Source organism: Pyrus communis, chromosome 12 (genome assembly GCF_041283825.1).
Source record: "Pyrus communis isolate YQ-2024b chromosome 12, ASM4128382v1, whole genome shotgun sequence".
Taxonomy (NCBI): Eukaryota; Viridiplantae; Streptophyta; class Magnoliopsida; order Rosales; family Rosaceae; genus Pyrus; species Pyrus communis.
The window spans coordinates 8,053,312-8,112,653 of record NC_142576.1 but is presented as its reverse complement, the minus strand read 5'-3'; the positions used below and the strand labels follow the sequence as shown (position 1 = coordinate 8,112,653).

Genomic DNA, 59,342 nt, shown 5'->3' with positions numbered 1-59,342 from the left:
TGATTGCTTCTTTCACTTTGCCATGCGAGTAAGAACAAGGACAAAGGAAAAGACAAGGAAAAAGCATGATATGAGATACCTTTGCTTTCGACCTTGATGATATGAGATACCTTTGCTTTTGAAGAAGCGGCGAATGGATCAGCACATGTATTTGTTGTGCTTGTCTCCACATACTTCAATCTACCGTTTCCTCCTGGGTCATCTGTACTCCAGGCATCTAGTATCTTCTTTGGGGAAGAAGAAAAAATTGAGTATTTCGAAAGGCTTTGCTGGGAGTGCGCCCTCAGAGGTGAGGAAGAGTTGGGCATTTTTTTTTTTTCAGGTATGCCTTGCCATAAAAGATGAAGGTCGACATATATAGGGATTTCCCAATAGCAAGTGGTGGTTATGTTCTTTTACCCTTGTCGACAAACGTCTCTTCGATTTTTTAACAAGCGTCTCTTCGATTTCTGAGCGAGCGCCTCTTCGAAAAAATAGTCACGGGTGCGGCTCTGTCACCACGCTTGTTGGCAAAGGCGCGTAGTTGGGATGATAAACTTCACGTGTTTTCAACTTTGTCAGAGATCTTTTGACAAAGTTGAACGCGTTATCTGAAAAGCCGCGAAAGCGTCGCCGAACTTCACGCAGGAAAATCCGATTTTTTGAATCGGTGGTCGTGTCGCCTTGGCTTTTTATAGAGGTATCGATTACCTCCAACATGCACACTTTGAAGATCGCCCGTTTGTGAAAATCGTCTTCGGCCCTTTCTGATTTTACTCCATCCACCTTTCTCTTTTAACCTTTTGACAATGGCTAACCCGTCTAACATTTGCTTAGATTTGAGTCTCAGCAGTGATCCGAGTGCGCCGCGTCAGGTAAATGTATGGTGCCCTTCTTTCTTATCTTCTAATGGCCCTTTGACAGGTGAAGATTCTGTGATGAAGGACGCAACAACAGCTACGATAGTAGCTAGGAACTTCCTCACTCCAAAAGATAGTAGGCTGCTTTCAGAACGGTCCGATGAGTTGGCCGTTCAAGAGTCCCTAACTCTTAGTGTTCAGTGCGCAGGCTCTGTATCCAACATGGGCCAACGCCTACTTGCTCGATCCCGCCAAGTGGAATCATTGATGGCGGAGGTGGAAACTCTTAAGCAAGAGATCAAACAGCTTAAGCACGAGAATAGAAGTTTGCATGTGCTTGCAAATAACTATTCGACGGGCATGAAGAGGAAGCTTGATGAGCTGCAAGAATCCAGTGGTCGAATTCAAAGTGACCGTCAAAGTGACCGTCAAAGGCTTGCTGCTTTTTTCCAGAGGCACCTTTTTCCTGGCTCATCTAGCGTTCCACCAAGTATTGAGGCCTCTTCTTTGATGCCTCCCGCTTCTGTAGTTTTCCCAAGTAGTGGGGCTTCACGTGAACAACCTTTATGAAAGCTCCATCTTTTTTTTTTTTTTTTTTTTTTTTTTTTTTTTTTGTACGCACTTGTAATTTCTCGGAGATCAATGAACATGCTTTACTTATTTAGTGTATTGTGCTAAATACAGATAAAACATATACATCACCAAGATGTGTTATTTCCTCTTTTTTTTTTTTTTTTTTTTTTTTTTTTTTGATGATGTGACTGTACTTGAAGTTTTGAAGTTTCAAGTTGCCTACGTACCCTTGGTTGAGGAGGGATCAAGTCATGACGTAGTTCAAAATGAGTGATGATTTTTTTTTTTTTTTTTTTTTTTTTTTTTTGATGATTTTGCCGTACACAGTTTATGCTCTTGCGGGCCAGGAGCGTTTGGTGCCGTTTGCAGTTTCAGCTCGTGCAGGCAATGAGCGTTTTGGTGCCGTTTGCAGTTTCAGCTCGTGCAGGCAATGAGCGTTTTGGTGTCACCTTTTAGGCTCGTGCGAACGAGGAGCTTGTGGTGTCGTTTGCAGTTTCAACTCGTGCAGACAAGGAGCTTTTGGTTGTCGCCTTTTAGGCTCGTGCGAACGAGGAGCATTGGTTGTCGCCTTTTATGCTCGTGCGAACGAGGAGCGTTGGTTGTCGCCTTTTATGCTCGTGCGAACGAGGAGCTTGTGGTGTCGTTTGCAGTTTCAACTCTTGCAGACAAGGAGCTTTTGTTGTCACCTTTTAGGCTCGTGCGAACGAGGAGCTTGTGGTGTCGTTTGCAGTTTCAACTCGTGCAGACAAGGAGCTTTTGTTGTCACCTTTTAGGCTCGTGCGAACGAGGAGCTTTTGGTTGTCGCCTTTTAGGCTCGTGCGAACGAGGAGCTTGTGGTGTCGTTTGCAGTTTCAACTCTTGCAGACAAGGAGCTTTTGTTGTCACCTTTTAGGCTCGTGCGAACGAGGAGCTTTTGGTTGTCGCCTTTTAGGCTCGTGCGAACGAGGAGCTTGTGGACAAGATGGTTGCTGCTTGTCCAATTTCTTCGAAGCGATATTCGAAAGGCATTCCTCACAATCTTCATAGCAAGGAGCCTTGATCGAGAAATTGAATAAGTCTTCGATGAAGAAGAGATCGCGCATGAACGATCTTTGTGTTGAAATTTTCTTATCTTCAACATTTTCACATTGCTTTGGAGGTTGGCGAAAGCTGCTTTCCCTCCTTTCTGATTGGTGCACTTGTGGATAAGACATATGTTTCTTGTGCAGTTTCTTCAGAGTGACATGAGTCTATCCTTCAATTTCACTTGACTTGGAGCATGCCCCCAACAGTCGAGGTGAAGACTTTGAGTCGAAAGAGCCAGAAGTGACATCTTTCTTAGGGATTTCATCTTCAGTGCCGTCCTCTTGGGTTTGTTGGCATGAAGATTTGCCAGTGTGGACGATGATGCGCCTCCTTACTTTCAGTGGTCCTTTTGTGTCGACCTCTAGGATTGCTTGGCGCTTCATCCTTGAAGGAATCAAGCTTCGAACGTCGCCTTTTTCTGCTAACCCATCGAACTTTTCTTCCTTTGGTGTTGTCTTCCTCTTTCCAAAAGGCTTCTCATTATCTTCAAATCTTTCCGAAGCTGATCGTCGCAGAGGAGAGATAGCTATGTTGCTTTGTTTCTTAGGCTTTAACAACCTTTCAAAAACAGAGCTTTGGGATGTTGGCGCGTTAAGCCTCTTGAAGACAGAGGTTCGGCCTTGACTACCAATGCAATTAAGCACTGAAATTCTGGAGCTTGAATGGCTCATCCTATCGAAGACCGACGTCCGAGGGGCGGGTTTAGGCTCTTTTTGGTCTTGTTCAATGCTCACGCTGATGTGTTGAGGGCTAGCTTTCTTCACTTTGCTTGAAATCTTCACGGGTGTATTTGGTGTGAAGCCAAGTCCAGCTTTGTTGTTGTCAACTCCGTAATCATGCTCCTTCAACTTCTTTTGAGTCTCGGTGAGGTCACGATCTTTGTCATTGACGGTGTTTGAAACCTTCTTTCCAAGATTTGAAGAGGAAGCAAAGTCATGCCTAGCCTTTGACATGAGTTCGTAGGCATTTGGGTTAAAGCCTTCTTCGGTCTTCTTAGTTGGAAGAGAGCTTGGTTTCATTTTGACGCCATGCTGTGCCTCCAGACGGTTGATGAGTCCGGCGGTTTGCAAGTTTTTCTCCTCTGCAGTCTTTATCAGCCTTGCAACTGTTTCCTTCATCTGAACCAGCTGTTTTTCAATGGAGGTAGTGCCGATAATCACGACTTGTTCTTTGTTTGAAGCCATGGACTGTGCTTGAATATCTTGAACGGAGACAGAGATGAGAGGTAGAGATTGTCCCACCGGGCGTGCCAAATTTGTGAACACGAAAGATTCCTTGAAACAAGAAACCAGAATAACGTGTACAAAATAATATTTTTGTGTTTATGATTTTGGGGTTACGATTTCTCTCAAATTTGGTCCTCTGATTCTATCTTCGTAGGGTGTAGGTTTGTGGATGAGTTGTTGATCCAAAGGGCCGTCGGGGCTTGATCTAAGGATGAACAGTTGATGAACGGATCTTCAAGGGGCGTTGGGCTTGATCTTGAAGAATGGGTGTATGGATTTCTTCAAGGGCTTTTGGGCTTGATCTTGAAGGTTGATGGATGAGCAGATCTTCAAGGGCTTTTGGGCTTAGTCTTGAAGAACGATTGGATGTGTGGATTTGTTTGTGCTGTTGATCCAAGGGGCCGTTGGGGCTTGATCTTAGGATGAACGATGAACACTTTCTTCAAGGGCCGTCGGGGCTTGATCTTGAATAATGGTTGTGTGGATTTCTTCAAGGGCTTTTGGGCTTAATCTTGAAGAACGATTGGATGTGTGGATTTGTTGAGGTTGTTGATCCAAAGGGCCGTTGGGGGCTTATGCTTAGGATGAACGGATGAACACTTTCTTCAAGGGCCGTCGGGGCTTGATCTTGAAAGAGGATTTAACGAAGAACGAAGAGAGCTTTCTTGATCCTTCGAAATTCTTGGGAATTTGGATGGTTGGAAGTTTTGGAGTTTCAAAGCTTCAAGGATTTGGGGAATTCTCTTCTAATTTTGGAGTAGAGAAATGTATTTGTGAATTCCTTGATGCTTGATACCTTGATGGAGAAGCCTATTTATAGGCTTTGAGAATGAATCACCACCACAAAATATTTTTTTCCTTTCCAAGCACCATTGCCTAATTTTCCCACTTAATGCAATATTGAAATTGAAGTGGTGTAACTTATGGCCTAATTTCCCACTTAATACCATTTTAAACTTGAAGTGGTCTAACTTATGGCCTAATTTCCCACTTAACACCATTTTAAACTTGAAATGTGTATGCTTTGTCATTGCCCAAAATGAGAAGAACTTGCTTTGATCCGTAATGGATTGAAGTGTGCTTGCCTTGTCATTGCCCAACATGAGAAGAAAAACTTGTTTTGATCCTCAATGGATTGAAATGTACTTGCCTTGTCATTGCCCAAAATGAGAAGAAAAACTTGTTTAGTCCTTCAAGGGTATTTCTTCCTATTTTGTTGAGTCACACGCCATGTGTACAATTTGTACAACACGTGGCGTATGCCATGTATGCCTTGACACGTCAAAACTTTAATGCATTGGTGAGCATTTGTTTTACTGAAATTTCGATGTCTACAATTAGTTCAGAACGTTACGTGATAATAAATTTGTTCTGTGTAAGTTTTTTAAATAATCTTTTGATTTGAGTGTTGTTTGGCTTCTTCCTTCCTCCTTTTCATCCTCGAGCTACTGACTTGGCTCCTTAATCCACCTCTAATCTATTGAAATTTGTGGGGTTTGCTTTTCATAGATATGTCTTGTTTTGTTTATTTTTTTGAAAGAGGAGGGGGACTTCAAATTCCGGACTTGGAAATCGAATGATGAGGTTCCTTGCATATGTAATGTGTCTTGTAATTTGTAAACCCTTCTGACCATGCATAAATAATTAGTCTTTTTAGGCCACATTTTCCTTTAATATATAGTTTTTGCTAATCATTCTTTTCTCTTGGTGACAAAAATTGATGATGCTTCTTCATAAATCATGCCCCTTTAATTTAATCCCAGCCGTTTATTTGGTACTCCTTAAGGACCCATCCAACGGCTAAGAAAGTAAATCTTAGTTTGAAATGATCAAACTGCATGGGTGTTGCAATCCACTCGAGAGATTGTTTAGTGTATTTGAAATACAAATCGGTACATCACGTGTTTGATCATTTCTATCGTTTACATTTATAATAATATATAGTGTTTTCTTTTGACGTCCGAGTACACATAAAAATTTCTTCATCCAATCTACAACTATAATTAAATATGTTTAAATATATGTTTGTTTATGGCTTACCAAGCACAATACGAATAAGTTCCTTTAAATTTAATATTAATTTCATCTTTAATTATTTTTTTTTTTTTAAGGGGTTCTTTTTTCTTGATGTGGGGGTTGTTTTTGGGTGTGCGGGGGGACCAGGAAATCTAATATTATGTTGGGGTATGAGACATTTTACTTTGTTTTTATATTTTTCGGGTGCTCGTGTGTTTTTGGAAACAAAAATACGATATCTTATGAGGATGTTTGGTCTTTTGAGATTTCATTGGAAAGTGAAGTAGAAGCTTAGGACCAGTGTTATGGGGAATTGACATGGATGTGCGTACCTCGCTAGATTTCGGTCTAGGGTAAACGTGATGACATATGATATACATTGCTTATCCATCCAATTTTTTAGTAATTTTATGGTGTACTATGATATTCTATTGAAGTTAAAATATTTGTATGTATCTTTTATTATATCACATACAAATAAAACATATCAATCATGTCGCCTGCGTATAATATAACACATGGAATAAATACAACATGTGGCGCTACTACCATACTTGAGAAATGCTAAGAAAACTTGTTTAAGAGTGAGACTCTTCATGCACTTTCCGCCACATTACAATTAAGAAAGTTTCACTTTTAAGAGAGTTTTCTTACTACGGTTTAGTGATATTCATCTTCACTTGTAAGTGAGAAGTTTTAGGTTTAATTCTCGACAAAGATGAATTTGAATCACATTATTGCTAGTCCATTGTGAGGCTAAGCCCACCCCCTCCCCTTAGTATATAGATAATATTGTTTGTTCAAAAAAAAGAAAAAAAAAAAAAAGAAGAAGTTTTGAGAGTTTTCGAATTTTGTTTTTCTTTTGTTTTTATCCTCCAATTAGTGCTGCGATTGTTTGACTCGCTTTTATTTTATTCTACTTTAATCTTCATTTATTTTCAAAAATAATTCTCATTTAATCTCTAATTGTGTTTAAAAAATTTAATTTCTTTTAGTACAGGGGCAAATTTTATTGTTTGATGTTTTTGTCGCCCCCTTTAATATCTTATTTTCAACATATTTTGTTGAGGAATCACAGTATGAACTAGTTTGGCATAAAAAAACTCAACAAGCTTAGACTAAACTTTATGGGTTACCAACTTGAATTGTGCTAGTACAAATTTTGAATTTAAATTCAAAATTATTTTTCTTGAGACACTTTCAGTTTGACAGTGAATACCATGAGATTGGAATGTATTTTTTTCCTGGTCAAGTCAGTAGTAATTAATAATCGAACTGTTCACTTACTGATTCCCATCCCATGGATGTTGTACCCATACTCGCCGTTATAGCAACGCCTGCATTGCCAACTGAACCAGTTGTTATAGTTGGAGGAAGAACATATATAGCTCTCTTTCTTTCGATCAAGTTTCGGGAGAGACTCTTTAACTAATTATGGAGAGTGATTTCTGTACATCATTTTTCACAGTCTGCATACTTGTGCAACACTCATCATATCTCATAATTATAAGAAAAAATAAAAGGACAACAACAAAAACCCAGCTCCACCAGATGTATGTATAGGAAGTTCCTATTCTTGCCAACCAAACAGTAGGACTTCCAAGAATCCAGATATTGCCAAGTAAAATAAGGGCAGGTATTGGATTTAGGTTATGGTGCGTAGGTTGAGGGGTTTGCTTGATTATTAATGGTAAAACATGAACTTTCCTTATAAATTAGATGAAAAAGAATCACAAAGAAATAAGTAGAAAATATATGATAGAGAAATACCTGCAGCTGGAAAAAAAAAAAAAAAAATTAGGGTTTTAGATTGAGGTGAAAGTAAACGCACTTGATGGCTAGATTGGTCAAGCAGCATCCCTTCCATCCCCATCATGATAATACGAATAAAAGTCGATCTCTACAGAAGAATGTTTCATTTTCCACTTAATGAGCTTAATTAGATGGATGCAACTGGATGGTCCAGAGCCCTCTCAACAATGAAAATGATACAAAGGAATGAGTAGAATGATTTTAATTCAAATTCAAAGGATATGGTACAAGGGTTTTGGGTTGTCATGGCATCAGGGTTTTTGAGAGTTAGAGATGTTTTCTAAAGAAAGTTGAGGTTCCACTATAAAATTAACTGAAAAAGTGGGTAGTAACCTAACTCCTTATAAAGTTTATTCTTTTTTCTAATGTATGATTTATACTCTCAACACTATCATCCTGAAGCCTTTACTCTAGAATTTTGGACCTCCATGCCTCATGTTTTCAATTTAGGTTTTTATTAAATGGAAAAGGATCCTCGCCAGATCATTTTTTCTTAGGGATCCGGGGGATCCCGTGATCATGGCCGTTCATCGTACATTGATACAGTCAATTTTCGTTAGGTTCTATTTATATTTAATTTTAAATTTTAAATTTCAAATGATTTCTGACTGCACAATATACGATGAACAGACGTGATCAAGGGATCCCCCGGATCCCCAGGAAAAGGATCCGGCAAGGATTCTTTTCCTTGATAAATCTCAACCCTAATCCACCATTCCCGTCACTTAATATTACAGTCTAGTTGTGTTTCTTTTCACTTGTAAGTGAGAGGTCTTAGGTTCGATTCTCGTTAAAGACGAATTTGAACCATATTATTGGTAGCCCATTATGAGGTTTAGCCCAACCCTAATATCATTTGTTCAAAAAATTAAAAAAAAAAAAATTTCCACCAGTCCCACATTTTTTTGTATTTTATTCCTCTTTTCAGAGTCTCCTTTATCCCATCTTCTGTTTCGTTCTTGATCCTGAATTAGATATCGGATATTGGATGAGAGTGAAGATAAAATTACATTTGGAATTGAGATTAAATTTTAAGTATATCAGTTGAAGGAAGATAAAGTTGGGAAGAGCATTATGGTCTTTCAGCAGAAAAGATGCTCCACTTATCCAGACATGGGCAAGTCACTTCCAATTTGGTAAAAAGGTAAACCAAATGTAGGTTAAAGTATCTCTCTAAGCATACTAGGACATGTGGCAGCGCTAAATCAAAACAACTGGATGATAATCATATTCGTAAGCTTCCACTTTCTTTTGTTCTCGGCCAACCTGATGAACTTTACCATTAAAAGGTCAAAGACGTAATTAGATTCGGAGATTTTTTATTTTTTAGTATGTCGATATTTTTACATTAAAAAAAAAAAAAAAGTTTGGCTAAGCTACATAATTGGTAGCTTAATTTGATATCAAATTCGCTATTCACGAGATTCGAACCTAATACCTCTTACTTTCAAATGAAGATGAATACTACCAAATTCGGAATTTGTTTTAATAAATTAGAAGAAAGAACAATATAAATTTGTCCACTCAACATGCAGAATCATGGGACCTTCTCTTCAATGGAACCGGATCCCCTACAGATCCCATTCGGACCAAATATACAGATTCCCTTCGGACCAAATAAAACTAAGTCTGCTAAGCAAGGGATCCAAGCTGTTGAAATTTGATCAAATGACTACAAACATGGGGCCCTCTAAAAGTTATAATAATTGTAGCTGTTGGATCAAATTTCAACAACTTGGATTCCTTACTCAACAGGCTCTGTATATTTGGATACAGAGGGGATCTAGTTCCCTATTCAATGCCACATATACAAAATATATAAATCTTATTCTATTATTTTCATCATTCACATCCTAAATTTTTTTATATCGAACATTAATATATCTTAAGCCATAGTTTATATGCTAGAATTTGTACAAGGTCACCCAATTTGGGATTCCACGAGGACCTGCATATGTGACGCCACACGAAGCTAAAAAGGATTATAAGCGTAAATCCTTGAAGAACGATAATCTGGAATCTAGCTATCAGTTTTGGAGAGTAATCCCAAAGGATGATTGATTAATTGATACTTGATTGAAGGATCCAGCGACTTAAATAAAGGATTACAACTGCTTTGAACAACTCAAATGACTTTAGTAATTAAAACAACATTAATCGGCATTTACGGAAATTAAAACGCTTTTTTTGGAAGCCTAAACAGTCATTTTTGGCCTTAAACACGACGATATCATGGTTTAACCTGATCGACAATTAAAACGCTTATTCTACTCATGATTCTATTCAAAATTGACATATTATACGCTTAATTATGACACAAGGATATTGTTTGCTGCAGTTTCTGATATATATTTGTATCGAATAGAATGTATTATCATTAGTGTGGTTGGACTATACAAAGACTATTGGTTACTCTGTTAATTAGTTTGGTTGTTATTACTATCTGGAGTGCTAAGCTGTCACTCAATATAAATGCTCTCTCTATTGGTCTTCACATATGACTTCTCTCCTCTGTATTTGTTAAGATTTCTTTGTGCTCGAGTGCACACCTCAGAGAGAGAGAGAGAGAGAGAGAGAGAGAGAGGGGGACGATACCCTTTTTATAGAAACAAAGCAGTAGGAATCAGCTCAGTTAAGGACAGATAAACCATTGCACCGAAATTACTTGTATAAAAAAAAGTAGTAGGGGTTCTTTAAAATGATGATAGATACTGAAGAACGGGGCCAAGTAAAAAATAGTTAAAATCCTGCCCTTCATCTCACTTTAGATTTATAGACATTTTTCTTTACCAACATTGCTGATGAGAGTGTTGCAACAGGCTATATATCTTTCTTTTCCTTTTGGTTCAAGTAGGGCAAAACCCACTTCACGAGATTATGCCTTTTAATTCGTCCCTTTACCCTAAAAGGAGGAATCTTCCAAAAAATCTTCATAATTCTGCAACCAAGGTGAATGTGTGTTAAGGATCAACTAGCTTAGCTAGAACATTTAAAAATAGTGCTTATTTTATAGGTTTTATATCCTACAAGATCTAAAAGAGCAGAAATTTTCTTTTGCAATCGATGACATCATGTAACAACTATCTAACGAACGATAAATGTATTTTTTAATTACTTGACTATCATCTATGTCGTAAGTCATCGGTAGTGCCACTAAAACAAGATTAGTTTTAAAATAATTTCTCTCCAAAAAGAGAGTTCCTAGGTGGATCTTTTTCCATGAAGGCTTTCTATTACTATAAGGTCCTACACCATGATGCATGCCACATGGAGCCAAATTAATGGTTTGCAACCTCAATGGTGCTTAGCATTACGCTTGTAGAGATATCAAGCATATATGTTTTGATAGCCGACGTGCTTGTTATTCTGACCATGAGTGCCTTACCCAACTCATTATAGTCTTGCAATAATTAAGTCAAAGACGTTCTTTTCGTCATTAGATGATAAAAAAATACATGACTTTTAGATTTGATATTAAAGGTGGGAAATAAATTGATGTACTTTTAATGTTTTAATCTCAATTCATAATATTAAATTTAATAATAGATAATCATAAATCTTTGATCAATAGGTGACCAAGAGAACAAAACTAATATTTAGCAATTTTACATTTTTGAATAATTTAATTGATCACGATGGTAGCAGTGAATGTAAGTAACATCAAAGGCCATAGTAGGAAATAACACCAAAACTTCTTAGCCAACTGTATGTGGAAAATTTAGTAAGTACCCTTTCAATCATAATCATATTTCTTATACATATAAGATTCACTTGCATAATAGTGAATTCACATTCATGCATAAGAGACGTGATTAACGATGTTATCAATAATACATAATACATGATATATATATAACTTTCATTATAGCTAGTTTTAGAAGGTCATTGGTTTGAAACCTGTAGTCCCAATCCAATGCATTTCAATAATTTCCTGCAGTGTGGGGTTGAATTTGTTTGTCTCTTTCGTACGTGTAGGTTTAAACCACATAATGCAAATTTAGATTAAACTTTCAGATCATGAACCTTATATAGTAACCTTACTAATCTTTGATGCTATTGTTCACTTTTAAAGGAAAGTCTTGCATGTCCTCAGAAATGAACATCATATTTCTCTGTAACATTATTATATGACGATGACATGATGAGTAATATAAGAATATAAAGATATATCTAAGAAAACTGTATGCGAATTTTTAATCATTTTAAAGCTACGTGTCATTTTCTCAATAGAGGCACCTGTACATGTTTCTTTCGTCAAAGTATATTTGAAATTTACTTTACAAAATATCTCTTTAAATATAATTATTGGCAAACACTAGATGGCAATTGATTACACAAGGAGAGACTAGTATAGTATTCTTGTAGTTTCTTTGTGTGCTAATGCTGCCACAGGCAAATTATAGTGCATGCTTGTCAATTGCCAATGCATATTCCTTTACTTAGCACTTTACTCCTCCGAAAGAACTTTCAATACACGAGTATATCAGCATTATAATGTTTTGTATCAATCATACAATATTGTATAGACAAAAAACTTATACATGACGTTGTTTCATTAGTACGAGACACTACAATGAGTCAATAATGATGTACCGGTGATTCGAAGTTGCTCTCCTACTTGAGAATCCAATCGAATAATCAGATGCAATAATTGTTGAAAGCCGATAATCATTTTGAACAAGGACATTGGTTTAGGCATTGCTTATACTTCTATGCTTGTTAGAGCAATTGAGTAAAATTGTATGGTTACCTAAAAGTCATTGAGTAAATTTACCTTTAAATCATTGCTGGCAGCCTGGAACTATAAAAGGCTGTAAATTACTGTAATTAATGTCAGCCAATGTGGAAATGGATCATTTTCAGATCCCTTCCTCTTAATCTACAAAGTTTGGAGATCCGGATCATTAAAAATGATCCAACGGCTAAAGTTATTATAACTTTTTAAGTGTGTCTCTGTCTGTAGCAGTTAGATCATTTTTCAATCGTCTGGATCCCCAAATTTGGTATCAGGAGGAAGGCTCCGGATGCCTTTCCGGCCAATGTGTTTGTAGACCTAGACCTAGAGCCGCAAAAGGAGTTGCTTCGCATCTATGGAAAAAAGGAAAAAATAAAGAAAAAAAAGAAGATGGTTTTGATTTTGGATTTGGTCTGTCAGGATCTCAGTAGTAGAGCTGCCTTGCCTCTGGAGGAGGGAGAGGACTCATGTTATTGGACTAATTTAATAGATGTCATGAGATTTTGTACTATGAAATTGTGCACGTCTTCCTCAGAGATCAGTATCTTAATGTATTTTTGCTAAAGTACAAAAATGAAATCAAGCAGTTGTTTTCAATTGACGTGAGAGATTCAATATTTGCACAGAGATGAAATGAAAAAATTGGTCTACCATTTTTTCAACCAAAAACAATTTTGATAATTTGGTAGCTATGATAGTAATAAAGAAGGGTGTATAGGAGAAGAACAAAAAGTGTGTAGTTATCGTTTTCAATAACAACCAACATATGTTTTTTTTTTAATTATTTTTTAACAAATGATAAGATATATATAATACGAGATTCTCTCTTACAATCGGTGACACTGTATAAGACCTATTTATCAGATAACTAGTGTGCTATTTGAATACATGACATCATCTACGTTATTAGTGATGCCATTGGGACAACATATTAGTTGCAAGAGAGTTTTTCTAATACAATGTGCCATAGCCACTGGCGATCCATGACTCAAGCCTCGAGGGGTACCAGTGCGAAAATTGTACAACTTTTTCGTTGAGTCATATAGTCGATCACGAGGGTGGGCTTGTTAATTGCCATGATCTGTTGACAACTTTCAAAGTCTATCTCACGGTGTGTCGAGCATCACTTGTCAAGATCTACTAAATTATGCCCGAAAGATATTCTATCAAACAATCTGTGAGTATTCAAGTCCCATACCAGATGGGCATAAGGTCATCTGAGGATCTTTCTCCCCATATTTCCAAACTTTTGTAGGATCTAGGGACCCTTGGATCCGGTACCCACAATTAAGTGTCGAACTCATGACAACTATATATCATCCTCATCATTATGTAAGCTAAACTTGAGATCTCATTCAACTAACTAAAGACTGTCGACAACTTTCAAAGCCTATCTCAAAGCCCGTCGAGCATCACTTGTCAAGGTCTGTTGAATTATGCCTAAAAGATATTTTGTCGAACAATTTGTGAGTATTTTCAAGTCTCATACCACATGACCATAAGGTCCTCAGATCCTTCCTCCCCATAATTCCAAATTTTTGTAGAATCTCGCGACCTTTGGATCTGCCGTTGTCTATAATAATAGGACTGACAATTAGGTGTCTAACTCATGATAACTATATATCATCCTCTGTTAGAATATGAGTATGAAACATGACTTAGAATTGGCTGTAATATTGGATGAATCTTTGAATGGAAAAGTCTTGTTAATATGCTCAAAGGAATTCTATTCCTTATAGAATTATTGGTGCTTATAGTAGTCCTTGATTGTGGGACTTGGTTTTGCGCTGATTAACCTTCTACACTCATAGTATGATAAGGTATACTTTGTTGACTTCTAAACTAATTCTAATAGGAGAATAAGTTGGAATAATTCTATATATAACCTCAATCACTGCTCTTGCAAATATCGCTGTTTGTTTTGATCCGAATACCTATTATTTGGCGAGCACTTTTGTTTTTGCAAAAGAGGAGAAGGTTGTTTGGTTGAGAAGCTGCTATGGCTTCTTCGAGTTTCAATTCTGCAGGTAAGCTTCTCGGCAACTCTTTGATTTCAGTTTATAGCTTTATTACTTAATATTGTTCTTGAAGTTTTGGTTATTCAATTGGTAAATCATTGATTCTTACATCCTCATCATTATTGTAAGTTGAACTTGAGATCTCATTCAACTAAGTGAAGATTGAAAATAAACTACTAGCTAGTAAAAGACTAGTTTGCATTAAATGAATATAAGTGTTTGTACCATACCTGACCAATCTTGAAACTACTAAGCACCGGTCAACGTCATACCTTCAAGGACCCACTGAGGGGTTCATGTTCAAGCACCATTGTCGAAGCACAAGAGTTTCCCTCCTACCAGGAGGCCAATCACAGCATGACATATGTTAATGTCAGAATAAAGCTCATAGACTGCGGACAAATGCTGGAGGCTCTCCTCAACTATAAAAGAAGACCATTTTGCTACAATTAGGAGAAGGAATCGTGACCTTTCATCGTACATCGTGTGGTCAGAAATCATTTCAAATTTAAATATAAATAGTACCTAACGAAAACTGACCACACGATGTACAATAAACGATGAACGGTCATGATCACGGGATCCCTAGGATCCCCATGAAAAGGATCCAACGATGATCCTTTTCCCTACAATTAAACCCTAATGTCATTATTGTACTTAACTAGTCATTAGAACCCATTAATGATAATTATGCTTAACTTATGTATTTGTGTAAAGCCTTCACTATTAATGAGAACTCTTGTAACCATTAATGAGTACTCCTCTACTTCGTGGACGTAGCCAGACTTAGGGTGAACCATATACATCTTGTGTTGGCTTCCCTATCTCTATCTCTTTACATATTATCATCACTAGGTGACCGAAACAACCGAACAAAGGTCACAAACTTGACACTTTACGTTGTTCCAAAGTCTCACTAATTTTGTGCATCAACAAAAAGTAACATGTATGTATTTCGGAAACACATAAAAATTAACTTCTTCATTCTCTTCATAATTAATCTCATTCATTTAACCTTTGAATCACGGGGGCTTTTCTTTCTTTCTTTCTTTCTTTCTTTCTTTCTTTCTTTCTTTCTTTCTTTCTTTCTTTCTATACACAAACTTGAAACCCTTTCTGTCTTTCAGTTAAAAGGTATGTTCTCAGATGCTGCGAAGAGAAGAAAGCACGCCCGGTGGGAGTCAGATGCCTTATACATTAGGCCACGGGAGCCAGATGATCGTATTTACCAAGTTAAAAGTTTTAAGCGTGAAGCTAAAAGTAGTAATAAATTGAAGGAAAAATTTAAGTTCTTCTTTCTGTCAGCTCAAGAAAACAGACGCAAATGCTAGTGCACCAAAAGGAAAAACCATAAGTTTTATGAGCTTTTTCAATTTCAGACTGCACACTATTTCATAGGTTCAGAATTATTTCACAGAGTCGGAAGAACTGAAAGTTTTTATAAAGATATATTGCACTGACTGCACAACTCATTCATCTGAACTCGAGATATCGATATTTGTTGAATGGAATGAAACTTCTTGGAGAAGACGACTCTAAGTCTGAGGTTTCAGGCTCAAGTTCAAGCTACAGTTTGATCTTGGCGGGATGTCTCTTTCAAGTTTGAACCGTTTTGGCTATAAGCCATATAGAGTGAGAGCATTGAGCAGCAACCAAACGAAGTCGCCGTGAGAATAAAAAACAGATTATTCGATTGGATATATAATAGTATGTAACATGGTTAACAACCGGATCCGTGGCGCAATGGTAGCGCGTCTGACTCCAGATCAGAAGGTTGCGTGTTCGATTCACGTCGGGTTCAATACCCTCTCCGGTTTTTTTATTTTTTTTTATTTTATTTTATTTTATTTTATTTTATTTTATTATTTATATAATTTTTAGCTTTCCGCCAAACTTATTCTGATAAGAAAATTTTAGTATATTCTAAACATATATATTTATCTTGTATGCAACTTTTAATCAATTGTTTACATTGTTATTGGTTGTGTTCATTATTAGTTTTGACAATTTTACGTTGTTATTGGTTGTGTTCATTGACAATTTTGATAACGTTTTATTTATTATTTATTATGTTTAATCATGCAATTATAATAAAAATAAGTAGTACAATAATATTAGTTAACATTTTTCTGTTCTTATTTTCTTGTCGTTTGATTTGTTAACATGATATTAGAGCATGTTTCATCATTTTGACTTCAATCCCCTCGTTTGGTATATCAATTTTTATCATTTCTTTTTCCTTTTCTTTTTTAACTTCACCTTCAGTTTGTTTTCTCTAGTTCAGATCTTGGGAATTTGTCAATTTTCGTCGTGGGTTTGTTTTGTTTTTTATTTCGATTTTGCTTCTCTTGTTTTTTTGGGCATCCGCTTTTGTTCGTACCTTGTTCTTGTTTTCATGTGTCCAATCTCGGAAAAATGCGGTCTTTGAGCATATAATGCGGTCTTGACAATTTATAATCTTCTCCTTTATTTTAATCAATGGAATAAGAATCAAAGTTTGTAATAACATTTTTCTTCTTTTCTTACCCTTTGGTTATAGGTGGACTAGGGTTAGCTTTTAAAATGTTATGCCCTTTATTGTCTTTTGAAACTGTAATAAAATTTAAACAAACAATAATTTAAGAATGTGCGTAAACTCAGATGAGTGCGTTGTTTAACCAGAAAAATTCTAACAAAATTTGATGAGGACCAGGTATTATATATTCAATCAGAAATATCTTTTCGTGGCCCAACTGTCATTACATAAAAAAAAGGGAAAATCCAGAGGTGGGTAGCAGTCCAGCAGAAGTTGTAATAAGCATGCAGGAGGTAGAGAAAAACAGCTTTGCTTAATTATTTCTTCTCTCATAGATATATATCACACGTTCTGTCAAACTCTATCTCAAGATTTAACTTTTCTTGACGTACAATCTACGGGGAATTTATAAATAAATAGAAGATATGTTTCTAATTAGGGTAGTCATCTTCTCGCTTTCTCTTGTTAATCCCGGTGATTATAGTTTGATCTCTCATCTTAAAGAGAGAGAAATCAACATGAAAATCATAAAAAATAATACGATTCTTCAACAGCACTGTTGTGGGACTTGAAGGGCAGTAATGAATATCCCGTTGAACTCTTAAGTTGTCCAAAAAATCAACCGATGAATATTGCTCCTCCATCATCATATGGCACTTCACCAACTCACACTATAATATACAGGTAGTGGACAAACCAGTCAATAAAACAGTACCAGGAATAAAATGTTAGAAATTAATTAGCAAAAGAAAAGGGCAAATTAAAAAGGGAATTTGATACTGAAGATGGAAATTAATTAATTAACCTTTTGGTCATGATCCAATAGACTTGTGAGACACGTGAGGTAGGCGTTATCAGATATGGCTTCTGAAAGTTGAATCTTATCCAGACTGCACCTTAGAGCAGATATTGCAACCACACTTGGCCTAAAATCCAGAAGCTTGGAATCTGGAATTTTCATAATAATTTTTGTTTCATTAATTATAAGTACTATCAGCAAATAATAATACAAGTGTTTTAGCATAATCAATATTAGTACTCTAAGCTTGATTAAAGAGAGTAGGGAGAGTTTGAACTCAGAACGCAGTGAGTTAAAAAGAAAAACTTTATTCAACAGGGGTATACACTACAACTGTACAACATACATCGAATAATTACGAATAAAAAATGTGCTTGCATATACATATATACCTGAAATAGCTCCAAGAAGCAATTTGTTAAGTCGGCCTATGAGCTTTTCATGAAGTTGGGGCTTCAAGGAGTCCAGAATCCATTCCAACAGTTCTAGGTAAGAGTAAGCTGTTGTAGACGCAAGGCGCCATCCTAATGCATTTAGCACCATCATTTCCATTCGTTGGATTGTGCTTGGCTCAAATGAATGGTCCAGATCTTCCATCTGTGATCAATATGAATTAGCACAGTAATTAAACCAATGCAGAAACATATGATGGTTACATTCTTCATTAATAACAGCAGCTCACGCACATAATTAATGAATAGTTATCACCTGAAGTTCAAGCAGGGAAGGATTGCAGGTATCACTGAACTTGGAGGCAATAGATAAGCAGGCAACAGACACCAATTCAACCATCCAATATTTCCATCCCTGAAAATACATACACCTTTATACATATTAGTTTCATATATCCTTTCAATGTTGTCGAAACAAATAACTAGGAAATTGGAAAATTAGAAAATTTAAAAAAGAATATGAAAGGTAACCATAGAATTGAATTAAATAAATTCATTCAGTGATACACATATATATAATATATATGTGGCCCTTCCCAAATTAGACCAATTGAATTCTGTCTCTCTCGCTCCATACATATATCACCGAATGATTTTAAATTATTACTATATAACATATAGTCCTTACAGTGCAATGGTTCATGGAAATGAACCGATCAAGGTAATTTGCAGCATAGAAAACGGTTCCAAGGGAGAGGTTCAACCGACCTGCAGACTGAAAACACAAACAAAGAATTAAAATGTTATATTGTATTACCGTAGTAATCATCTTCTAATTAATACAAGGTATATAGTAGTTTTTTCTCAATTAATTAAAAAGCGTAGTTTGATAAATATTAACACACACACACACACACACACACGCAAATATGTTATTGTACTGACCTTGATGAACCACTGAATGCATTTTAACCTAGCAATGACCAAATAATTGGAAGATAGGTTCTCTAGATAATTAGGTTCAGGCATGTAGCTGATCTCCTTCTCCATGCATATGGTAAGAGCCTGGTCATACTCTTCCTTAGTTGTATACATTGAGGATCCAAAGTTACTGCAACCGAAAGGCTCAGTAGTCACTGCAGGGGGGCTTGGAGGGCATACCTCATCACAAAGCAAACTTTTCATGCAAACCATGTTTTGGATAATATAAAAGATGCTATGGCCAGTCTAAAAAAAGTACATAAGTTTCTTCTTCCCCAATAATAGGGTACTCGGGTGAGAGATGAACAGTTTGAGAAAACGAAAGGAAAATATGGAAGATGGTGAAATGATCAGGAAAGTTAAGGGGAAGTTATATAGGAGTTGGTGGGTGGTTACAAACTTACAACTTACAGATAGAGAAATAAACAGAGGGACACGTCCCTCATGAAATGGGGTAAATGCAGTGTTTTTCTGGTAGTAGGCTAGTAGTGGTGGGTTAAGATTTTTATTTTAATTATTTATTGTGTTGGTATTTTGTGTATTATTTAAATTAGGGTTTATTTTTATTTTTATTTTGACCTGGGTTACCAATTGCGTGAGTCCATGCACGAGGATGTTTCTGTTGGCAACTTAGTGGAATAAATGTTCTCTCTCCCTCTCTCTCTCATCTCATCGTCGTCCCCCTTCAATGCAGGAAACGAGGGCAAATGCCAAGGTTTGTGAATGTGTTGGTGCTGTGGTGGTTTGGTTTGGTTGGCACTGAACTTGAGAATAATATTAGGGGCTCAAATGTGGGCCCCACTTTTCAATGTTGATTTTACAAGTTGTGTGTGTTTGGGTTGGGCCCCACTTCGTGATCGTCTTCAACGCTTGATCATGAGTGACTTGGTGGTGAATGGTGATGGCCAATTCTCAGCTCATCTCATGTCATCAGTTCTCTATTGGGACAATCCGCTACTGCAAGCTATATGATCTGTAATTGAATTGAATTGAATTGAATCTCTCCGGTCTCCACCAACAAAAGCTGCTAATTGAATGGTTTAGATGTTGATATCCTTGAACCTCGGCCAGTTGGATTGGGGACCACAAGGTCCACAACACATATTCTCTACCAGCAGCATTGAGGCTTGTAAACCAGCCGAACCAAATCGAATAACACTTTGCTCAAAGTTTTTGGTTTGTTTAATTCTTTTCAAGCTCAAACTAGGTTTGGCTTGCTTCTTATATGAACTCGAGTGAGCTTAAAAACTTCAACTTGACACCAAGCTCAAACTGTATCGAGCTTTTTATTGCAATAAGTTGGTTTGCTCTAATAAAAAAAAAAGGGGTTTATGAACATCAATCCTTGTAAAAGATTAAAATTAAAAAAAAAAACTGGTGCTAGATTACATATTCAATTTAATCCCTTAAAGTGTACTTTTATCAAAATTTACATTCAATTTTTGTTATTTAATGTGTATTTTTATTTAATCTCTCCACATTAAATTTTAATTTTATTAATATGCACATATTTAGTTTTTTAATTATAAATGAATGTAAATGAGAAAATATTAAAAGAAATTTGTGATACAAAAATATATAAATACATAAGTGTACAGAAATGATTGTGCCGAAATATATAATTGAATTTTTTGTACCGAAATATTTGTACCTACATGATTGTACCGAAATATATTATAATGAACCTAAATGTACATACCTGAATGTCAATACCAAAATGTATGTACCTAAATGTCAATACTGAAATGTATGTACCTAAATGTCAATACCGAAATGTATGTACCTAAATGTACGTATCGAAATATAATATATTGAATTAATGTACCTAAAAGTCAATATTCAAATGTGTGTACCAAAATGTACGTAATGAAATGCATTATATTGACCGAAATGCATTATATTGAATCAATGTAATTATATGTTTGTACCGATGGATATACTGAAATATTCAAATGTATTAATGTACCTAAATGAAGAACATAAAAATTGTTATCGGAATATATATTATAAAAGAATTAGTTCCCTGAATGTAGACATTAAAATATATTATGATGAATGAAATAAAAATTATATTTAAATGTAATTAATACATTAAAATAAAAATAAAACGATAAATAAAACATCAAAATATAACTAATAAATGATATGATTAAATGTACTAGGGACTAAAATTGGATTTTAATCTTACACAAGGTTATAGTCTAAAAGTCATATTTTTTAAGAATTAAAATGAAGTTTTCTATAAAAAAAATTCACAACTTAACAACACATTTTAATAAAAAGACTATAGAACATAAACAACACAACAACAACAAAAATTCAAAAGTAATACTTTAAGTGATAGACGCCTCATACTTGTTAATGCTTGTTGTTTGTTTAGAAACAGAAGAAGATGGGAACATAATCTTATCCGAAAGAAAAATCTCAAACATAATCTTTCATTACAAACAAACTACTTGAATAGAGCCTAATTCAAGTTATCTCGTGAAAACTATTCCCTTCTTCTGTTCTTGACAAGTCAAACATATTAATATTCAAACTTAACTTGTTTCTTAACGAGTCGAACCTAGTGTAAGTTTGAACTATTTCAAGCCGAAGCAAAGCTGAGCTTTTTTCACTCCACTTAGGCCTGTAAACTATCAATTTCATTTTAAGCCCCCTCCCCCCAAAATTATTCATGCCAATGCACCCGAACAATACTTGGTTCTTTACATATAAGGGGTCATTTTTCCTTCAATGACAACGTGACATCATTTAACCATACAAACTTCATAATTAGACTAGTCATTCTGTGGAGGCCTTTGATTTAATGCAAGAAATTTTAAGTTTCAATTGTACAATGTTCTCCCCTTCCTGTTAGTTTTGTCACATATTATGTCGTATTAAATGTATTTTCGTCCATTTTGTATCGTAGAAGCATTTGATTTAATGCATAATTAAGTTTCATTTCTTTCACTCTCTTTCTTTTTCCTTTCTCATAGCTCAATTAAGAATTCCAAAATATTTACTATTTTTTCTTGTCCATGTTGCATTTTGATGACATATATGCTCCTAAAAGTTGGTTATATATTGCATGCTATGAAATTAACGGTAAATTGTGACACTATCGACTGTCTCCGAGATACCGGTAGGAATGAAAAGTTTGGGTGCTCAACCAAATTAAAAAAAATCATAGGGCAAAGTGGAACAAGGTACAAAGTTCAGGGCATTGCTAAGCTTTCCTTTAAATCATAATACCAAGAATCATAAAGAAGTAAACTTGACTGGACCTATTTTTGCTTGTATTCACAATCACAAATTCAGATTTGAGCTGAAGGTTTGGGCACATATGCAAGATCTCATATCACCCCAAAGTAACTCGCAATCGGCAATTACAATATACAAGAACACCAAACAGCTCCGCAACATACTTTTACAAGCACAGACAAATGTACATCTTCACAACTTGTACGTTAATCCTTGCATTACAAATGGAGACGCGTGTTCTTGAAAATTGACCAAAAGTTGTACAATTCCTACCAGGCATATCCCTAGACATATATTTTCTCATCTATCGCAGTTCATATGATGAAAAGCTGAAACCTGATCGTTCCTCGTTAGTGGATTTCAGCTCAAGCTTCTGAAAAGGGCTGCACGTTGGTTCAAGTAATACTTATCAGTCACTTTGCTGCAATGTGATTAAAATACTAAACCAGAAAGACAGCGCATAATAATGGAAGTGGCAACATACTTTGTAAGCATACGCACATCCCATGAAAAAAATGAAGGAAATACTCTGGCCAGTATACCTGCTGTTAGGATCATAATAGAAGCCATTGATGGAGTCATCGCTGCAAGAAAAACAGACATAGTAAAAGCCAGCTATAGTCAGCCCACAGTCTGTGCCAACATTCACAAAGTATTGCTCTTTCCATCTCTGCACCACGACAATGTCAAAGAATTCATCAACGTTTCATCCGATGGTTAAGTAGTAATTATATGGGGAATAATAAAGCAATTAGATCACTTACCATGAATATGTATGGATAATTACTTAGATCTAATGATTTGCCACCATCAACTTCCACTTGGCTCTGTAAACAATAGAATTAATCAGACGATAAAAGAAGTTTTCCATAGATTGAGAAGATATAGACTCCATACCAGAAGAGAGGAAAAAGAAGGAAACTTGGTCCAGTGCCTTATATCATCCTCTGTCCTGTAAAGGGTTTCACAAATAAGCACTAGATCGTTATTCCACAACCATTGCTAATTAGGGTCTACTATGGATTACAGGTTAAAAGAACAAAAGAAACATACGTTGCTTCCCATTTTCCAGTGAAGAAAGTATAATTCTTGGTGTCAACAATCTCTCCTTCCCAAAAGGTAACTACCTAACATACATTTAGGAAAACAAAGTAGATACCCAATGAAGGTTATGAAAATATCAGAATACGGGAGTGTGGGGGATTACAGTAACTAGATTTCCATATCCACAAAAAATTAGATACGGTGTCAAATCTAATGTACACGTCTTGCATGAAAGTGGCAGGCTTCTATGAGACACACGATAAGCAGTGAATATTGTACTGATATCTTAGGAAAGGAAGATTGAAAATCAGGCAAATCAAGTTTCTCGCGGCCACCTAATGAACCCAAAGAATGCTTGATTTAAGATTTAACTATGAGGTTTGCCATCTAGATATAGCCATATTACAAGATGTGGACTCTAGACAACCACAACACTGACAGCAGTATGAAAATCAAAGGGACCTACAATGCTAAAAGGGAATGAAACTCCTTAACTAAAGAACAGTCCGATAAAAACTCAGCAGTTCGTTCACTCTTTTGTTGTTCTTAAATCATTTCGCGGAAATACTTAATATCAATACCAATACACAAACAAACATTTCACGGTGACAGGTAATCAACAGGCAGAAAGAAGCTTCTTACCGGTGTGTCTGCCATAGGAACGTTAAGAGCTTCCATGGTTCCACATAGATAACCATACTCAAGGTCACACCCCTGTATCCAAACATTCACTCTCCACGCTTCATCTTTCTGCAGACTAGAAACGTTCTGCGTACCGGAGAAGGCCTGCCACAGAACCATGAACTTACTTCTACAATGTGGCACACATTTACGCTTCCAAATTTCGGTGCTTGTGCTTAAAACCAATATTGATCAGGCGATACTCCACAATTCTAACCAATTTCAAGAAAAAGGAAAGAAATTTAAGAATTACAAAGGCACAGGGACAAAGAGAAACCTGTCCAACGCTTAAAAGTGTGCAAGCTGGAGGAGCTGTCTGTCCACAATTTGAACCTGCACAGAGAAACATCCACAAACATATACATATGTGTGTGAAAAATTGGAAGAAAAATTACAGAAAAGGTAGTGCCTTTGAGAATTCAATCCTACAAAATGTACCAAATAGTGCAGATTTCGGCAAGAAACCTAACTTTAGGAAATGGGCAAACCGCTGTTTGCGGTGGCCTTCGGTTTCGAGAGAGAAGAGGGGGGAGAGGAGTACCTGAAAGTTGAGAAGGCGCGGAGGTCTCCGCCACTCTCACCGGCATTTCTTTGATTAATTCAATCGGAACGGAGTAAGGCGACTCAGACGCTACCTCCAATCCAATATGCCATCCAGAGTCCGCGCCTGTCTAATGAACCCGACCCGCAACCGCCTACTATTTTATTTCCCCTCCTTTTCTTACTTCATTATTTTTCATCGAATACTGTCAATAGTGAGGTTGAAGTCAATTTATTCTTCAACTCGGTGTAAATGTATTCTTGTATTTTTTTTTAAAAAAAAAAGCCATGTCCAAATCAGGGTTATAGCCCACTTTCAATTTGAAATGGGCAAAATTCGTTTCTAACAAGAGAATAATATCATAATTGACTGCACATAATCTTAAGCGGACACATTCTAACAAAGTATCTTGTAGAACCTCTGTAGTCTCTCTCGCTCTCTCTCAATACATCTCAGTACAGTAAACTATAGTTATGTACGTGTGCTCCATTATCACTTTTGCTATAAACGTACTTTTACTTTTGGTCCTTCACCTCACCATCTTCTCTGGTCTAGCATCGAGATATTCGAGCAATGGACTAATCATCGTTTACGTACCACACAGATTGAAATTTGAAACACATCGGAATACGTTAGAACAAATAGAGACAATCACATGTTCGACGAAGACAGAGAGAACCTGTTACATTGACAAGCTAATAAGCACTTGGATACAAAACAACAGATTGTTCTGATTCCCGATTGTGGATTTTATGTTGTACTTGATAAAAATATTTACTAGAGAACGCTATGTGCTTGGTGTCAACGACCACCTGAGCGGCTGAGAGGAGTGATGACTCTACAACATATGAATGGGGAAACCCCACGCCCATTGCAATTTTGTCAAAACCTTCTTTGTGAGGAAACGCTAAGCCCAAGAGACATACTAAATTTTGATGACGAACACGAGTGAACAAGAACAATAACTGTATGACTATATTGCTCTGTGCAATGCACAAAATCCATATTGCTCCGTGCAGACTGCAGATAGAATAGCAAAGAACAAAAGAACAAACTTGTGTATGATAATATGATTGGCCTTGAATGGATTGAAATTTACAAAAATCATAAGTACTAGGAGTGCCACTCAGTTTTATACGCTATGAATACCAGAGACACAGAAGATCTTGTTGCTTTTGGATTCATCGACCACTGTAGATGAATGACGAATCTGCAGCATATGATGACGCTGAAGACCCCCGGGCCATTGTAGACTCATCAAAACCTTCATTCTGAGAAATGGCTAGGCCACTTGCAGAGGCACTGAGAAGTGACAACTCTGCAGGCAAAGGAATATCACCCTCCAAATGCTGCACAACTTGGCGCATCCTTGGCCTTGCTGTAGGCTCTGATTGGCAGCACAACAGCCCAAGCTTCAACACCAACTCCACCTCCTCCGCTACAATATCATTGCCTAACTTTGGGTCTTTCGCCTCAAGAATATTACTTCCTTTCCAACAAGAAAAGACCCAATCAACCAAAATCACATCCTCAGAGCCGTGATACTCTATTGGCCTTCTTCCACTTGCAACTTCAAGCAAAAATACACCGAAAGAAAACACATCACTGCTTGTTGTGGCCCGGCCTGATCTTGCATGCTCTGGAGATAGATACCCAAATGTTCCAGCTATTTGAGTAGTTTGAGGGTCTGAGCCGTGGTCATATAATCTTGCAAGCCCAAAATCTCCTAGTCTTCCATTCCATTCCCCATCTAGTAATACATTGCTGGCCTTGACATCTCTGTGAACCACAACCTGATCCCATTCTTCGTGCAAATAAAGCAACCCTGATGCTACACCTCTTATGACTCTAAATCTTTGCCTCCAATCGAGAGTGACCGCTGGTTGGCCAAAGAGGTACTTGTCCAGGCTTCCATTAGGCATGTACTCATAGACCAACAGTAGCTCTCCTTTTCTCCTGCAGTAGCCCAACAATGGGACTAAATTTCGGTGACGAAGACGTCCATTGCTGACAATTTCTGCCACAAACTCCTTCATCCCCTGTCTTGATTCGTGTGAGACCCTCTTCACAGCAATCTCAATCCCAGAGGTGGGCAATATACCTTTATAAACCTTACCGAATCCACCCTTTCCCAAAAGTTCATTTTCGCGAAACCCTTTTGTGGCAATATATAACTCTTTGTATTTAAACCTTTGAGGCCCATATTCAAGCTCCCAGTCCTCAAGCAGTTCTGCAAACTTCTTCTTTCTTCTTAAGGCATAGTTTACACCAAAAAGAAATGCTAGCAAAGCGACACTCACCAAGTTCACAGGCAGACCAATGGTCAAAAGTTCAGATATTTTTTTAGGTCCTAGCCGAGGCATCTTAGGAAGTTGTGAGAGAACAAGTTCTTCAGCCTGACCATTCATCTTAAAGCTCCACCCCAACAAGTAAGCAGAAGCAGTAAGCTGGCCAGTGGACGAGGAGAAGCCCACGTACATGGTTTTGTGAAGAACCGGGGAAAGGTCGCATGTCAAAGACAAAAGTGGAATATAGGGCTTACCATTACTAACTAGAGCCAAAGAGACATTGATTTGCTTCTTGCTACAATCATAGTCCACCCAAACTTGTACCGGTTGGCCATTGGTGATCAATCTTTCTCCGACATAATATCCGGCAGGAGAAGCCACCTCAGAGGCCAAACCATTAATATCAATCCCGACATGGTTATCATTGATATCCTTGAACTCTTCGTTCCGAAAAGTGTCAAGCTCTACAACAAAAATATGATTTGTTGGACTGCCATTATTTGTCAGGTTGAAAAGGCCTAGGTGTTGGGATGAAGAAGCATGGGGCAGCCCTCTTGTTGGAGCGATGACAAAGGCTATTCCGTGGCCCTGGAGACCTGTATATCTCATAGCAAAGATGAAAGTGGTAGAGAAGGAGAGAACTGTATCGTTAGATGAGTTCTTGAAAATTACTGGGTTGGGATAGAAGGCATGACCAATCTTGAATGTAGTGTAATTTGTAAGCCTCAGAAGACCATTGGGTGTCACTCTTGCTATGCCGTCTAGGCTAAGATTTGCAGACCGGAAACCATGGTAGGCGAAATTGAGATCTTCAGCAGCTGCTATGCTGATTAATACAAGTAGTATTAGAAGCTTGAAACACATCAAATACTTCTGCATAAAGAAATGGAGAGGGACAGGGAAATGGAGGAGGCAGATGAAACAGGACTAATTACTCGTTCTGCTTTCCAGAATTTTCCTGGAAATGGATTGCGTAAATAAATTTGTGTCATCACACCTTAAAGATAAGTTTGACTAATTTAGGAACTGATATTTGCTTTCAAAAAATCTCATTCTACACTTCTCATAAGTATATTTTTCTTTTCAATTATAGAAAGTTTGGAATGTCAAATAAGATTTTTGGAGTGCTAATAACAATTTTCTTAATCTATCTATTCTATTCTACCAAGAAAAGAGCCATTGTCAACATTTTTCCCATTTTTTTTCAATTTTGCCCTCTTTTGAATACGCAATATTGATATGAGGAGGTCAAAATAATAATTTTATACCTTTTGACAACATGACAATCATATCCCTATTTTTCTTATTTTACCCTCACTTTTGATACACAACATTTATATAAGGAGGACAAAAAACAGTAATTATATATTCCTATTTATCCTATTTTACCTTTACTTTTTATGCACAACATTTACATAAGGATGAAAAAAACAGTAATTATGTAATAGTAAAATAAAATATGCACTTATTAAGAGCAACTCCAGCGTGGGAGCCCTTCCCCCAGGTTATTCACTATTCAATCCACCTGGTGAACAGTAACTGCCCTTAATGAACAGTAATCGCCTTTTGCATTTCCACCGTTACACTTCAATAGCCCTGGTAATAGGCAATAAAATATTAGTATTTTTTTATTTATAAAATAATACAAAATAATTTTAATTGTAATTTCAGATAAGATTTTTAATCGTTCTCGTTACGCCACGTGTCATTATTCGAATATTATTAAATAATACAAAATAATTTTATTTGTAATTTCGGATAAGATTTTTAATCGTTATCGTTGCGCCACTTGTCATAAAATCCGAAAAGACAATTATTGGGGATGAATTTCCGATAAGATTTTTAATCGTACTCGTTGGGCCACGTGTCATTATCCAAAAATACAATTATTGGTGATGAATTTCTGATAAGATTATTAACCAATCACGTCACGTCATGTGTCATAATCTATTTACAATCTTTGAGGATAGATTTCCATCAGATTTTTAACGAATGACGACATGCCACGTGGCATTATCTACAACCTAATCCTTTTTTAATCCTCCATATAATCCATCATCCATCCTCATAAATCTCACACCAATTTTCTCAAAATCTCTATCATTATTCATAGTTTCTGCCTCATTCTTCACAAAAATCTCTATCATTATTCATAGTTTCTGCTTCTTTCTTACAATGTCTTCTTCTTCCTCAAGGATGATGTGGGAACTTGATCAGGAAAAGGAAGAATTGTTTAACCAATCAGAAAGAATGTTTAATCTCTAGGTGGCAAAAAATGAGAGGGAAGAGGATGAGGAGCGTAGAATGAGAGATGACGAAGCAAGAATGGGCAGAGCCTCACATTCCCGTCGAGTCATCCAAGCTGTTGCTTAGATCTGCAGGCCCAGTTGTTCTGGAAACCTTGATAGAAGCTGGCAACGACGAGGTACAGAACTCTTGGACGATTATTTTGTCCATAATAGTGCATTCCCTGATACGTACATTAGACGTCGTTTTAGAATGGAACGGCATTTGTTCAACAAAATCATGATTGCCATTTGTAACCATGATTCTTACTTTGTGCAAAAGAATGATGCTTTTGGTGCTATAGGTCTCCTTCCTCAACAAAAAATGACTGCTATCTTACGGATGCTTGCATATGGAGCATCTGCAGACTAAGTGGATGAGATAACGAGGATGGGGAAATCAACCATTCTTGAGTCCCTGATGAGATTTTGCTGAGCAATCGAATCTATCTACACCGCAGAGCACCTCCGGAAACCTACAAACATGGACTTACAAAGGCTTCTGAAGAGGGCCGAGATGCGTGGTTTTCCTGGGATGATTGGAAACATTGATTGTATGCATTGGACGTGGAAAAACTGTCCAAGTGCATGGTAAGGTGCTTATGGGGACAGAAAATGAGCAAAAAATATCATTTTAGAGGCGGTGGCATCTTTTGATACATGAATTTGGCACGCCTTTTTTGGGGTTTCGGGAGCTCAAAATGATCTCAACGTCCTTACCCAATCCCCAATGTTCAACGATGTCTTGCAAAAAAAGGCACCAAAAGTCACGTATAAGGTCAATAGACGTATGTACGACGGGCCATACTACCTAGCTAACGACATTTACTCAAGGTGGTCAACATTTGTCAAAACAGTGCCACGTTTGCGAAGTACAAAGGAAAAACACTTTGCAAGCTGTCAAGAGAGGTGCAGGAAGGATGTGGAGCGTTGTTTCGGTATCCTCCAAGCTCGCTGGACGATCGTTAGGGGTGCTGCCAGATTGTTTGATGTAGAGTCGTTTCGATCCATCATGATGACGTGCATCATTCTTCACAACGTGATTGTGAAAGATGAGTACGATTATGAAGCCGTTGATTAATATGAGCTAGACACGATGAATAATTCAAGAACACGTATATATTGTGCTCATGACGCCACCGATGAGCTCGTGTAACATGAGCCATTACAAAGGGATGGACGTTACAATGAAAGGGTCATTCAACGATATACTGCATTTCAAATGCTAGACATGCACAATGCCCGACAAAATGACTTGATAGAGCACCAGTGGGCATTGAAACAAGCTGAAGATAATTAAGTTCATTTAGTGTGTTTTTTATTATTTGGTATGTTTATGTAATTTTATTTGGTGTGTTTTATTATTTGGTATGTTTATGTAATTTTTTTAGTTCAGATTTAGTGAGTTTTTTTATTATTCAGTATGCTTATGTATTTTATTTGGTGTGTTTTTGTCATTTGAATAAATATTCTCTTAGTATAAATTACTTACCAAATTCATTTGAATAAATATTCAATAAATTGGAAACAACATAAAGTACTATATTCAATAAATAATAAATTACAACCCAAAGTGATTGGAAAATTATGGGCTTTGATTACAAAAACTACTCTATTCATCATCACTTAACCAATTTGTGGTGCTAGGATGATCTTCTCTTGTGGTGCTAGGACCATCTTGGCTTGCTCTCGTTTCTCTTGCATGCCTCCTTTGCACCACGTCCGTTTTCTCTGACTTCCAAAAAAATTTAAAATTTGGAGACTTCCCTTCTAGAGGCTTGTTCATAATCTCACGATCTTGTTGAGCCCGTCTTTCTTCTCTAACATGTTCCCTTTCTTGCCTAAGTAGCTCTCTTTCTATCTCATGAGCCTGAAATTCTCTCTCAATAGCTACAGCTTTTGCGTTCTCTCTAGCCTTATCAGCCTCATATTTCGCCATTTCCCTCGCCAAAGTCAATTCACCTTGATGAATAAGTTCTTCCATGAACTTTGCATAATCATTCTTGGAAGCACTCCCTTTTCTCTTTGAAGCCTTCTTACCTTGAAGCCTAATTGGATAACGGGTCGAACCTGACGTTTGTTCAGGGAGGGGCGTTTTGGGCACTTCTTCTGCATCATCTTCATGAGCATGCGAGCCATGATCGGGTGTAGAGTGTAGAGGGGTGCTGTTCATGAGAACTTCTGGACCGACGGACACAACTCTAAATTTAGGACAATCTTTGATAATATTCTAACATTGCCACCAGTTGAATGATTTATTTTTGCTTTTGGTTTTGACACCGTACCAAGCTTGTGCTTGAAGTTCCTACACAATGCGGGAGAAGAAATAATTATAATGAAAATAGGTAACAAATAAATAATACAAACAAATAATTATAATGTAAGTAGGTAAAAAACAAATAATACAAACAAATAATTATAATGTAAATTTGGGTATAGTACAAACAAATAAATAATATATTGTTACCTGATCCGAGTAATTTTCCCCACTTCAAATATTAGTACTAGCTTGTGCCAAGATATCTCTCCACGTACTAAACAATTGGCTGAGTAATTTCCAACGACTGGACATCGATTCTTTGGTTCTTTTCCCACCAATTTTCTCAAGATAATTGGTATGAATAAGACTCCACATTTCTCGCAACTGCATCTCATTACCCGTAAGCGAACTATGAGTAACTTCAACCGAGTTATTACACAACGCAACATCTTCAAGAAGCGACCAATTCGTACCCGCATCAGTAGTCATTTTGTTGAAAAAAAAAATGGATTGAAACTTTGGGAGAAAGAAAGAAATGTGATTGAAAGTAGTTGAGAAAATATGAAATTGTGGTGTAAGGTAGATGATAATAAGAAGATCGAATTTTTTACAATTTTTTTAAAATTTTTATTCAACTAATTAATCTCTGCCGTTGGATATAAAAAAAATTGAATTCCAACACTCTAGATTGTGCCACGTGTCACAACGGTAACTTTTCTTAATTTTAAAACTATTTTTTCTTTATTTATTTATTTATAAAGCATATTAATATTGACAGTAGATCTCAGATCAAACGGTGAATATTAAATAAGACTTTTTTTTATTTATTTTTACTGTTGATCGAACTGTCCAAGTTAAAGAGCCGTTGAGATCAAACAGACCGTGGGAAGCCACGTTGCTTCCCAACGGTAACATTTGAATCTGAAAAAGTGGGCTGATTTTTCTGAAATTGTGTCGGCGATGTGCCCCTACGCGGGAGTGGGGTGCAAGCGCTTGACAGAAAAAAATAAAAAAAGGCCTGACGTCAGCCCTGGCGTTACATCCACTCGGGCTCTCGGGCTGGCAATTCTTCGCAGGCCCGGAGCTCGGGCCTCCACCTCCACTCGGGCTCATTCACGTTGGAGCCGATCCACAGGGCCTCGGGCCCTTTTCTCCGGGTTGCCCCCCGAGCAATCCACCACGGTAGAGTTGCTCTAAGAAAAATTGTGCCATCATCATTTTTTTCATACTCTTTTTAAAATTTTAAAAACTAATCACACTCCTTAATAAAAAAACAAAAAATAAAATGAAATTGTTCACACACAGAATGTGTGCTTATCGGCTAGTATGAATTATTGAAGGTGATTTGACTGAAGAATTATTCAACGTAATAGTCACTGTGTATCCTTCGCTGGCTTGGTGAATGTTCCTGCCACGTAGCTGTTAGAATTGCAAGTGTACAGTATCCCTAAGGTAGTATTATGATGAAACGTTTAGTGGTTGTTCCAACAATGATTGGATTAATCTAAATTTATTATCGTGATAGTTGCAACATAAAAATAAATATAACAAGGTTTATGATGATAAAATTGGACGTGCAAAGAAACTATGCAAGTAAACATGAAAGATGAATGAATATAAATAAAATACTACGACGCCAATTTCACCTAATTAATTCCATCCGAAATCTATAGCATATTAACCCTAATTACTACACATGTTGACCATTGATTTTTCCTAAATTTTTTGATATTCTCCTTCATACTCAACCAAAAGTATCCATTACTAACCCATTATTTTCCAAGCAAAAAATTAAAAAAACCAAGAACCCATTTTGCACAACTGGAAATTCGCAAAAGAAACTGCATAAATCATGTTATTCTATTTATGGCACTCATTACTAGAAACTATATATTAATAAGACAAGCATTAAGAACAGATTCGAACACTCAATGGTAAATAATAATAATAAGAGAGAATTGTTATTAGCACTTCAAAAATTTCATTTTACATTCCAAACTTTCTATATTTGGAAAAAAAAAAAAACATTTGTGAAGAGCGTAGAATGAAATTTTTAGAGTGCCAATAATACTTCCTTAATAAGAAATTAATATAACTATAAACTTCGATGGCTAAGCTACGTCTTAGACCTAGCAAAGAAAATTTAGTTCATAATATTAAAGTCCAAAATAATTGAATTTAAAAGCATAGAAAGAAATAACCGAAACTCCATCTCGGCTCACTTCCATGGCAAAGCTTGAACCTCCAATCTTCCTCCTTGCTCTTTGGGTTTTCTCTCCCTCTCCGTATGTGCGTGCAGGTGCTGAGAGAGTCTCTCAATCCTTATACCGTGACCTGAGTCTTGAGTTATACATGCTTCTTCTCTTTCTTTTCCTTATTCCTCACATAAAAAGGAGCAGAAGCCCCAAAAATAAAGCCCAACACTTATGAGAACAGGTTTTTTTTTTTTTTTTTTTTTTTTTTTTTTTTTTTTAACACCCTAAATCTTATGAATACACTCTTTTTTTTTCTTTTCGAATTCTCGTTGAACTTCCTATTTTACCTTTATTTAAAATTGAAAAAAAGAAGAAGAAAGAAAGAAACAAACCCAACACCCACCAATGTGCATGTGACCTTTTACCACAGTAGTGGAAAAGTGTTGGTATTTGCATGACGACGGGAGTTCGAGCCTCACCGGTAACTAATCTAACACCTAATTTAATAAAATCTATCATTTGAATAAAAAATAATAAAAAAACCCCACCAGTGCACCACCCTATTCCCCTCTAGACAGCCAAACATGCGCTACCATTAATGAAATTTCATTGCTCTTGACAACTTTATATTCCCAAATATATGCTAACTCTATAATCACAATTAAGGAATGCTTCTATGCAAGAAGCACTTTTCCATATGTTTTTCCTACCCATAGTCATTAAGTAGACAACCTTGATTCTAGCGTTTGAAATTGCAGTTTCTATAAGTTACTAACCTCACCGCACGAGCATGACATTTTTTCATCACGGACGTTACGCGTCCCTAAAGATGTGTTACTTTGGTTATGCATGTGAGAATGTCATTACAATTTCTTATTATTTTCTTTTCTTCAATCATCTCCTTATGATATTTTTTTTTCTCTATGATTGTGTTACAAACTATTATTTTAACCATGCCTTCTAATTAATGCACATAGTCAAGGCTCATTGTTCTATAATTCCGGGTGTTACACCCAAAGAACTTTTACATATGTCGAAACCACGTATGCCAATTTGTAGCTATTGTTATTATTATTATTATTATTATTTTATCATTGGTGCCACATTATCAAACGTTTTTTAACACACGCACCAAAACAAATAAGTATGAAATCTGAATTTTTCCAACTATTAAGAAAGATAAAATGCACAAATATTGTCTACAAATTTAGTCTCCCTAGCATTACCCATATTGTTATCTTTGAAATTCATTTATTCAATGATGACAATAAATTCTGCAACATCATCACTACAAATAGAGTACAACTAAAATGAATTTGGACATTGTATTTTTGAAGAAAGAATTTGTAGAAAAAATGTACAAAATGCAATTACAATTATAGTACAAAATGCAGAAAAAACCTTAATTCACTCTGAAATTGGTGTAGCAAAGGAATGCGTACAATTGCAATTACAGTACAAAATGCAGAAAAAATGTATCAAGAGAAAATGGTGAAGCTCTGAATATAAAACTGAATTGATTGTCGGATCTACGTATTAGATATAAGTGATTGCAATCGTATGCAAAGACGATGAATTAAAAAAGTGTTTTTATATTTTTTTTTCTACTGGCATTAAATTCTCAAGGCCTTGTCTGATGATAAGAATGAAACCAAAGATCTTGAATCAGAATCTAGAATATTTGGAATTGAAAGTTAACTTTGTTTGCAAGGAAATGAAATCCTACCACTGAAAAGCAATTTGTAGCATTGGCTTTTAGAATTCACCCAGCTGCTCCGAAAACATTGGTTTGATATTCTTTTCTCTACGGGCACTAATTTTTAATCAAATGCTAATTGAACTTATAAATTTCTATTAGGTTTTAGACATTGGCATGTCAACGTTGTCCACATTAAAAATGTTGTTTGTCACCAATTGCAAGTAAAATTGACAATTCGCTATCAAGTGGTACTTGTTTGCAAAAGTACAAAAATTATACAGAAATTTGTTATTCCATTCACTACACACGGAAAGCAAAATTATATTTCATATACTCTTATATTTTTCTCCTCAATCCACATATAATTCAAAAACCTTTGTGTTTAATGTTTATACTTTTGTCCTCCACAATGAGAGCAGTCAAGAACTAATCTCCATCTTCCATACTTGTTTTCTCTTTGGCATAGCAGATCTCCAGTGGTCCATCCGCTTTGCATTGATCACCATGGAAAAGAGGAAATTTGTTTATTTATTTTTCAAATGAAGAAGACGTCCAACTTCTCACCCAAACATTGAAGTAAAAGCATACAAATGAAGCCATATAGAATTGTTTGAAAGTAAGATATATAGAACCCAAAACAAAAACCTGATTAAGCAGGACAACACATAGTCTTGAAATCTTATTTGGATGGACTTCATATGGCTTGCAAAAATGCTTATCGTTCCTTGTTGATCCAAACAATCAAAAAGCTTTATCTGGTTCCTGGCCAGTCAAGAAAAAAAAAAAAAACACACGGAATGAAAAGAAATGAAACAATAACAGATAAAACAATCGTGGATAACTAAGAGCCAAGTAATTGTAATTTTGCAATTCAAATCTACTACAATAAAAATCCAATCATATATCAAAATGAGCGAGATCAAAACCTTATATCTCCACATATGCTTACACTCATGTGAGAGGCCTTTTTTTAATCACGGGCACTACACGCCCCTAAAGACGACGAATGCATACAGCATATACAGTAGATGGGTATGTCTATTTTCAATCTGATTAAACTATGTCAATCATATCGCAGGTAACATGCATATATTTTGATTTCCTTTAGAAAAATCTGTGGACCAGTCAATACAAAATTCGGATGACCACATTATGGGCATGAACAATTTTCTGCAAGGTTATTTGTCCTCGTGATTGAATATGATTTACAGTTTAACTTTTCTTGTATAATTAGTGCAATTATTTTAACTGTGTAAGGTTTTTGGGTAATCATATTGCATTGCATTAGAATCAGAAGTGTGGGAGCACTTTGATCCTCTTGCCAAGTATTCATTTTGTTATCTTCAGAAGGATTTTTTATTTTTATTTTTCCCATTTAGATCTCATGTAAAACTACTCAAATGCATCCCTACAGTAAGTAACATAGGAAAGAGATAAGTTAAAAAATATGGATAGCCTAAGTTTATTAGAAAACAATCACACGACACTCGAAAAAAAAGTAGGTAAGATCATACAGAATACCATACCTTTTCTATAAGAAAAATCCACATGATAAATGCCTTAAAGTTATCCATTCATCTGCAAAGAAACAAGGGAACCCGTTATGCTCTACAATTTGTGTTCTTTCTCGCAAAACTGCCCATTGCTTTACAGTTTCATCCCATGTTTATCCTTTTGAATATTCCGTTGGAGGAGACTGGTGAGCATATGGAAAAAGATGGAGGATTTCAATCAACTGGAAACTGTAAGGTGCAAATGTAGTGGGGGTGAAACTTTTCCGAATTCTCCTCTTCCTCTTCATATTCTTCGCCATCCTCATTGTCCTCATAATCCTCATATTCATCGCTTCACTACTACAATATAAGCTATCACTGGCGAAGCAAAAAGCGACAAGAAATCCAATTTTTGTCGGAACTATGGCAAAAATCCGACATAAAACAATGTAATGTCGGATTATAATAGCGACGCTAATGCTACCGTCACGAAAGGGCTTCAATGTCGGTTTGTTCGCTTAATCCGCCACTACACAACGTCGGTTAAAAGCGACACTAATGTTGACGTCGATTTAAAGCGATGTATACTTCAACATTGTGTCAGTTTAAAGCGACGCATACTTCAACATTACGTCGGTTTAAAGCGGCGTGTACTAGTAATTCAACTATAAAATATTCAACCTACTGTCGGTTTTAACCAACATCGTGATAAAATTAAACAAATAAAATATCCCTTAACCGACGTCAGATAACAATTAAATACATAAAATATGCAAACTAGTAATGGTTTTAACCGACACCACCACCTTTGTTAATAGTAATAAAAATATTTGGAAATCTGTCTCTGCATTCGTTTTCAATTAATTGTACCTAAAAAAAATTATATAACCAAAATAATAAATTTCAATTAATTTATTCAAGAATTCAACTGAGGTCTTTGGATGTAGAATTTCTTGTTAAATGCATTCTATTTCATATAAACAAGTACAAAGCTATTAGAGAACCGGTTACAAGATGAAGATAAAAAAACTAACAATTACATATAATACTAATCAGAGCTCCATGCTTGCATATAATACTAGCAGCTGCCATTATGCGTTCCCATGCTTGCCTTTGTCGAAGACCACATATTCTGTAGCTCCATGCTGCCATATATAATACTAGTAGCTCCATGCAACCATGCTTGCCATCAGATCAGTGCTCCAATACTTTACTACTTCAACATTAGGGCTCTAATCTCTATAGATTAAATTTAGGTTTTATACCTTTCAAAAATTATGGATCTGAAATTTCCAGTGTCCTTGCTCTTCAGATCCAAAATGAAGATGCATGAATTTTTATATGGATTTTTGAACTGTTGATCTTACTGAACAAGAACATAAAAGAGGAGCTCAGTGGAGATTATAGCTTTAGTGAGTCATGCATTAGACTGCTTAGCATTCACATATTAATAGCTACATGGAAGGTTATAAATACATCAAGAGTTCCACTTATTCTTCCTACCTTTTCACCACGAAATCATCCAATTAGAATAGATTTTGTTGTTATACCTTTAAATGACGGATCTAGAACGGAGATAATTCTCTGGTGGTTTTTCCTTGAGATGCGATTTGGGGCTGTACCAGTGGTTGCATCGTCGGGTCCTTGCAAAAGAAACAACACGAGCATGAGGAGTTGAAGATTTTTTTCTTGTATGGTATATTTCAATCCGTGAACCTGAGTGCATGAATGCAAAGGAGGGTGAGAAGTTTACCTGAGTGTGTCGGCACCAAGATCGGTGCTGCTACCCTTCTGGTGATGCAATAAATCCATGGTTGCAAGGTCTTATGGGTTGATGATGGAAGATTAAGGTTTGGTTTGTAGAAAAGGAGGTTAGGGTTTGAGAAAATGTGGAGAGAGGAGCTGTAGTTTTAGGGTGTGCTTGGAAGAAGGGAGAGATAAATGAGGGAGGTGAGCCTCTTGAAATAGGGAGACTGATATCCTCTTTTTCGTTTAAAAAATGGAGGGAAAATATCCCGCCCAAAAGAGAAGGAGATGGAGGGATGAGAAATGGAGAAGTCAAGGAAAAAGAGAGAGAATAGGAATGAGAGAGAGAAGGATGAAAGAAGCTTGAGTATGGGTACAGAGAGAGACATTATGGAGACGGAAAAGAGAGGGTGAAGAAGAACCAGTTAAAAAAAAATAATAATGTGAGAGAAATGAGGCATGTGTGTCAGAGAGAGATAAAGAACCCATGTGAGGAACCGACCAAAAAGAAAGAAAATAAAAATAATGTGACACTGATGTGTGTGTAAGAGAGAGAGAGAGAGTCACGTGAAGTCTGACATTCTTTATTGGAAATCACAGCGTCGGTTTAAATTAATGTTGGTGTCGGTCTAAACCGACACTAACTTCTGACACACTTTTTAAAATTCACGTAGCGTCGGTTTAATGAAATTCGCGTTGAATTAAAAGATGATAGCGTCGCTTGAAACCGACACCAACATTTTAAGATTTTAATAAATAAAATACTTAATAAAAAACAGAAATATAATTTTATTATAAAATATCATCACATTCTAATTGAAACATAGTCTAATTAATACTTAAAATACATAAAATTAATTAATATATTTTAACTCTGATTTTGATTATTTTTTATAGCTACACTTATTGATTCTATATGAATATAATAAATGAATTCAATCTTCATTTTAAAATATTTACGCTAGTGGACACCACAAAATCTTATGTTATACTCAATGAAAGTATAAATAAACTCTAAGTGTTAGTGAATCTATCGTTTTGATGGGATACGCATATTACGAAACTAATTTCAACGATCCAACTGTCAAACTTATTTGTATATGTTTCGAGATCGCATACACCAAAAATCGCAAAAAACAAACATTCAGAGATCGTATACTCCAAAAATCGCAAAAAATAAAAATTCAGAAATCAAGTAACGGGACAAAACTTTTCGACGGTTATAAACAAAAAATCACGATTTAACGGTTATTTTAACTCCGATTTTGATTATTTTTTATAGCTACACTCCTTGATCCTATATGAATACAATGGATGAATTCGATCTTCAATTTAAAATATTTACACTAGTAGATACCGTAAAATCTTATGTTATACTTAACAAAAATATAAATAAACTCTAAGTGTTAGTGAATCTATCGTTTTGATGGGATACGCATATTAGGAAACTAATTTCAATGATCCAACCGACAGACTTGTTTGTATATGCTTCAAGATCGTATACGCCAAAAATGGAAAAAAAAAAACATTCAGATATCAAGTAAGGGGACAAAACGTTTCGACGGTTATAAACGAAAAATCACTATTTAACGGTTATTTTAACTCCAATTTTGATGATTTTTTACAGCTACACTCCTTAACCCTATATGAATACAATGAATGAATTCGATCTTCAATTTAAAATATTTACACTAGTGGATACCACAAAATCTTATGTTATATTTAATGAAAGTATAAATAAATTATAAGTGTTAGTGAATCTATCGTTTTGATGGGATAAGCATTCTACAAAACTAATTTCAACGATTCAACCATCAAACTTGTTTATATATGCTTCCAGATCACATACACCAAAAATGGCAAAAAACAAACATTCAGAGATCAAGTAACGGGACAAAACTTTTCAACGGTTATAAAAGAAAAATCACTATTTAAAGGTTTTTTTTAACTCCGATTTAGATGATTTTTTACAGCTACACTCCTTGACCCTATATGAACACAATGAATGAATTCGATCTTCAATTTAAAATATTTACACTAGTGGATACCACAAAATCTTATGTTATACCTAATGAAAGTATAAATAAATTCTAAGTGTTAGTGAATATATTGTTTTGATAGGATACACATTCTACAAAACTAATTTCAATGATCCAACCGTCAAACTTATTTATATATGCTTCGAGATCGGATACGCCAAAAATCGTAAAAAAACAAACATTCAGAGATCAAGTAACGGGACAAAACTTTTCGACAGTTATCAACGAAAAACCACAATTTAACAGTGATTTTAACTCCGATTTTGATATTTTTTATAGCTGCACTCCTTGACCCTATATGAATACAATGAATGAACTTGATCTTCAATTTAAAATATTTACATTAATGGATACCACAAAATCTTATGTTATACTTAATGAAAGTACGAATAAACACTTAAGTGTTAGTTAATATATTGTTTTGATGAGAAACGTATTTTACTAAACTAGTTTCAACAATCGAAGTATATTTGTATATACTTCGAGATCGCATACGCCAAAAATTGCGAAAAACAAACATTCAGAGATTACGATTTAACGGTTATTTAAAAAAAAAAAAAACTAAAAAGAAAAGTTGGAAGAACGAATAAGAAAAATGCAAGAGATGAAGACGAAAACACGGGGGAGAGTACATAAAAACCATCAATTTGTCGCTTACAACCGACGCCAGGTTTCAAAATATTTAAAAAAAACTAAAAACTATGTTGCTCAGAACCGACGCAGGCTTTAAAATATTTAAAAACAATACTTTATGTCGCTTAAAAGCGACACCCATACTTTGTGTCGCTTAAAAGCGACACTGTTCTGTTTAAAGTGACGCCAATATTTAAAATTATTAAAACATATGTCGGTTATAAGCGACATTAAATGTTTATGTCGGTTTAAAAGCGACGTAGACATTTTATGATGCTTATAAGCGATAGTAAATCCGACGTCATGTTTAGTTAGTGTCGCAACTGTCTTGTTCGCCACTATATTATATTAAACCGACACCACCTACTGACACTATAAGACCCTTTTGTAGTAGTGCTTGACCGATCATATTCCTATGCCAAAACAACAGATATCAATTGTTAAACTAATTACTCCAAAAAATAATAGAGTATCTAGATAAAATATTTACATACTAAAAGTCAATGGTTGAAGATTGGAAATTTGGTTACATCTCTATTATATCCCCGCATTCCCTTTTGAAATAAGCAATTACTAATACAGAGTACCTGAAAATCAGCACACCAAAAAAAAACTCTAATTTTGATTATGCTGAACAATTATGAATACGGAAAAAATCACACAAACAATCCCTAATTTTTATCACAGACTTAATATGTAGTGGCCTAAAACAATGCAAAATCTAATCAAGTTCCTCAAATTCAATATTAATTATACATCAAAGACACAATCTTTCTGTATCCTAAACTTAAAATACCATACAAAGACCATAAATTTTTCGAATTTCCAAGCAGCAATTCAATCTCTCAATTCGTAAACAAATTCTTTTAGAAGAGAGTGACGTGGGGTAGTAGGAGGAGGGAGGATAATTCGTGCAGAGAAGCTACATATTAAACTAAGCATTAAATTTTTTGGGTCGAAATTAGAAGAAGACCAAACTTACGCCAAAAAAAAAAAAAAATGAACGGTCTGGCCATTGAAATTGAATTACCTATCCAAGCTGTTTTGGCCCAGCATACACCATCTTCAAAATACGCACATCGGCTCCGAACTGCAAATAGATGTCCGTTACCGTACGAAATAACGAAACTTTTTTCAGATGAAGATCTTAAAACACAAAGCAATTTCATATTGTTGAATAGATTGTTAGTTTAAAACTGTAGCAATTCATAACATTCACAGCTCTTCATCAGAAATGAACAACTACAAATTAAACTAAGCAAATTAATTTTTTTTTAGAATTTAGTCGAAATCAGTAGAAGATCAAAATTATCCAAAAGAAACGAACGGTCTTGGCAGTGAAATTGAATTACCTGTCCAAGCGTTTTTTGCCTAGCGTCCACCATTTTTAAAATCTGCAAATCGGCTCTGAGCTGTAATACCTTGTCGAAACTAAACAAAAACTGAGCAAAATGAATAGGAAATTTAAGACAATGAAAGTGGACGAAGAAGAAGCATAAAACAGACGATGTGAGCTTTTTCTATGAATAGTGGGGATTGAGTAAGCTGTTGTGGCCTCTTGAACATGCGGTTGGTTGTAGTTTCCATTGTAGCAACTGCTTGTAGAATGTCTTTCATCTGAAGGGTCACAATTTGTTTGAATGGGGGATGTGTTTCATCTAACGGTTGTAAAAACATCTCTACATATTATATTGTGTGTATTACGATTGTTATAGTTGCGTATTACGATTTTAACCGTATTCTATTAAGATGATTTTGTGTTTTTTTTCTTTCTTAAAGTGAGGGCATTCTTGGCATTTTGAATGCTTCACCAAACCGGTCGTCACCCTTTATATATATAGATTTAGCCTTATTATAGTTGCGTATTATGATTTTAACCGTATTCTATTAAGATGATTTTGTGTTTTTTTTTTCCTGAAGTAAGGGCATTCTTAACATTTTGAATGCTTCACAAAACTGGTCTTCTCCCTTTATATATATAGATAATAACTAAATAATAGATAAAACGAGGCATAACTATGCTTAAAATATCAACCTAAAAGAAGGTTGTTGGTGTTCTCTGGATATGGGCAGTTGGGTTGGCTCGGGTCAAGCAACTTGGGGGGGGGGGGGGAGTTCCATAATTGTCGCTGGTCTTGGGTGCTCAGATCAGCTAATGGTGCGGTGTATGAGATTGCGTCGGTTGGTTTTCCGGAGATGAGTGATTCTGTTTGGGTCGATCGGCCCCATCTTCGTTGATCCATGTTTTGAACAATGATGGTTTGCCATGTCCACATTAATCTCGTTGTGGTGGTGATTGAGGTGACACTTCCACTTGGTGGAGGGGTCTTTATGTTCTATCCCTGTTCACTACTGGTTTGTCTCCTTGGTGTTTGCCTCTCTGTAGGCTTTCTTGTTGTTTTTTTGGCTTCTGTGCCTTGGCTGGGTTCCCTTGTTTCCAAAAAAAAAAAAAAAAAAAAAAAAAAAGAAAAAAAAAGAAGGGTGTTGGCTCTTTCTGGTTGGTTATTGATCTTTCTTTTTTAAGACGGTAGCACTAGCAGCGCATTAATTTAAATATGGGACCAAGACTAAATTCTCTATAACGTCACAGTCGATGGTTGGAAATACCCAGTCAATCATATATAAAAAGAAAAGGTATTTTTTCACATATTATGAATATTAAAAATTAATATACACATTGTTCTTGTATTTACCTATTTAATTTAAAGGTAAACTAACTAAAATTCCTCAAAAACTTTAGTTTTAAAGAAAAATAACAAATAAAGGTATAAGTGAATGGTACCAGGAAAGGTTAAAATATGATTTTTTTTGTTAAAAATGAACAATACCAATAGTATTTTGTTAAAACTCCCTTTATTTAATGTAAATGGATTCAAAAAGCTCATAGTACACAACCATTTGTCCTTACCTTCTTCCTATCTCTAGAAAGGATTATTTTAACTGCCTGCTTGAATTTGCCTCTAGAACAAGGTCAATAATGAGAAGCTCGAAGATAAAATCATTGAGGAACCAACAATCATGACGGAATAGCTTTATCGATCTTGTTTCAGAGGCAACTTCAAGAAGAAAATACATTAAAGCAGTAAAGCCTAATATAAAACATCAGTGCTCGTTGTAGCCCGGCCTAATCTTGTATGATCGGCCGGGTGCTAGATATCTAAATGTTCCAAGATCTCATACTAATTAGCAATTAAAAGAGCATTTTAAACCGAGACATAGTGATCAAACTATCCATTGACTTCAAAATAATCCGACTTATATTAATTTTGAGCAGGATCGTTTTCGATCATTTCTGCTAAAGCGTACAATGCACTAATTTTCTAATTGTGTGTATAAAACATTAAAGAAGATTGACAAGCTAACAAGCAAATAGCTAGGTCTATATTGCAAACCAGTAGATGAACATATATTACATTGACATGCTAACAAGAAAAAGCATTACAGACATATTGTTTGCACCCTTTATTTTATGTGAATACCACTTTGCAACAGAATCCTAATTGCTTAGAGCAGTCAGCGACCGCCTGAGAGAAGTGTCGACTCAACAGAAGAAAACCCCGTCCTCGAAGAAGACCGATATGACATTGCAGAATCATCAAAATCTTCATGGGGCGCAAAGAGTAAGCCACTGGAAGAATGCGCATGAACTGACAACTCCGGCAACGGAATGTCACGATCCAAATACTGCACAACTTGGCGCATGCTTGGCCTATCTGAAGGATTTGAATGAGAGCATAACAACCCAAGCTTCAACACCAGTTCCACTTCTTCAGCTACGAATTCCGTGCTTAACTTTTGATCTCTTGCCTCAAGAATTTTGTTTTTCTTCCAACAAGAAAACACCCAGTCGACCAAAATCACATCATGAGCTGGACCTTTTAGCTCTATTGGCCTTCTTCCACAGGCAACTTCAAGCAAGAATGCCCCGAAAGCGAACACATCGGTGTGTGTTGTGGCCTGGCCTAATCTTGTATGCTCTGGAGCTAGATACCCAAGTGTTCCTACAATATGAGTAGTTTGAGGGTCTGTTCCATGATCATATAATCTTGCAAGGCCAAAATCTCCTAGCCTAGCATTCAGTTCCCCGTCTAGTAATACATTACTTGCCTTGATGTCTCTATGGACCACAACTTGCTCCCATTCTTCATGAAGATATAACAACCCTGAAGCCACACCTCTGATGACTTTAAACCTTTGGCTCCAATTAAGAGTGGCCGCTGGTTGGTCGTAGAGGTACTTGTCTAGGCTTCCGTTAGGCATGTAGTCATAGACCAGAAGAAGCTCTCCTTTTCTTCTACAATATCCCAAAAGTTGTACTAAATTTCTGTGACGGAGGCGGCCAATGCTCACAACTTCTGCCACAAACTCCTTCATCCCTTGCCTTGATTCATGTGAGACCTTCTTCACTGCGACCTCAGTTTTAGAGGCAGGTAATATGCCTCTATAAACCTTACCAAATCCCCCCCCTCCCAAAAGTTCCTTTTCCTTGAACCCTTTTGTAGCAACATATAATTCTTTATATTTAAACCTTTGAGGTCCATACTCAAGCTCCCAATCTTCAAGCAGCTCTGCAAACTTCCTCTTCCATCTTATGGCATAAATAATGCCAACAATTACTAGCAAAACCAAACTCACAGACATCACAGGCACACCGATGGTTAAAAGTTTAGATACTTGTTTACATCCTATCTGAGGCAGGTGGGGAAGGTGTGAGTGAACAAGTTCTTGAGCTTGCCCATTCATTTTAAAGCTCCAGCCCAAAACATAATGAGACGTTGGAAAAGAACCGGTGGAGGATGAGAAGCCAACGTACATGGTTTTTTGTAGGATTGGGGAAAGGTCATGGTTCAGAGATAAAAGTGGAGCATGGGGTTTACCAGCACCGACTGGAGCCAACGTGACATTGATTTGCTTCTTGGTACCATCATATTCCACCCAAACTTGCATTGCTTGACCACTGGTGAGGTTCAAGTTCCGAAACCCACGATTGTTTTCAGCATAGTATCCTGCGGTAGAAGATTTCACAGAGTTCAAACTATTAATGTCAATTCCTACATGGTTGTTATCGATGTCATTGAAATCGATGTCATTGAACTTGATCTCCTTTGTAGTGTCTAGCTCTACAGCAAAAATATGATTGGTGACATTGCCATTGTTGGTTGAATTGAAAAGGCCTAGGAAAGGGCCGTTTCCAGCTTGGGGAATCCCTATTTTTGGAGCAATGACGAAGGCCATTCCATGACCAGTTGTAAGCAAGGGTCTGATAGCGAACACAAATGTTGTAGAAAATGAGAAAGCATTGGTATCAGAATATGAATTCTTGAAGGTGACTGGGTTAGGGTAGAAGGCATGGCCCCTTATCTCTTGAGAGTCATTTGTAACCATCAAAAGACCGTTGGGTGTGAACTGGGCTACACCGTCTAAGCGAAGATTTTCTGACTTGAAACCCTTGTAGATGAAGCTAACATTTTGAGCTGCTGCTAGGGTTGCTTGTATGAGTATTACAAGCTTGAAAAACATGGCTGCCATTTCTAGTTCTCTCCAAAACCTCTGGGAACTTTGTTATAAGCAATGAAGCTTAGCTGAGCTGTCCCTTCATTGCCTCACTAATTGAATGTGTTGTCTTTGTGTAGCAGAATAAAATAGTAATCCAGACTATTCAGTGACTGCCACCGTTAGCAACTTCTTGTTGAAATATCTCACATCGACCGTATCTCTAAGAAAAAAAAAGTTTAAATATTCCAACCTCACTCCAACTAATACCGAGATCTTTTGTGATAAAACTTTACACCTGAAAAATTGTGCAGGTGGTAATTACTAAGTTGGGGACAATATCGGTGTTGTTGGAAGTGGGCCCTTGGCCTGTCTCTCTGATAATTTTACATGGTATCAGAGCCTGGAAGTGGGATCGTACTACCACGTGATGGGTGAGTCCTTTGTGCCTAGCGCGATGATGGTGGGTCTCTTGGCCTTGCAAATAGGGTGAGTCCCCTTGACTTTATGTGGTTGTCGATGTGTGAATTTTCCATGTGTAACCTACTAATTGGGTCCCAATAGAGAAGGCATGTTGAAATATCCCACATCGACCGCATCTCTGCGAAAAGAAGAGTTTAAATATCCTAACCCAATTCCAACTAATACTAGGCCTTTTGTGGTAAAACCCCACACCTGACGATTTGTGCATGTTGTAATTATTAAATTGGGGACAATATTGGTGTTGTTAGAAATGGGCCCTTGGCCCGTCTCTTTGATAATTCTACACTTCTCAGCTTAAATTAATTTTAGTCTTTGTATGTGATTGTGATGGTGCAACAACCAACGATGACAGAGTTAGTTCTTCACCATACAACGTAGGAACAAGACCATATTTATGTGATAAAACCTCACACTTGACAATTTGTGCTGGTGGTAATTATTAAGTTAGGGATAATATCAATGTTGTTGGAAATGGGTCATTGACCCGTCTCTTTGATAATTCTACGCTTCTCAGCTCAAATTAATTTTAGACTTTATATGTGATTGTGATGGTGCAACCTCCAACAATGACAAAGTTAGTTCTTCACCATACAATGTAGGAACAAGACCCCATTCATCATAAAAAGAAAGGGAAATGACGCAAAAAAAGCCAAGGGGTCTAGGGAAGACTATGGAGATAATACTTGGGAATCACTCAACTAGGAGTAATGGATGTGCTCGATGTCGCTAATCGTGGATTCACTCAACACAACTAAGTCTTACAGTTGATTTAAGAGGAAAAGCTCACTCTATTCTTATATTGATTATAATTCACTAAATTGACATCCTTTTGAGTACATAAGGATAGGGAGATCAAAATAATTGATAGGTTAAATATTAATACTAAAGATTATGGTTTCTAGATATCTAGTTAAAACATGGTTTTGAAAGATAAAGAGCCACCAACAACATGTATAATATATAGACCATATTAGTTGTTGGGGGCTGCATCATACTCCTCTTCTCAGAAAGATCTTGTCCTCGAGTTCAAATCCTTTCACTACAAGAAAAATAGCCACTGGGCACAAAAAATTAGTTGTGCCCTAAGAGGCTTATGGACACCAATATGTGTCCTATAACAGCAGCAATGGTAATATTATATATGCCCTCTATGGATGTGCCCTTTGATCAAAATGCACAATATGATGTTCTGTGCTCAAAGAGGCAAGCACAAATAGGCAGCCTATTTGTGCCTTAATTCTGACACAACAATGACAGACAACCATCACAATTTTGAAATAGGTTCTAAAAAAGGGCAAGACAAAATTGCACCATCCCCATTGAAACCTACATTGACATTCAAAGGTAACATTTGGATTAAAGACAAAATTGAACACCTTCTCCAGTTTAACTAATTTAAAGCGACAAATATATGTAATTCCTAACGAATTTCAAGACTACATTCAAAGTTTTAATCAAGCATAATAATACTATTGCTTTGGCATTTTATTCCAACTAATTTAAGGGAATCAAACCCAGTTTCCATCTTTACCAACTTGCCAAAATTTGACCAGAAACGCGTTGAAATTATAATTTGGGGGGCTGTTTTGGATTTTCCCTTTTACCATTTTTAGATTTTGTTTTTACCGTAACCTTAAACGGCGAAATTCACCGCGTGATCTACGCTCTGTTCTTGAATTTCAGTGAGGAGGTGAAAAGAATCCTGGTTTTTTCTTTTTTCAACCGAGTATGGGCAAGTACAGAGGTCAGGGGAAGCCCAGAGGAGGATGATTGTTTCGCAGAAAGACACAACCTTTGAGAGACCCAGAGGAGGGAAAGAGAGAGATCGAAATCATGGGTTGCTTTCTTGCATGTTTTGGTTCTTCCAAAGACAAAAAAACACAGGTGTAATAAGGAAAGCAGGGTGGTGTGCGGAAAGGATTACCGGATGGAGATCGTCCGATCTCTTCCGTTCTCTTTTTTATTTTTTTCATTTTTTTTTAATTTATTTAACAGGTTAAAATGACATTAAATTTCAGCTGTGCAAAAATAATGACAGATAGATATCGAAATTTGAATGGAAGAATCACAGCTGACGTGGTACTACAATATCACCTAATAATTTTTCGGGGGAAGTTGTGAGAGAACAATTTCTTGTGCTTGGCCGCCATTCTAGAACATAATGACAAGTGAGGAGTGAGCATGTGGATGAGGAGATGCCAACATACATAATCTTGTTATGGACTATGGAAAGGTCGCGCTTCAAAGATAAGAGTGGAATGTGGGGTTTATAAACAACGATTGGAGCCAAAGTGACATCGATTTTCTTCTTGGTGCCATCATATCCCACCCAGACTTGCATTGATTGACCGCTAATGAGGGTCAAGAGAAGAGAATGCTTTTTTATTTATTTATTTATTTTTAATAAGGATGATAATGGATTAGGTGAGTCGAGCAACGCATAAGGCTTGGTCGTCGGACTACAACCTTACTCTCTAAACCCACACAATGTGGAAAGAAAGAACCAAACCCTAGGATTAGCCGTCAACTACAATAGGCTACTTTCTTCCTGCTTAGAGCGATGAGAAAGGGCTAACTCCTTGATAGAACGACCCCTCGTCCCCTATCTCCGAATTTATTAAATAAGGAAAAGTAAACAATACAAGCGGGGGGATGGAGCCAAAACCCGCTAAGGGAAAAACAAAGAAACATCAACGAAATCAAACAATAAGATGAAACTCAAAGTCACGAGTATGGCGGCAGGTGCAAAATCCAACACAAACCGCCTCAATGAAAGTTAATACTTCTGTAACCATGAAGGACCAAACTAGCAAAACCTAAAATTAGGTCTTGAAGAAAGGTTATGAATGTAAGCAGAAGTTGCACAAGGAGGACAAGAGTCCTAATATAAGCTCCCAGAATGATCCACACTGAAGTTAGCCAAACAATCGGCAACTGCATTACCCTCTTGAAAAATATGAGTGACATGAACGTGCATACGGGAGAGAAGAGCAAGGCAGTTAATCCAACGAACACATAGACGCCAAGGAATCTTGTGAGAAGTAGAAGAAAGAAAAAAGACCACTAAAGAAGAATCACATTTGATCCACAAATAATTCCAACCGTTAACCCAAGCCAAATCCACGGCATGAATAACCGCATGCAACTCTGCTTCTAAAGAACAAGCAATTCTAATGGAAGCTACAAAATGGCCTAAACAACTGCCAAAGAGAAGAGAATGCTTTGAATCCTTATATTATCCTTCCCAATTTGAGGTATAATATACAATTCTAGAGCTGCCATGATAAGGAAAGGATAATTACAATAATTACAGTCCCAAATTACAAGGGATTAACTGTAACTAGGAAATCTTAAATCGTAGGAAACTATATACAAGTCAACACTCCACCTCAAGTTGGTGTATCTTGATAGGATTTTTAGTACCTATGCAAAGAGGGTTAAAATCACACAAAATACTTCTAAGAGAATAAGGTAGTTGTAGTAAAAATGCTCATGCAAGGTTGTTCCCACATGAATTATCTAAAACAAATTAAGCAAAACCAAAATCTTAGTTAATTATTTGAAAACAAAGATTAGAAAGGGTTGATTTTGAATTTAAATATAATAAAAAAAAATTTAATAAAAGCAATTTAGGAAAAACAACTAGTAACCAATTAAGAAGAAATCAGATAAAAAAGAATAGGTTTTGAGAAATAAGTTTGGAAAAACACTAGAGTTCTGCTGTCATCTTAACAATCCTATGTAGATTTACTAATTACTTATGAATTATCCATGCAACTTTGAAGGTTAGGTTTTCCTAATGTATATTCTATTTGTGATATTCAAGATAGAACGTATATCAAACATGCAATCTGTCTGTGACATTCATATCAAATATAAACATGTATGACTCGTTACGCTTTGTGAAAACTCATTGAAAAACCATGCAATCCTTAAGACATGACATTCACCCTAAGTGAAATTACAACTATCAATCACAAGAAGCAATACTCAATCCTCTGGTGGTATTCCGACCGAATTGCATCCGATTACTTATCTAAATATCCTAATGGTAGCTAAGCATTAAGATATAGAGACAATATAAACATAGTGATTAATAATTCAAAGTATGCATGTATAAGCAATTGAATAAAAACTACATATTCATGTTAAGACTCATGACCTCTCTGCTAGGGCGAAAGTTAGTTACGCATATTCATAATTAAAATTAAAAGAGTTTTTATTAAACTAGAAAAAGAGTGAAAACACCTTGTAGAATAAAGTCTGAAAATTTCTCAGTTTTTGCCAAATTCCTCTCTCCAATATCACATCAAGAAGAAGAGCTAGGGCCGGTCAAAAGGCTTATTTATACTACATAGAAAATCCAATCCTTCTTGGAAAAGGACTTAGAACAAAACTAGAAAGCCAAATAAATTAAAATAAATTAGGAAACATAATCCTAAATTGATTAGGATAATCAGCCCAAAATCTGCACGGCCATGTTTTGGACCCATATATGCTCCAAAACTAGACCAAAACACCTAGATTTAAAGCTTGTACTATTCTGAACACTTCTCCAAAAGGCCACGAACCCATCAGAGGTCATCTTGAGCTCCAAAAATCACAATTAAGTACAAAAAGGTCACTTTCAAGTTTTATTGCTAGAAAATAACCACTGGGTAGAAAAATCTAATATTTTGATAGGTACAAGCTAATGGACTCACGAACGTTCTCTAATTTGAATCACTTTAAAATTCGTTCGTTTGATCATGTTTTCCTTTAGAGGAAGTCGAATGTTCTATATTGAAAATATAAAACAAAGTATCAAAATTCTATCAAAATAATTACCAAAACATACTAAGAATAGGGAAAAATATATTATATAAAATTGACTCATCACATACATAGAGTAAATGGTAGCTATGATCCCTTAACTTTAAGTCAATTGTAGCTTTAATCCCTTAACTAAAATTCTATTAGATATAGTCCTTGAACTTAATAAAATAACATTGTCAAATATTCCGTTGAGGTGCTTACATGGCTGGCAGATGGAACCCACAAGTACGGTTAGAGGGAATAGTATTTGAAAACCCTTGACCAAAAAAAAAAAAAAAAATTTTGAAAACCCTAAAAACATAGTTCTCTGTACAATAACAAGACTGTCACAATTACCACCAATTGACTCCATCTCTCTCAATTTTGCTTCACCCAACTCCTCCCAAACGGTCTAAAAATAAACCCCATTCGTTTGCCCCACCGCATATGGTTCTCAAAACCCAGAACAAACCCAAATCGGCAGTGAATGGAGTAACACTACCTGTAATTCTGAGGTTCCCATCTACCCGAATAATTAAGATTGAAGGTGGTTTAATTTTGGAATGGGTAGGTCTATGGTGTGTGATGGCTTTGGTGTGCAGCTATGAGAGATATGGATATCCTGGAATGGGGAGGATGAAATATGGGAGGGGGCAATCATGTTTTATTTTTATTTTTGTTTCTTTTGTAGAATATTTATAATAAAAATCTAACTTATATACCTAATTCTTTATTCCATTCGGCACCCATATTAACAAAATTGTGGGTTCAATTGTACTGCCACACAAGCACATTAACGGTAAACATAACGGTAGGACCAATGCTCCATAGCTTGGCAAATTGAAGGACTATATCTAATGAACTTTTAGTTGATAGACCAAAGCTACAATTGACATAAAGTTAAGGGATCATAACTTTAATTTACTCGCATATATATATTACACATGCCCAATTTGTCTACAAACTTAGAGAACTTTTAACTTGAAATTGCTTTGGTGAGAATGTCAGCTACTTGATCTTCTGTTCAGATCGGAGGAACTTCAATTATTTTTCCTTCTATTTTTTCTTTAATAAAGAACCTATCAAACTCAACATGCTTGGTCCTATCATGTTGTACTGAATTGTGAGCAATATCACGAGCAGCCTTATTGTCACAAAACAACTTCATCAGTTGACTATGTCTCACAGATACCAAGTGCCATACTTCTATATTCTGCTTCTGCGCTTGACCTTGCTACTACATTTTGCTTCTTACTTCTCCATGTGACTAAGTTTCCACCAACAAAGGTAAAATAACCAGATGTAGAACGCCTGTCATCTGTCGAACTAGCCCAGTCAGCATCTGTATAACCTTTAATTCTGAAATGACCATTCTTCTTGAACAAAATACCTTTTCCCAGACTTCCTTTCAAATAACTCAATATCCTCAGAACAACACTCATGTGTTGTTCTCCTGGATCATGCATGTATTGACTAACTACACTTAAGGTCCGCCCTAGTGTGTGCCAAATACATTAATCGTCCCACTAATCTTTGATATTTCACTTCATCAACTGGTACTTTGTTCAGATCAATACTCAGCTTCATTCCTTCTATCAAGGGATTAGTCACAGGTTTACATGCACACATATCGGTTTCTTTCAATAGGTCAATAATATACTTTCTTTGTGATAGAAAAATTCCTGACTTACTTCTTGCCACCTCAATCTCGAGAAAATATTTTAGAGACTCAAGATCCTTCATCTCGAATTCAGTAAATAAATATTTCTGTAAAGCTGCACGCTCATTGGGATCGTTACCAGTGACTACTTTGTCATCCACATATACAATGAGTGTTGTAAGCTTCCCATTTCGATGCTTCAAGAATATCATGTGATCATAATTACTTTGCTTATATCCAAATGCTTTCATGAACTTGGTAAACCTATCAAACCATGCTTTCGGAGACTGCTTCAACTTATACAATGATTTTTTGAGTCTACACACCTTTTGTCTATGCATGGCGGGAACGTTACTTCCTGGTGGGAGTTCCATGTATATCTCCTCAATCAAATATCCATGTAAGAAGGCAGTTTTTCACATCAAACTGTTGTAGTGGCTAATCTAAGTTTGCTGCTAAGGATTGTAAAACCTAGAGTGTGTTCATTTTAGCCACTGGTGCAAAGGTATCATTGTAGTCAATCCAATACTTTTGTGTATACCTTTTTGCCACCAACCTTGTTTTTAAAACGGTCCGCTATTCCATTTGCTTTGTATTTCATCGTATAGACCCACTTGCATCCCACAAGTTTCTTGCCAGTTGGCAAGTCTATTACTTTGCAAGTAGCATTCTTTCTCAACGATCTTAATTCCTCATTCATTTCTTTTTTCCAGCGGACATCTGCTAAAGCCTCTTGCATATTGTTAGGAATAGATACAATAGATAATTGATAATCAAATAACTTATTTGATTACGACAGGTGGCGAGTAGACACATAATTGTTCAATGGATATCTCACCATGAATCTAAGTTTGGTTCACTCATAGGATATTTGTGTTTACATTTAGGATTAGCCTCATAACTAGGTTTAGGAATACCTCAATTAATGCGCTCTGGAAGACAACGAATAGGTGGAGCATCTGGAGTGAAATGTGATTCGTTATGAGTATCAACTAAAGACGAGGGAGCATTGGAATTCAACTCTACTGCTGGCACTTGGTCCATGCCATATTGTGGGCAGGCCTAGATTCCATGGGTTGCTGCTGATTCGTGTCATACTCCATGTTTCCAAAAGCCATAGGTTGGCCTTGCTGGCCTTGAAGCCCGCGAACCGCAGGTTGGTTCTACTGTTCCTGACGCCCAGAAACCGCTGACTGGTCCTGTTGATCTTGAAGCCCAGAAGACACGGGCAGATCCTGTTGCTCCTAAAGCTAGAAGATGCGGGTTGGTTCTATTGGCTGTTCTGAAGCCCAAATGTCTTGGGCTCCTCAACTAATGTGGGCTGCTGCACGTCAATTCCAATCGGGATAACATAATCAAAGGTCCGAACTTCTTCATCTCGTATCTCTCTCTGAAGTGAGGACTTAGACGAATTATAATACATCTCATTTTCATGAAAAACTACATCAACTGTGACAAACATTTTCTTGGTTGGAGGAGGATAACAACAATAACCCTTTTGAGTTGTGGCATATCCCAAAAATACACAACGAGCAACGTGAGGTTCAAGTCTACTCTGTCCTTATGGTGGGTGGAGGTGGACAAATTCTACATATCTCAATACACATGGAGAAAGATTCAAAACTGGTGGACAATTAGTTTGAGACATGAGGACTTGCAACGGCGTTTGGAAGTCAATGGTGCGAGGTGGAAGACTGTTGATAAGATATGTTGCCGAAGTTAGGGCTTCGCTCCAATAATGCAAGGGGAGTTGTGCCGCCAAAAGAAAAATACAATGTGATGTGTTTTTAGATTTGGCAATGGAAGCACATGTTTTGCCTGCCATAGTAATGGTCCCGGCCTTGTCAGTATCACCTTTCATAGGTAACAAAAAAAAAAAAAAAAAAAAAAAAAAAAATCCGTTGACAAAAATTTTGGGTAGCAAGTTGATTGGACAACAACTATTGGAGCAACCACGCAGATAATTGACTGGACGATCTTATGCTGTGTTGATTGAGTCTGGGTAGCAACAACGTAGAAACTTGCTCGCTGCTTGAGAATCAGGACGAAGCAGTAACAACACAAAGTTGTTCGCTGATCAAGAATCAGGACGGCATACCGAAGCCCTGGTGCAGCTGAGAGGTGGTGGTGTTGATCAAGGGAATACGAGGACAAGCGGAGAGGAAACAAGAGGCTGCACACTACAGAGTTTTCTGGGCTGCTGGACTTTCTACACATGTTCCTGGACAACAACGATGGAGGAATCGCTAGCTGTGATTCGAGGACAACAACGACACTTAGTCGCTTAATGCAGTTTTCTACAACAATGGTACAGAAACACCGCTCGCTGATCATAGACCATGCTACTGTTGTGCATGGCAAGTTGGGTTTTAAATTGCCCACTGAACATGTTTTTTTTTTTTTTTTTTTTTTCCGACCTGGCTCTGGTGCCAAGAAGAGAATGCTTTGAGTCGTTATATTATTCTTCTCACTTTGAGGTTGTAGACATTGAAATTTCAGTGAAGTAAATGTTGACCAATGCATTAAAATTTCAACGTTCACGAGTCACATAAATTTTACACACAGTGTATGACTCAACAAGGGACACATGTCAACATCTGGCAGAAATGATTTATTTCATCTAATTATTATATTCAAAATTAAGCCTTGAAAAAATTCTATAAATAGAAGGCCAAGCCTTTCATTTCAGGAGACCAATTCACATATACATTTCTTTACTCCCAAATTGGTAGAAAATTCCCAAATCCTTGAAGCTATGAAACTCTAAAACTTTCAAGCATCCAACCTCCCAAATTCCCAAGAATCCAGGATAAAGAAAGCTTTATTTGTTCTTTGTCAAATCCTTGAAGAAATCCACACAACTGTTCATCAAGATCAAGCCTGGAAGGCCCTTGAAGATTCGTTCATCCTTGTTCATCAAGATCAAGCCCCGAAGGGCCTTGAAGACCCGTTCATCATCGTTCATCAAGATCAAGCCCAAAGGCCCTAGAAGATCCATTCATCCTCGTTTATCAAGGTCAAACCCAACGACCCTCGAAGAAATCCACACAATTGTTCATTAAGATCAAGCCCCGAAGGCCCTTGAAGATCTGGTCATCAGATGTGTTCATCCTAAGATCAAGCCCTGATGGCCATTTGGATCAACAACATCAACAAATCCGCACCACTATTCATCCCTAGACCAAGCCCCGATGGCTATTTGGATTAACAACCCATCCACAGATCTACACCTTACGAAGATAAAATCAGAGGATCCAATTGTAAAAGAGATTGTAACCGCAAAATTAATACAAAATATTATTTTGTACACGTGTTATTGTCTCATTCATTGCAGGAATATTCGTGTTTACAATTTTGGCACGCCCAATGAGACTTCTCTATACCTCTCATCTTCATCTTCAAATCCGCAAAAGGGCACAAATGGCGTCAAGGAAGGTTTAAGCTATTCTCGCAACCAACGCAAAGGATAAGAACGTCCTCGCCACGAGTGGTGGCACTTTGGGTGTCATAACTCAAAGTAAGGCAAGAACTCTTTTCGTCGTGTCTTCCACCCCTGCATCAACTCTGCCGAAGGAACAAGAGCACCCAAGGAACTAGCCCATGATTACCCTGGCCTCACTAAGTGCGCCAATGGAGGAAAGCCCGAGAAGGTACTTTGAGTCCTTGCCTTCCGATATCGACTCAAGCAGCAGCTCAGCCATGTAAGTCATGACTATCGGGGCGACTTCAATCGAAGAGTAACTGGCTCAAATAAAGGAAACAATTGTAAGACTCACAAGGACCACAGAGGAGAAAGACTTGCAAATTGGTACACTCGTCAACCAACTGGATGCGTAGCACGACGTGAAGGTCGACCCAAAGGTTGATCCACTAAAGAAGGAGGATGATGAAGATGAGAAGCCTTTGATAGAAAAAGTCAAGCAGAAGCCAGACCAAGCAACGACTCTCATGGGCTATCTTTCCATCCAGCAACTCCAGGACATGATTGCCAATGCCGTAAAAACACAGTTGGGAGATACTTCGCGGGATACACTACTATACTCGAAGCCATACACTAAGAGAATTGATAGCTTGCGTATGCCGATGGGTTATCAGTTGCCAAAGTTCATGCAGTTTGACAGAAATGGAAACCCAAAGCAATATATTGTCCATTTCGCCGAAACTTGCAACAACACGGGGACTGAAGGAGACTCCCTCGCAAAGCAGTTTGTCCGCTCTCTGAAGGGAAATGCGTTTGACTGGTACACATACCTAGAGCCTGAATCCATTAACAATTGGGAGCAATTGAAACGGTAGTTCTTGAACTACTTCTACATCACCCGCCGTACTGTAAGCATGTTGGTGTTGACAAGTACGAAGCAATGGAAGGACGAGCCGGTCGTTGACTACATCAACCGATGGCACGCTCTAAGCCTTGACTGCAAAGACAGACTCTTAGGGATCTCCTTGATCGAGATGTGCGTTCAAGGAATGGAATGGGGATTACACTACATCCTTCAAGGCATTAGACCGTGAACCATCGAAAAGTTAGCCATCTGTGCCCATGACATGAAGTTGAGTATCACCCATTATGGAAAAAATGAGCCAATCATCGACTTCAAGAAGGACAACGTGTTTGCTTCGAAGGTGGACAATCATTAGAAGAAGCCCGCCAATGAAGCTTTTACCATTAACACTACCCCTACCAAGACCTCATTCGCACCTATCATTATCTACTCTAAGAACAAAATGACCGAGATGAAAAGAAGTTAGCCTCCTCGCACCCAAGATAGGTACAAAAACACCTTGAGGGAACTGGAGCAGAAGACATACTTTTTCCCGGACTCTGACATGGCCGCAATGCTAAATAACCTATTAGAGAAGAAAGTAATTGAGCTGCCTGAAAGCAAGCGTCCTGAAGAGATGAATCGCTTTGACGATCCCAGGTACTGCAAATATCATCGTATCGTAAGTCATCCCATTGGCAAGTGCTTCATCTTTAAGGAACTCATCATGAAGCTAACAAGGGCGAATCAAACTCGACCTAGAAGACACGGCCACAACACACACTACTACGATCGTGTTTGGATCTTTCGATCTTGTGCCTCTTCAAATAACGCATGACCATTCCCGTCAATGCTCAAATCACATGGCATTTTCTGCACAACCATCACTGGGGGCAAGCAACCAAGATGCACCTACTGACGATGACGAAGGATGGACTTTGGTGACCACCAAAAAGATAAGGAAGCCAAGACTGCAAGCCACAAAGCCAAAGGTGAAGCAAGGGACAAAGCACTGCCGTCGCAACAATAGGAAGCCCAAAAGAAACATTAGAGCTGCTAAGCCAAAATACGCTGGGGAACTTATAGAGCAAGAGCCATGCTTTCCTGTCTCCTTGCATGAGTATTTCCTAAATGACTTCTTCCAACAGTGCACTACCATTGCTTGTCACATGGTTGATGTAAAGATAGAAGAGCCTTTAAAAAGCAAAGCTATCGCGGTAGAGGAGGAGAAGACCCTCACCACCAGAGAAGGTCTGCCGACACACTTTAGCATCAAGGAAGCATTACGATTGCCTAAGGAGATGCGAAAAGCACTAATAGCGGTCATGGCGAGTCCCGATAACCATGAGGTACAAGAAAGCAAGAACGAAGGCTTGAAGCTTCGGCCACATGAATATGCCATATGTTGTGCCGCCCATGACTCAATCAACTTCACTGACAAAGACTTACTTTTGTGATCAAAGTCAACTGCATGTTTATGGTTGGTGGATCGACCATAAACATTATGCCAAAGTCAACAATGACCA

General features: G+C 36.8%; 3 protein-coding genes, 2 long non-coding RNA genes, 1 other non-coding gene and 2 pseudogenes across 13 annotated transcripts; 2 read left to right on the top strand and 6 right to left on the bottom strand.

The window, feature by feature from the left end:
• The first annotated feature begins 16,013 nt into the window (after positions 1-16,013).
• On the top strand, positions 16,014-16,085 carry TRNAW-CCA (transfer RNA tryptophan (anticodon CCA)). Its single transcript has one exon. It is a non-coding gene; the product is annotated as a tRNA-Trp (tRNA).
• Positions 16,086-17,093: 1,008 nt separating this feature from the next.
• On the bottom strand, positions 17,094-19,272 carry LOC137744321 (putative cyclin-D7-1). Its single transcript, XM_068484161.2, has 6 exons — positions 18,936-19,272; positions 18,679-18,765; positions 18,307-18,405; positions 17,991-18,195; positions 17,605-17,747; positions 17,094-17,470 (listed from the first exon to the last, which is right to left on the bottom strand). Exons 1-6 carry the CDS (start codon positions 19,182-19,184, stop codon positions 17,231-17,233), a joined length of 1,023 nt encoding a protein of 340 aa, XP_068340262.1. The 5' UTR covers positions 19,185-19,272; the 3' UTR covers positions 17,094-17,230.
• A 2,945-nt stretch (positions 19,273-22,217) lies between these two features.
• LOC137745937 (uncharacterized) lies at positions 22,218-27,746 on the bottom strand. 7 transcript variants are annotated; one of them, XM_088681871.1, is made up of 10 exons: positions 25,633-27,746; positions 24,859-25,503; positions 24,484-24,613; positions 24,220-24,275; positions 23,904-24,047; positions 23,271-23,344; positions 23,115-23,169; positions 22,982-23,044; positions 22,760-22,887; positions 22,218-22,600 (listed from the first exon to the last, which is right to left on the bottom strand). In XM_088681871.1, the coding sequence occupies exons 3-10, from the start codon at positions 24,527-24,529 to the stop codon at positions 22,522-22,524; spliced, it is 645 nt and encodes a 214-aa protein (XP_088537997.1). In that variant the 5' UTR covers positions 24,530-24,613; positions 24,859-25,503; positions 25,633-27,746; the 3' UTR covers positions 22,218-22,521. The 7 variants fall into 7 exon arrangements, with proteins under 7 accessions (XP_088537997.1, XP_088537996.1, XP_088537998.1 ...); XM_088681870.1 differs by having other exon boundaries at positions 24,859-27,720; XM_088681872.1 differs by lacking the exons at positions 24,859-25,503; positions 25,633-27,746 and having other exon boundaries at positions 22,702-22,801; positions 23,005-23,044; positions 24,484-24,670.
• LOC137745787 (L-type lectin-domain containing receptor kinase IV.1) lies at positions 25,433-27,650 on the bottom strand. Its single transcript, XM_088681868.1, has 2 exons — positions 25,633-27,650; positions 25,433-25,503 (listed from the first exon to the last, which is right to left on the bottom strand). Exon 1 carries the CDS (start codon positions 27,648-27,650, stop codon positions 25,665-25,667), a length of 1,986 nt encoding a protein of 661 aa, XP_088537994.1. The 3' UTR covers positions 25,433-25,503; positions 25,633-25,664.
• Positions 27,747-28,946: 1,200 nt separating the features above from the next.
• Positions 28,947-30,356, top strand: LOC148692272 (uncharacterized; annotated as a pseudogene).
• A 5,150-nt stretch (positions 30,357-35,506) lies between these two features.
• LOC148692270 (uncharacterized) lies at positions 35,507-42,640 on the bottom strand. The gene is made up of 4 exons (XR_015954560.1): positions 42,474-42,640; positions 42,152-42,211; positions 36,737-37,055; positions 35,507-35,972 (listed from the first exon to the last, which is right to left on the bottom strand). It is a non-coding gene; the product is annotated as an uncharacterized LOC148692270 (long non-coding RNA).
• LOC148692271 (uncharacterized) lies at positions 37,640-38,909 on the bottom strand. Its single transcript, XR_015954342.1, has 2 exons — positions 38,457-38,909; positions 37,640-38,346 (listed from the first exon to the last, which is right to left on the bottom strand). It is a non-coding gene; the product is annotated as an uncharacterized LOC148692271 (long non-coding RNA).
• A 1,840-nt stretch (positions 42,641-44,480) lies between the features above and the next one.
• Positions 44,481-46,731, bottom strand: LOC137746011 (L-type lectin-domain containing receptor kinase IV.1 pseudogene; annotated as a pseudogene). Its single transcript, XR_015953835.1, has one exon. The product of XR_015953835.1 is annotated as an L-type lectin-domain containing receptor kinase IV.1 pseudogene (transcript).
• Between the last annotated feature and the right edge of the window lie 12,611 nt (positions 46,732-59,342).

Bases quoted from the DNA above. Each gene is read 5' to 3' on its own strand.
- LOC137744321 (XM_068484161.2), bottom strand. From the start codon at position 19,184: ATGGTTTGCATGAAAAGTTTGCTTTGTGATGAGGTATGCCCTCCAAGC. The intron at 18,766-18,935 runs GTCAGTACAATA...TTGTGTTTTCAG, and splicing joins GCATTCAGTGGTTCATCAAG to TCTGCAGGTCGGTTGAACCT. The intron at 17,471-17,604 runs GTTAATTAATTA...TGTATATTATAG, and splicing joins TATTGGATCATGACCAAAAG to TGTGAGTTGGTGAAGTGCCA.
- LOC137745787 (XM_088681868.1), bottom strand. From the start codon at position 27,650: ATGCAGAAGTATTTGATGTGTTTCAAGCTTCTAATACTACTTGTATTA.
- LOC137745937 (XM_088681871.1), bottom strand. From the start codon at position 24,529: ATGCCGGTGAGAGTGGCGGAGACCTCCGCGCCTTCTCAACTTTCAG. The intron at 23,170-23,270 runs GTATGTTTCTTT...AACCCTTTACAG, and splicing joins ACTGGAAAATGGGAAGCAAC to GACAGAGGATGATATAAGGC. The intron at 22,601-22,759 runs GTATACTGGCCA...ACCAACGTGCAG, and splicing joins TATTATGATCCTAACAGCAG to CCCTTTTCAGAAGCTTGAGC.